General features: G+C 39.0%; 4 protein-coding genes across 6 annotated transcripts; 2 read left to right on the top strand and 2 right to left on the bottom strand.

Moving 5' to 3' along the window:
• Positions 1–11,140: 11,140 nt before the first annotated feature.
• LOC102720217 (probable mediator of RNA polymerase II transcription subunit 26b) lies at positions 11,141–14,548 on the bottom strand. The gene is made up of 9 exons (XM_006650048.3): positions 13,843–14,548; positions 13,655–13,723; positions 13,483–13,565; positions 13,273–13,325; positions 13,045–13,163; positions 12,872–12,899; positions 12,453–12,784; positions 12,266–12,365; positions 11,141–11,975 (listed from the first exon to the last, which is right to left on the bottom strand). The coding sequence occupies exons 1-9, from the start codon at positions 14,248–14,250 to the stop codon at positions 11,836–11,838; spliced, it is 1,332 nt and encodes a 443-aa protein (XP_006650111.3). The 5' UTR covers positions 14,251–14,548; the 3' UTR covers positions 11,141–11,835.
• Positions 14,549–31,707: 17,159 nt separating this feature from the next.
• On the top strand, positions 31,708–39,105 carry LOC102719937 (stomatal closure-related actin-binding protein 1-like). 2 transcript variants are annotated; one of them, XM_015835688.2, is made up of 13 exons: positions 31,708–32,117; positions 34,247–34,528; positions 34,669–34,797; positions 35,030–35,122; positions 35,356–35,496; positions 36,006–36,074; positions 36,173–36,256; positions 36,950–37,130; positions 37,458–37,574; positions 37,662–37,720; positions 38,079–38,213; positions 38,302–38,451; positions 38,551–39,105. In XM_015835688.2, exons 2-13 carry the CDS (start codon positions 34,247–34,249, stop codon positions 38,587–38,589), a joined length of 1,479 nt encoding a protein of 492 aa, XP_015691174.1. In that variant the 5' UTR covers positions 31,708–32,117; the 3' UTR covers positions 38,590–39,105. The 2 variants fall into 2 exon arrangements, with proteins under 2 accessions (XP_015691174.1, XP_006650110.1); XM_006650047.3 differs by having other exon boundaries at positions 34,231–34,528.
• Positions 39,106–44,563: 5,458 nt separating this feature from the next.
• Positions 44,564–46,752, bottom strand: LOC102709728 (probable serine/threonine-protein kinase PBL15). The gene is made up of 4 exons (XM_040522037.1): positions 46,117–46,752; positions 45,843–45,978; positions 45,585–45,721; positions 44,564–45,489 (listed from the first exon to the last, which is right to left on the bottom strand). The coding sequence occupies exons 1-4, from the start codon at positions 46,558–46,560 to the stop codon at positions 44,887–44,889; spliced, it is 1,320 nt and encodes a 439-aa protein (XP_040377971.1). The 5' UTR covers positions 46,561–46,752; the 3' UTR covers positions 44,564–44,886.
• A 5,841-nt stretch (positions 46,753–52,593) lies between these two features.
• On the top strand, positions 52,594–56,451 carry LOC102719468. Of its 2 annotated transcripts, none has more exons than XM_006650046.3 (4): positions 52,594–52,760; positions 55,366–55,554; positions 55,631–55,670; positions 56,110–56,451. In XM_006650046.3, exons 2-4 carry the CDS (start codon positions 55,369–55,371, stop codon positions 56,169–56,171), a joined length of 288 nt encoding a protein of 95 aa, XP_006650109.1. In that variant the 5' UTR covers positions 52,594–52,760; positions 55,366–55,368; the 3' UTR covers positions 56,172–56,451. The 2 variants fall into 2 exon arrangements, with proteins under 2 accessions (XP_006650109.1, XP_006650108.2); XM_006650045.3 differs by lacking the exon at positions 52,594–52,760 and adding an exon at positions 54,812–55,011.
• The last annotated feature ends 3,986 nt before the right edge of the window (positions 56,452–60,437 follow it).

The following is a 60,437-nucleotide window of genomic DNA, read 5'->3' as shown; positions in this document are numbered from 1 at the left end:
TTGCTTAAAACCAAAAGACAGAAATCCCAATAAGCTCATGCATGTAATTAAGTATCCATCTGTGCCACAGTGACCACTGATCACATGCATGTTTGCATCCCCAGTTAGGTCCACTCCAGTTAGCAATATCAATCAGTATAAACAGGTGGCTGGCTCATCTCGTTCCTTGATTCATGAATGGAAGACACCAAGCAAGAACACTAACTAATCAAAGAAAAGGTTCAATGCCTCCCTTCTTAATTCCGTGACCACCACCATCTCACATGCATGCCAGTCCATCACCAATCCATCAAAATTATTCAGGTTGGTGGCGATCGATCGATCGAGAGGATATGCATCCATCCATCGATTCATCATCCAAACACCAACTATTGGGGTCACTCGCTGCCTTTGCATCAGGTTCAGTCAGACAGAGGAGTTCTTGTGCACATGCGTGCTCAGTTCCTATCTCTCGAACAGATACCAGCACTAATCTATCAAAAGTCTGAAAGAAACCAAGAAAAGAGAGGCCATGCAAAGGCCCCTACTCTGAACAGATACCTAGCAGCTCTAGCTGTTGGTGTGGTTCCATATATACTCTGAAGAAAAGGTAAGTAAAATGGCTGGTAGTGTTCTTCCTTTCTCATGGTGCTCTCATGAGTCACATTAACTTTTTTTTGTGTGGATCATGCATCTCTTTCTACCTCACTGTGGAAGATCGTATCACCCGACAGCATGCCACTGCAAAGATCTTTTCTTAATCAGCTACATATTGTGCATGTTAGATAATTCAATTCAATCATAAACAATAGATTACGAATTGAAACCCTAATCAATACAAGATCACTGATTAATTCAAATGCGGAAAACTAAATAAACCTGTAGATGAAGTCATCTGATTCTCTTCTTTTCTTTCCTTCAATTCCGTCTTCTTTCCTTAAACTCCGGCGAGATTAGATCGCTGATGATCTGTTCTGAATCTCCGACCTTCGGGTCTCCAACAGCACTGCCCTGGAATCGCCACACGAAACCCTTCCAACGCGTCTCTGATCGGGAGAGATTGATTTCGAATTTCTGGTTAAGAGAATAAGCGACACGAGCGTCCCCGTGGGCTCCTCTTTTTTATATAGCACTGGTGGGGCTCGGGGGCTTTTCCTAATCCGATTCTGACCCGTAATCACCGATCGCAGTTACGGTCCATGAGGGTTACGAATTTAGAGTTAGAGATAGATTACGGATAGAATTACGGTGGTCATATCCTTTCCTAAATATCGGCTAACCGATAAATCAACCAACATTCTTCCCTTGATTTAAAGGTTAATTACGAGTCTATCATATAATATAGCTCCCCAAAGCAATGTGTCACAACAACATTTAGCATTATTGAGACGACAAGACTTATAGTTCACAGTATCATACAAATAAACCCTTGATTAATTAAGCGGGTGTTGATTGAACTTAATCGCCCCGGTTTCCAGGATCATATTCAAGGTCATTACACAATCCCATGCTGGCCAAATGTTCTTTGAACAAATTGGGAGGTAAGACTTTGGTTAACGGATCCGCAAGCATTGATTTAGTGTTTATTTATTCAATTTTAATTGTTTGATCTTGTACTCTATCTTTCACAACATGATATTTAATGTCAATATGTTTGGCAGCTTCACTTGACTTGTTGTTACTCGTATAGAAAATTGCGGCCTCATTGTCACAGTATATTGTCAGTGGTCTTTCAATGCTGTCAACCACTTGTAATCCCGGGATAAAATTTTTAAGCCATACAGCCTGCCCCGTTGCGTGATAACATGCCATAAATTCTGCTTGCATTATCGATGATGCAGTCAGTGTTTGTTTAGTACTTTTCCATGAAATGACTCCCCCCGCGAGAGTGAATATATACCCAGAAGTAGATTTCTTGGTATCTAAACACCCTGCGAAGTCAGCATCCGAATAGCCTGTAACTTCAAGCTTATCAGATTTCTGTATGTGAGCATGTAATGTTTAGTTCCTTGCAAATAACGCAATACTTTCTTTACTGCCTTCCAGTGGTCCATACCTGGTTTAGACACATATCTGCCAAGCATCCCGGTTACAAACGCTAAGTTTGGTCGCGTACAAACTTGAGCATACATTAAGCTTCCGACAGCTGAAGCATATGGTACCTTAGTCATTTCTTTTTCTTCCAATTCATTTCTCGAACTTTGGAATGAACCAAATTTGTCCCCTTTCATAATTGAAGCAGGTGATGTCGAGCATTTGCTCATATTATATCTTTCCAATATTCTGGAAATATATGATCTTTGAGATAATCCTAGCACCCCTTTGGACCTGTCTCGGTGAATCTCGATACCTAAAACGTATGATGCATCACCGAGATCTTTCATATCAAATTTCGATGACAAAAATTCCTTGGTTTCTTGTAGCAGATTCTTGTCACTGCTTGCTAATAAAATGTCATCTACATAGAGTACTAGTATAATGAATTTTCCACCTTTAATTTCGGTATAAATGCAGTTGTCCACCTTATTTTCCTTAAATCCGAATTTCTTGATAATTTCATCGAACTTAAGGTTCCATTGTCTTGGCGCCTGTTTAAGTCCATAGATGGATTTCTTAAGTTTGCATCCCATATGGCTCTTTCCTTCCACAACAAAACCTTCCGGTTGAGCCATGTAAACATTTTCTTTAAGTCGCCATTTAGAAATGATGTTTTCACATCCATTTGATAGAGTTCTAAATCATAATGTGTTACTAGCGCCATGATAATTCTGAACGAGTCTTTCTTAGAGATAGGAGAAAACGTTTCATTATAATCAATTCCTTCTCTGTACGAAAAACCCTTCGCCACAAGTCTTGCTTTGAATCGTTCGATATTTCCTTTGGAGTCCAATTTAGTTTTGTAGACCCATTTGCAGCCTACTGTTTTTACTCCTTTAGGAATTTCTACTAGACCCCACACTTTATTTTGGCTCATTGATTTGAGTTCATCTTCCATGGCTTGAATCCACTTGGATGAATTTTGACTGTTTATGACTTCTTTAAATGAGGTGGGATCGCCTTCCCAATATCTTCACCCATGTAAATTTCATAATAATCTGGGATGGCAGATCTCCTGTTTCGTTGTGATCGTCTTAATTCTTGATTTTCATTATTGACCACATATGGTTCAGGATCAGGTTGCGAAATTTCTTCTTCATTATGTATCACAGGACTCTGTTGAGGCTCATTATTTTCATGGGTTTCGGTATTTTCCTCAGCAGTAGCCGTAGCGCCAACAGTGGGAACTACAGTTTGTGGTACATTATGAAAAATAAGGACATTATTCTCTTGGATTTCTGGAAGAGAAGAAACACTCACCCGAATTTCCTCAAGATTAATTTCCCTTTCCTGTGAACTCCCCATTTCATAATTTTTCAAGAAGACAGCGTGTCTGGTTTCTATAAATTTAGTGACACGGTCTGGACAGTAAAATCGATATCCCTTAGAATGCAACGGGTAACCGATAAAATGGCAGCTCACAGTCTTGAGGTCTAATTTCTTTAATTGGGGGTTGAATAATTTAGCTCCTGCACGGAAGCCCCACACTTTCAAATAATTCAATGTCGGTTTTCTTCCGGTCCATAATTCATACGGAGTTTTTGGCACCGACTTGCTTGGAACTGTTTAGTATGTGTGCAGCTGTTTTTAATGCCTCAATCCATAATTTATTTGATAAGTTGAAGTGACTAAGCATGCTCCGCACCATCTCCATGGGTGTGCGGTTGCGTCTTTCTACCACTTCATTTTGTTGAGGCTCCCCAGGCATGGAATATTGAGCAATAATCCCATGAATCTGAAGATATTGAGCAAATGGACCAGGACTTTGCCCAAATGGAGCATGTTTCCTGTAGTATTCACCACCACGGTCCGATCTCCCTATTTTAATTTTCGCGTTGTGCTGGTTTTCAACTTCTGCTTTGAATATTTTGAATTTTTCGAGAGATTCGTAACGATCGCTTATGGGGTAAATATATCCATAACGGGAGTAATCATCCGTAAATGTGATGAATGAATCAAAACCATCTACAGATGTCACTGGGAACGGTCCACAAATATCAGTGTGAATTATTTCTAGTGGACTCGTGCTCTTAGTGGCTCCTTTCTTAATTGATTTAGCAAATTTTCCTTTAACACAATCTATGCAATGATCAGCGTCAGAAAAATCTAACGGAAGTAATAATTCTTCTTTAATGAGACGTTCGATTCTTCCCCTAGAAATGTGGCCTAAGCGACAGTGCCACAATTTCGATGAAGTTTCATTTTATCATTGCAGGCATTTATGACATTCATCACGGTATGATCCAAAGAGAGCAAGTAGAGTTTGTCTCGCACGAAGGCAAGACCAATTACTTTATTTAGATGTTTAATGTAACAAGTTCTCTTGGAAAAATAACAGTCATATCCTGACTCTGCTAGGACTCTAACTGAAATAAGATTCCTTTTAACGGAAGGAGCAACTAAGACAATATTAAGTATTAAATTGTAGCCACTGGGAAGCTTGAGTGCGAGGTCTCTAACAGCCTCCACTTCAATCTCTGCTCCATCAGCTACTCTTAGGATGTGCTCCCCTTTCTTAGCGTCTGGACGCTATTCAATCCCTGTGATGAATTAGTAACGTGCACAGTGGCACCTGAGTCAACCCACCAAGAATTTCGGGAAACTCAACATATAGGGATTCATTAACGTTGGAAATTTCATTAATTTCATTTATACCTTTACGGGCCAACCACTTCTTGAAGTGGGGGCAGTCTCTGTGCCAATGTCCATTACTGTCAAAGAAAGTGCAGTGAGGACTCTTGAATTTTGGCCCAGCTAAAGGTTGAACAGTTGATTGAGCAGCCTTACTCCCTCCTTGTTTCGGAGGGTGAGATGGCTTGCCCTTTTTCTTTGATCCAGAGGCTTCTCCTTGATGGAACTTTCTCTTGCCCTTAGAGTTGACGAGGTTGAGCTGGTCAATATGTTTCTGCCTTTTGGCCTTTTGACGCTCTTCCTCTTCCACTGCGTGGGAGATAAGCTCTGAAATGGTCCACTTTTCTCTTTGAGTATTGTAATGAATTTTGAACAGATCATAATCAGAGTTTAGTGACTTCAGGATGAAATGGACAAGATATGCTTCCGAAATTTCCATGTCCATCGTCTTTAGTTGATGAGCCATGTGTGACATTTCCATGATGTGTTGTCGGATACCTTTCTTTCCATCGTAGACAGAATATCCTATTTTCATGATAAGAGTACTGGCATAAGTTTTACTGCGCGTCTTATAGTTTGTTTCAATGTTGGCCAGGTATGTCTTAACATTGTCAGAATCAATAATCCCCCCTATAATGGACGAAGAGATGTTGCTCTTGATATACATTAGGGACACTGTTTGATTTCTCCCAAGCGGACCACTTTTCATCGTAAGTCTATTTGAGATTGATGTATTCCTCATCATTCTCATCCATGTAATGAGCTAATTTCGGTTCCACAGGTGGATCCTCTCTAAGTCCAAGATCATTTTCCAACAACCCCAAATTCAGGAGCATGTTGTTTTTCCACTCAGCATAATTAGTCCCATCAAGTGGCTCAATCCTCTTAAGCTGTGACAAAGCTGCAGATAACAATTTATAATATAAAACATTTGATCAAAAAATAAAAATATTATATATAATACTTCTCCAAATCTAGTCACCGTTGGGCAGAAAAGACATAGAAAATGATAAAATAAATCCTTAATTATATCACCGTTGGGCAGAAATAATCAAATTTAAATTGACGTGAAATCATAAATAACATTGGTCAATAAATAACTTCACATCATAAATTCTTTCTAGCAAACTTCCCGTTGGTTCCATTTGACTAGAAATAATTTTTCTGAGCAATAAAATATATTTTATCAATTTTTCAGCAATTTTAAACAGCCCAAACAAGGTATAAATTGATTTCTAAAATTAAAAATAATTTTAAAAAAATTAAATTAAATTTTTTTCGGCCCATCCAATTACCGGGCCGGCCTACAAGAGGTCGGCCCGTTAGGCAGCGCGCGCATAGGGGGCACCAGCCCATGCGGCCGAGTCGGCCCATGAGCGCTGGCGACCCAAATAGCAGCGGCGGCCCAGGAAATAAGGGCGCTCGGCCCGTGGCCGTCCGATCTGATCGGATGACCAGGATTTGGTGCGACGAGATCAAAAGACCCCGGCGACCGAAACCCTAACCCTAGCCCCTTTCAGACTCCTCCCGCTCTTCTCCTCTTCTCCGGCGGCGGGCGGCGAGCGCCCAGGCGCTGGATGGCGGCGGAGCAGCGGTCCGGCGGGGAGGGCACACGCCAAAAAAACGCAGCCCGTCGCCCGCCGGCTGGGGGGCGAACACGCCCGAAGGCGGCGGCGCCCAAGCCAGCCGTTTCCTGTCAGCGCGGAGGTCCAGCAACGGTGGCAGCGCACGCGCGGCGGAGCCGGCGCGGCCGGAGGAGGAGAGTGGAGGCGGCAACGCACGTGCACGGGCAGAAGCCCGCACGACGGCGGCGATGACCGCGTGTGCGCACGCGCGGGGCGAAGCCTGCACGGCGGCAACGGCGACCACGCGCACGCACGCACGGGGCGAAGCCCGCACGGCGGCGGCAGCGGCGGCCTATTTCCCCGAAGCGGAGGCAGCAACAGCGGCGGCGGCGGCACCGTGCAGTGACCAAGGTCCACACGACGACGACGACGATTACTATTTCCACTCCGGTAAATTCTTCGGTTCAATAAATTCAATCGAATCGAATTGATTTTAGTGAATGAATTTTGGGGTTTTTGATCTAGGGTTTAGTTGATTTCTCGGATTGGAATTCGAATCAATTACATTGTATGTTAAACAACCAGTGTCATAAATTCAAACCGTAATCTGATTGCAACAATCAATTAGCCCGAAAATTGATTATATGGGACCAAGTACGAGTAGGAAAGCTCTGATACCACAATGTTAGATAATTCAATTCAATCATAAACAATAGATTACGAATTGAAACCCTAATCAATACAAGATCACCGATTAATTCAAATGCGGAAAACTAAATAAACCTACAGATGAAGACATCTGATTCCCTTCTTTTCTTTCCTTCAATTCCATCTTCTTTTCTTCAACTCCAGCGAGATTAGATCGCTGATGATCAGTTCTGAATCTCCGACCTTCGGGTCTCCAACGGCACTGTCCTAGAATCGCCGCACGAAACCCTTCCAGTGCGTCTCTGATCGGGAGAGATTGATTTCGAATTTCTAGTTGTGAGAATAAGCGACACGAGCGTCCTCGTGGCCTCCTCTTTTTTTATATAGCACTGGTGGGCCTCGGGGGCTTTTGCTTCCTAATCCGACTCTGATCCGTAACCACCGATCACAGTTACGGCCCATGAGGGTTACGAATTTAGAGTTAGAGATAGATTACGGATAGGATTACGGTGGTTATATCCTTTCCTAAATATCGGGCTAACCGATAAATAAACCAACAGTGCATATTCTGTATTCTTTTATCAGGTGTAAACTCTTTTGTTTTTTTGCTCTTGGTACACCCTCTGTCTCAGAATGCAATGCGTTTTGGTTTTTACTCCCAAGTTAAAATTTGTCTAACTTTAGTCAAATCTACAGAAAAATAAGAAAAAACTAGAATACCAAATAAATTCATATTTCATGATGTCTATGAAACTCCTTATATTCTGAAATGGAGATAGTACCTTATGTTACATGTCATTATAGCGGAAAAATAGGGGAACATCCAAGAGGAAATATTCCATTCAGTTTAATGGGGTGTGCGATTTGGAGTGACGCTGTTCCTGATGTCCAATAATTGTGCTGCTTTCACTTTGGTGGTTATCGTTTGGTGATCGAGAAAAAAAAAAGTAAACGATATATTTGTAAATGAAAAATATTTTGTTTTCCAATTTGAAACAAAAGTTTGAAAAATAAACTACGACAAAAAAATTCTTAAATTAACTCTAAATTTAAAGTAAAATTTTAAATTTTAATTTATTATAAATATAGTTAAAAGCGAAAAGACAATGACGTTCGGTGTCGGTGACGTTACAATTTGAAGTGGGGTTGTTTCTGGTTAAGGGAAAGGGAATTGGGAGCCATTTTAATCATCTGGTAATTAAGCTCTGGAATTCCGGTGAATTATTAGCAGCGATTGTTAGGATGGTCTCGATGGGACATGTCGGCGACAAACAAACATTCATTCATATCATATCTAGCGCTCTGCTCACTCACCACCATTCAGCTTAATGAAGGAGGAATTATTGGTGGATGTTTCAGCGATGAAGCTATCATCGATTAATTATGATGTTAATAATCCACTTAGTTTTAATTACAGTTAGTAGTAACAAATTAAGTGGTACTCCAAACTGTGTGGAAATTAGAGATGGCCTTCCTGGTTGCTAACACCTTCATCTGAATTCAAATGTAGGACGTTCTTGTGATAACCCACGTGAATTTATTCAATGATGTAAAGACTCCCTTCGTATTGTAATAGATCATGTCGCTTAATTTTTATCACATATTTGATCATTTGTCATATTAAAAAAACTTATACAATTACTATTTATTCTTTTGTGTGATTTGATTTATTAATAAATGTATTTTAATTATAACTTAAACGTTTACATATTTATACATTTTAATACGAAAAATAGCCAAACATGTGCTAGAAAAATCAACGACATTATTTATTAAAAAGTACAATCATTTATTTTCAAGAACTATTTTATGAATCTGTTTAGGGAGCCGTAGATTTGAAGAAGTGGAAGATGAATTGTGATTCCCGGCTACAAGTTTATTTCTAGTAGATTCTATAACTAGCGGGTTTCTAAATCTAGAATGACAATGGATTGTTTGATGACCAGAATATTTTTAGTAGTTACTACAAGTTCCCATAAGGCCCAATGTAGGTAAGATAAAATAAAAAAACGAATGCTTATAAATTTACTCCATCTATTTTAAAATATAACTACTTAGGATATGATTTGACTCGTTCTAGCGCCTATTCACATCACACCCTACGTACCTACTACCTCCTTCGTCCAAAAACTTTATTTTCGATTTCTCTGTCCAATGTGTTTTAATCATCCGTCTTATTTAAAAATTTTCTAAAAAAAAATTTAAAAATTACTCACACGTAAAGTACTATTTATATTTTATCATCTAATAATAAAAAAAATTTAAATAAGATGAAGAGTCACGCATTATTAAAAAACTGAAAAACAAGGAAGTATTTAGAAAGAACAGAGTTGAGACATATGAAAAAGGTAAGACAGAGTGAGCAGAGCACACAAAGGAACAAAAATGGTGATCACAGCGGCTCAGGGCTTGGTCTCCAACCGTTTGATGATGACAAGCACGCTGGGTTTGCCGACAATATTATTATTTCGGTTCCTCTACCTCTCTTGTCTGGCTTTTGCCGACTTGTTTCTTCCTCTCCTTGTCTTCCTTATTATTTATTTGATCTCCTCTTCCATTGATGTAATGGATTTAGAGAAGCAATAGTAGCTTGCACGACTTTACCTGATTGTCACTGTTACTACTCAGCAACTGACTTTGCCACTGAACTATTGGCTTTTTAATGCTTACATTATCATCGAGTGGGTATCTTATTGTTTCTGTTTTAAAATATACTGATCAAAGATGAACTAACCAACTCAATTTAATTGTGAATGGATAGAGCAAGTACTTGCAAACTAACTCGATCTAATTGGAAATGGATAGAGTAAGGCCGCATTTGGCATGAGGGGAGTGGAGTTATCCGTCACAAAAATATAGTAATAGATTAATACATAATTAATTAATTATCAAAAAAATATAAAATAGATTAATATGATTTTTTGAAACAACTTTTCTACAGAAAATTTTTGTTAAAAGTACACCGTTAGCGGTTTAGAAAACGTGCACACGAAAAATGAGAGAATCTGATAATATAAATGGAGAGCCGAATGTGGCTTAAGTAAGTATTTACATGTGTCTTTTTTGACATGTATTTAAATATCCATGGTCTGATATTCCTTTTGAGAACACATAAGCATGTTTTATTTCGAAACGGATAAAGCGAAATATAAGCATTTACAGATACCATCACACTAACCTGGTGAATTGATGCTGAAGTGGAAATGAAAAAGAAAAAATCCTGTAGCGCTGCAGGCGGACGGATATTCAAGAAGGAGGGTGTGAAAGGCGAGAGAGATTAAGCGTTGACCGCTGGAAAGGGTTTTGATTCGGGCATATCACCACCAGGAGGAAGAGAGGAGACACGTCCACGTCATCGCGCCCAACAGGATCACACCGGATGGTTTTTACTACTATTAGATAATGATATTAATTAATTATAACAATTGTATTTATTCGGCCCCTAAACTAGCCGCAGATGTCTCGACGTGAGACAGCGGTTTCTGCGGTTCTATCTACCAAAGTAAGCAATAGCTGACACAAACTTCTTTCAATAGTTTGGATTTCTATTCAAGTTATAAGAATTGGTAGGTGTAGAATTTAAAAAATAAGCCAAAAGATTCAATCTATAAAACTCAAGTCTTCCTGAATTATCATATTTTCTCGAAAGATAGCAGTACCAGTAGATAATGGATTTTTAGGGCGTGGATATCCAATCTTTAGTCTAAGAATTTTTATACATCTCAATAACAATAGAAAAAAAAAATCTTACAACAAAAGTAAAATAGCGGCTACTGATGTGGTCACCGTAATGAACCAAGACCTCTAGTTTTTTTTCATACAATTTAACTTTTATATATTTTTAGTTTAAAAATCTAAATCTTTATAGACGATAAGGTTAGACCCATTCCCAGTTTCCACCCTAACCGCCGGAGGGGACACCCTCAGCTGCACAGGCGGAAGTGACGTGGCACAGGTCACGTGGGTCAAGGCCTTGACCGGGCCCACCCAGCAGTGACAGCATCACCAGGACGCCTGTAGCCACACGAACAGAAAGTGCTGCCACGTCAACAGCGATAATCTCTCCACGTCACCTCGAAACCGGGCCACGAATATCATCATCATCAGGTCACGACAGTCAGTCTACCACCACTCGTCGGCACATGGCGACCGCCGATTGTTTTAGACCATCCAGACCGGAAGAAAAAAAGTCATTATGCTCAGCTCGAGGCCATAAGATAATAGCGATTAGGTAACTAATACTGACAGTCAAAGTGACTAATTAACCCCAAGGTTCACTGACTCAGACCACCCCAATGGATCTACACCTCTGAAGAGAGGAACAAAACTTCTAGTTAACTCCAAAAACAATGCAGCTGTTCCTGTACCTGTCTGCCAATTTCGGTCCAAGTAGAGAGAGCTCTACTGGTGAAAGCTACACTTGAGTAAACTGGCTTGACCTATTGTGCAGGAGACAAACCAAACCACCAGGATGTCCCCTCTGAAAGAAAAAAGAGACAGCAAAGGTGTACCTTTGCTGAAAACTGAGACCATCCTCACCCCCATGTCGTTGCCAATTTGCAGCCACAAACATCTGCAGATCATCAGCAATAATACATATATAGGGTGTGTGTGTATGTGTATGTTAGAACTGATATTAGAATTCGATAGTACTTTTGTAACATACTATCACTATTATCTCTACAAGCTTGACAACTTGACAAGCACTGACATAAAAGCTGTTAGTGCAACAGCAATGCTTCTCAGTTCTCACACATTTTTGTTTGAGAGAAGCCTTGTTGTCAAGTACTGTGCTGGGCAAAAAAAATTTGACCGATGATAAATATACAGGGTATAAGCAGCAGCCAGTTGGTGAGAGGGAGAGGATTTTCCGGCATAAAACTGAAGAGGCTGGGGATGTCCAGCATCGGTGCAATCAGCGACGGATGGCATGTCGATTCCGCAAACTGTTGTTGTTGGAGTTGTTCCTCGGCTTGCAACTGGGATGCACGTTTCGGTTCCTTTGCTTCGGTAGGTCTTGCGGATCTACCACTTGTATCGTTCGCTGCTTCTTTGCTGCAATGTGCATTTCAAATCAACATCAGTTACTCAAGAAATAGAATGTTTGGATCAAGAGTTCTTTTAACATCCTTAAAAAAAGCATCTCAATATATCAAGATATAATATAACTTGAGATACCAGAATTTTGTACTAAACTTTTGGTACCTTAAGGTAATTTTTTAAAGATGTTAAAAAAACCCTTGGATCAAAGCACTCATTGATGATTTTAGATACACTAGTATCTAAATGACTAAAACTTAGACATTCATAGTGTTGCATAGAGTGGAGGAAAACAGAAGGCATACCATTATAGAATTCTTGGTAACCTTCTTGAAGCATCCGTTTTGTAGCCTCAAGCTTAGCATTCACCTGAACTGAATTTTGATCAACCTGACTTGACAGTTCCTACACCCAAAGTGATAAATATATATATTTTAGCAAGGGCATACATAAAGAAGTAAGCATAGCTGTTCAACAGTAAGATGTGCTTACGTTACGCATAGTTGGTTTTGGTCTTTGAGCCACTGGGGCATCTTGCTGCTGCTTGGTTCGCATTTCTGAACATTTCGGTTCAAAATGCATCTTCTGAGGTGTCCAGGGACCATGTGCTGCAGCTGAATGCTTCCGCTGTGTCCCAGTGATGGATTGCTGCTTTGTTTGCCAATTGGAAGGCTCATATGGCTGTGACTGCCTCATCGCAGACTGGTCGAGCTTCCAGTTTTCTTCTGGATCATACCCCTGGCCCATAGGACGCTGCTTCTTGGAAGGCTCTTGGTTTGCAGGATAATGTTGTTGCACGCTCTCTTTGGCGCCGGTTCTAATGTCTGAAACACAGACATGCACAGCTCTGTCAATGCAAATGCATAACCAAGAAGAATGGCAGGATGGATCAAGGAAGTGCAATCACTCACTTCCATCATCATCCATTTCATCGAAGAACTTCTCGAAACCAAAGCAGGTTTGCGAGGAAAAGCAAAGACAGAATTTTGTCAGATCATAAATAGAACCTTATTACAAAGTTTCAGTGTTGTCAAACTGATACTCTTTTCTAGAGAAAAATAATAGACATTTCAATAGCAGATACCTCAGATAACTGGATGGAAGTACACGGTGTGGCGAAGAGAGCAGCTTCATCCATGGGAGGGGAAGGCAACCCTCCTTCCTGCTCCAAGCAAGAACCGTCCATCGACTGTGGAGTGTGATCTGTGATTTTTTATATTTTTGGTTGAGAAAATCATATTAAAATCATCTCATCTAGAAAGAACACTAGAACTGGGGTCGAGAAGATGTTCATCAAATTTGCATTCCTCACCTACAATAGCACCTCCATTGTTCACCCAGTCATTAACTACAATCTTCCAACCACTATAGTTTGCATCAACCATAACATCAAGAAAGCATTCATTCAGTGACATAAACAAGGGCAAATTACAGTAACAGAAAAGCTATCGTATCGCGTGAAACTGTTGTAAATCAATGAGAAGAAACTGACAAATCCATGCTAAGAGCAACAGAAACATACTCAATGAGCGATCGGACGAGCTGCCGAATCTGCTTTGAGCCATGCTTCCGCAGAGGTTTCACCGCTGTTCCAATCTCAGTGACCTACAAACCAATCAGGACTTATGAAGCAATGGACACGGAAGCACATGCAGATCAGGAAGCAGCAACAGAAGCAGCTCATGGCGGCTCACCCTGATGGTGTCCACCGTGAATTCCAGCTTCTGCAGAGCACGGAGCAGGTCGAGCAGCTCGGCCTCCGTCTGCAAGAGAAGACGAGATCGCACAGAGGAACAAACGGATGAAATGAATCAGTAGGTGGTATCAGCGAAGAGACAAGAAGAGATTGCGGCGGCGGGACGGCGAGGGCGAGGGCGAGGACCTTGTCTTGTGCGTCGAAGAGTGCGGCCTTGACGCGGAAGGCCTCTGCGGCGACGCGGTCGTCGTTGCAGTCACCGCGGGCATCGGCCGCCGCGGCGGCCGCGCCGTCGTCGTCGTCCGTGATGACCTCGGCACGGTCGGAGCTGCACAGCGTAGGGACGGCGCCGGGGGGCAACTGCTGGTCCGGTCGCGCCGCCACCTCCGCGACGGCAAGAGGCCGCGGCGTTGACGGGAGCACGACGAGCGCGGTGTAGAGGCGCTCGGCGATGCCGTCGCGGCGCGCGCGGAGGGCGTCCGGGTGGTCCTCGGCGGCGACCCGGATGGCCGCCTCGATGGCGTCGAAGATGCCGGCCCGCGCCCCGCCGAAGAACCCGCGCCAGTAGTCCAGCGACGGCGGCGGCGGCGCCATCGGCGCGCCGTTCCAAGTCCTTTTCCTTTTTTTTTATTGCCTTTTCTTAAACCCGTCAACCAAATTTATGGATTCATTAAAGCAACTCTGCTCGACGTCGCCGCGCCAATGGCGAAGCAACCAAGCAAGAGGAACAGAGAAAGTCTCGCGGCGATTCCGGTGACCGGTGCTGTGTCTAACCAACCAACCAACCAAGAAAGCAAGCAAGCAAGCAGGCTGTTTGTCTGTAACTACAGCGATTTCGTGGCGTCGTCGTCGTCGTCGTCTCGGTGGAGGAGGGAGACGGTGGGTGGATGGCGACGGGGAGGGGGAGGGGGAGGGGAGATCGCGGCGCGGGCGAATGGAAATCGGAAGGGGATGCGGGGCGGGGATGGCGCAATCCCAATCCAATCCGGATTCTCGGTGGATGTCATGTCATATTGTCATGTCTCATTCTCACCCACGCCGTCTTTTCCGTTTTTTTTTTCATTACTCCCCTTATTGGGCCGTGGCCCGTGCGGCCGGGCAAACGTGATGGGCCGGCCGCTTGCTCGGACAAATGCATATTGGGCCGCACCACCACGCGTGCATGTTGGGTTGGGCGCGTATTGGGCCCGAAAGGCCCAACAGAAGCCTGTTGCATTCATTCACCGCTGGTGAAGCTACAGCACAATGTCTCGTTAACTTGTTTTTTTAAGAAGGGTATTTTTACCCGGCCTCTACAGTGTTACTCAGGTCACTGTAACCACTAGGCTACATGCCCTTTCACATGTTAAAAAAAACTTGTTTGTTGGTTTAAAAAAAACTTGGTTGCTGGTTTTGAAAAAAAAATCTTGGTTGTTGGTTTTCAAAAAAAAAAAAGAACTTTGTTGTTGTTTTATTGTGATAAGTTAGAAGAGTAGAATGCAATCATCTTCTACTCTAAATGACTTTCACCCGATACATATAAATAAGAGTAGGCTTATTATCCCATAATGAAGCTATATAAAAATATACGTGTCTTTTTCCTTTTTACAAACTCGTGAAGACTTTCACACCGACCACATGCACCCTACGTTCGTAAATACTATAGTCGAACGTTTGTCCGTCGATAGGCACAGCAACACGCCGATGTAGTAGTGTGTGTTGTCCTATAGGATATATCGGTGTACAGCTGTACATCCGAATTAATCTGTTTACTATGATTATTATAATTATTGAGAATGATATATGTGTAGATGTTTATATATACCAGCTGCATTTTCATCAATATTAACACTAATTTGAGCCCAATCAAAGTATGTGAAACTACTTGTCTTTTTAGATAATTATGTGAAACTACTTGCATTTTAACTTTTGCCTTTTAAACCTTTTTAGGCTATTTAGGATAAACATGAGGTGGTATAGATAATCTTATTTTCGGCTATTTATGTGCTAATTTCCATAGTTTTAATCATTCCATTGTTCTAGAGCCAATCAGATAATTAGAAAAGAAATATAATCAATTTAAAAATTAACAACTAACCATTGAAATGACTAAAAGAGATTATTTTGATATTTCCTTAATCTATGCTAAGCAAACTACTCATCTGTTTCAATAAAAGTGCATCTCTAGCGATGTAGAGGCAAATTAGATATACAAGAAAAGCTAAGTTAAATATCACTGATTAAATAATTAAAGAGATCGTATGGAGTCATCAGAGATAGGCAGGGATAAAATGAATAGAGATTTGAATACCAAATTATTGATCGGATAGCCGGTACTCTATAAATATATTTTTATAGGATAAATTTAGATCGTAGCAATACATATCGGACAGGATGAGCACAAATGTTTATATTTTAGCAATTATTAATCTTTAATAGGTAGAGAAGCTATACTTGTTTCTGGTGCGAAATAATGGCACAGTTGAGCTTTAAAAGCGTCGTTGGCAGGTAGCTACTCCTTATCCTACCGCATCGATCGATTATCAAATTAATCAGCCGGGCCACGCTAATTACGCACGTACACGCTGAATCTTGTCAGCGTGCGTAATTGAGTGAGTGAATTAACTGGGACAGTCATACGATAAATGTTGCAGGGGATTTAACTTTGCAAGAGTAATAAATATATAGCATGGTCCGCCGTGAATGAATGGATATAAAAATCTCATTTACTTCCTCGTCCGTTTTATAAGATAAGATGATATTTGATTTTTTTATAACGTTTGATCATTCGTGTCTTATTCAAAAATTTAGTATAAATATATAAAATGATAAGTCGTGTTTAAAGTTCAGGCAAAGTAAATGATATTTTTATAATTTTTTAAATAAGACAAATAATCAAATATTATAAGAAAAAAGTCAAATATCTTACATTATAAAACGGAGGGAGTAATATATTGTATTAATGCCACGCGTTTCATTTCATATCATGCAATAATATGCATCCTTCCATCCATCAATATAATGCATGCCTCTCGCAGCAGCACATCAGCATGGTCATCAATCGATCGATTAAAGTGATTAACCATACTCTGGTTACATGGCCGGATAGTTCAGTTAACTAGCTAGACGACGTCGTGCATGCTTTTGCAGTGAGCAATATATGACTGAATATACGGTAAATATATTAAAATGATGTACGGATATATTTGTTGTGTGATATATGGATAAATATTATATATATATAAAGAAATAATAGATGAATATACATGACATGTTTGCATTTTAATATTTAGAATATGATGTAGCATGCTACCGGGTGATCGAAATATAATTGTTGATACGTCAAGCTTATGTAGCATATTTATATGAGTTTTAAATATTCATTTCCTTCTGCGTTATAAAATTTCTGGCATATACAAAATATATACATTAATATATGAATGAATATAGACACTCAAAGAGTCTTATAATATGGAATGGAGAGAGTATAATACAACCTCTATTTCACAACATAAGACTTTTTAATATTACATAGATTTATATAGATGCCAATAAATCTGACATATATAAACAATATATATTAATCAATAAATTAATCCAGATATAATAAAAAATCTTACGATATAAACGAATTAAGTAGTTGCTAGTAGATAATAACATGATATGTCTATATGTTGAGCTTTACTATTAGAAAAAATGGATAACTTAAGTAGACAACCAAAGAAGTTTCACTGGATATCATGATCGATGGGAGCAGTCAAAGTTGGGACAGCAGACTGCAGTACATATACAGGATAGCGTTAACTCCGTTTCACCGAGTAAGGCTTTATAGCCTACTTTAAATTTATATAAATGCTAATAAATCTAAAAATATATAAATATAATATACATACAATAATTAATGATAAAGTTAGTTATAGCTAAAATGTCTTATAATATAAGATAAATTATAAAATGGAGAGAGTAATTAAGGGCATGTGCAACAATAATTAGTAGAGATTTACTTTAGTCCAATAAAAAGTACTTTGATGTATTAGTACCTCGCAGTACCAAATTATTTCTAATTGTTAAATCTAACAGTACACATCTTACTCAGTTAGATCCAATGGTGAAAAATTATTTGGTACCTCAAGATACTTTTTGTTGAACCGGGACAAATCTCTAATTAGTAATGTTTACTGGTATAGAACATTGAGAAAAGAATAAAGAAATCAAAAGCATGCTTCATAAATGTGTGAAAAAGGAACAAGAGGATAATAAAAAATGTTATTATTGTCTCAACTGTTATTAAAAAAACGTCTGAATGGATAAGTGTCTACTACCTGTCGCAAGATATAATCATTTATAGGTTTTGTAGGGATTAAAGTTAAGAAGAATAGATTATTGTATCCTTTAATAAATAAAGAACAACTTAGGTGAAATGGTAGGTCGGGGATAAGATGTGAAAATTTGAATGAAAAGTAATTTTTGAACAAATAGTATTGTTACTTAATACCAAAAATGTTTATATTTTGATATAAGATTTTAATACCATAATTGTTTGGATTTTAGGACGGAGTGACTAGAATATGCCTTTAAACATACCTTAACATTAGCAAAATAATATATACAGTTTACTTGCACCTACAAAAGTGTTTACTAGCTTGCTTGCTCTCTTCGTCGCCACAAACTTGGTAACATCAAATTATTTGGTGACATGGAGAAAATAGAGGGGATAAAAGAGAAAAGTTATCATTGCATGATAACAGCTTAAAGTCAACTTTTATCATATATTAAAGAAAATTCTGTTGTATGAATTTGGACAAAAGAATAGGACAATAAAAATTTATTTTTTTATATTAATTAAGAAACTATCGCGGACTATATCTTTATATATACATACCCTTTTTATTGCTAATGTGGATCAAACAATGATCGATTCGATTATTGACTCCATCTTTTAACATACCTGGACTGTCCGGATGAGTCAATTTCGGACAAGTACCATACATGCATGATCGCTAGTGCCGTGCTTGCATGCATGCAGGCAACGTACGCTTTTAATCGTACTAAATAAAAAGAAAAGGACAGTTTTCATGTAGCACAGCACGTTGCACCTGCTACCTTTCTCGCTTAATTAACTGGGTGTCGACTGGTTGATCTCTGTTTTTTTTTTCAGGCTGAATTGCTATAATAAAGGCAAGATCATGCAACTTTGGATCTAATGGGCTGCTGCTTGCTTGCTTGCTTGCTTAATTGTTTGGTAAAATCCAGTCACATCTTGATTCAGTTAATTAATCATGTTTTCATCCAGCCTGTGCAGATCAGGCCTGAGGAAATTAAAGATCGATCGATTATCTCGGGCATGCACGATTCGTGCAGCACGAATCTGAAAATGTAATGTAGTGAGTACGATTAATCGATCCAACGGCAGACAATTAATGCAAGAAGCCAATAGATTAAAATTAACTCTGACGGCAAATGAGCAACCTGGTTACATACAGCTACAGTCATGTTTGTGGTGGTCAAGGTGGGTAATCGGTCAGACCGAACAATTTAGTCTTGATTTTTGGTCTTCAACTAAACTCTAGTCCTCTCTTCGTCCATAAATATTTCACCGTTTGTTTTATTTATTTTTTCTAAAATATATAAATTTATATATATGCATAAAAGTATATTTGATAATAAATAAATGATCTAAAAATAATTAATAATTATATAATTTTTAAATAAAATAAATAGTCAAATATATTAAAAAAGTCAACGGCGTCAAATATTTAGGAAGAGAGAGTGTATTAAGAACCTCTGAATTAGGGACATGGCACTATTTTTATCTTTTTAGCATGTATTAGGGGTGCATTTATAGGTATACAGTGTGGTGTTGCTGGTAGTGGTGTGTGCACGCCTGTGTCTGGCACATAATCGCAAAAAGAAAATTAGGATTGATCGGTTAAAAAAACTAAAAACAAGAAATTCAGTCTCGTCGTGATCGAAAATCAGCAACATTTTTCACATTAGTGGATGCAAAGAAATCATTAAAAAAATTAACGATTTTATACCACAAAAAATCACAAGAAGAAATCATAGAAATACCCTTAATGGGTTGCATTACTAACGTGAATAGGATGTACAAATTGGGGTTCAACACTATTGGAGGCATTGCCCTAGTTGGTTGAAGTTGAATATTGCATTTGGTTTTTCCTTGTGCTAATAATTCACTCTTTTGGGTTAACCAGATGATCAATCGAATTGTTCGGTCTTCCACTACCTGACATGTTTTGGCTTTTTTGATCTCGATTCGGTCTTTTTTGTTTGGTATTTCTTTTCTGTATTCTTTGGAAAAAAAATTGAACATATCATTCCAGATACACACAAAACAACACACATGCTTGGTTTTTTTTTTTCTTTGATATACGACTACTTGCATCTCTTTATTATACGATGGCGACGGCGATCGATCGATCGATGTTGGGTGCGGTTGCATCTGGCATGATTGAGTCCACTCCCGGCACTCTTGAACGATATAATTAAAAGGGTAATCCAAAGGTGAAGCATAACTAATCGCCGGCTGGGTGCCAATTAGTACATAGTAAATTAAGCTAATTGCAGAGGTGCTTGATTGGGTCAAATTGGGAATTAAGCAAAGGAAAAAGGCGGCAGTAGCTAGCTAGCTAGCTGGCATAATTGTTGCTTTCTTCTGAAGATATCAGCTCTGCAGACTCTGCACTGCACACAGCAGCAGCAGCAGTGGAGTAATGATCGATGATTTTGTTCCATGCCCCATCTTGTGTCGACACAAAATGACATGTGTCCTTACCTGTTAATCCTGCATGTCTAACAATTAGGCAGCCACTGCCCCATCTTCGCGTCATGCATTTGCTCCATTTTTTCGTTCCCGCCCTGCGTACGTGCTTTTCTTTTCACCGTGTTCTTTCTGTGCGTTTTCATCTTAGTCTATTTAGAAGCGAATAAAGCAGGCGGCCAGCAGTGCATCCTCCAGTGCATCTTCCAAGGACCGGAAATGGCGCAGTTTTTTCCAGCTTTTGATCGAAACCTCTGGAGGTGGAACAAGACAACGGTAATACTTTACTTCTTCTTCTTCTTTCTTTAGTTCCGGTGCAACCTGTAAGATCATAAGCATGATTAATATTTTCTGATGAACAATTGGCTTGCGATTTGGTTTATAAATTGAATTTGATTTGGAAACAATTAAGATGTTGGTGCGAGTGTGTGTAACTAATGTGAGTCAGGTTGCGATATCTGTGCTCGGAAACGGTTGGTTTGTCTCTAGTTGTGCAGGTGACTTGAGGTCAATATCGGTCAATGGCGGTGGGATCGTGACTAGGCTCAGGGAGGAGCTGAGGTCCGGACGATCGAGAATGTCGGGTGACGATATTGAATGCAAGTTGACACATGGTGAGGAACACCGTATGAGGATGGATGTGTAACGGGCTTCACAAGTTATACGTGCAAGCATCAGAGAAATCACGAGAAAAATCGAAGTGAATTTGAGAAGGAATAGAGGAAGCGTGCTATACGCATGTACATGTACATATGTACATGGGATTAGTTGGTTAATTGCTGTGCTACAGTATTTTTCCGGTTACGTAGCAGGGCAGCAGTACGTACGGCTGCGTACACGTTCAAGAGATCGATCGGTGCTTGAGACGGATTCCGATCGAGCAGGCCAAGTCCGAGATGGAGATCAATGAAGGACGGTTGCCTATCCGTATTGGACACAGAGATAGAAAGAAAGAGATTCAATTTTGGTAAATTGAATTAGTTTAGAAAATCAAGAGATTGAGTCCTATTAGGATAAAGAGTTCTATTCCTAATTAAAGATAGATTTTTCGATATAAATAGGTACCGAAGGGTATGTCCCCGGTGTGCTTTTGTGAGATTTAGTTGTTGATTCTCGATCGATGATTTTGATAGGAGTGCTGTTGGTGCACTTTGTAAATAAAGTTTGGTACTTATTTGAACCTCCTGTTGATCATAATATTATTGGAACTAGATGGGTTTTCAAAAATAAACAAAATCAGGATGGTTTAATTGTTAGAAACAAGGCTAGACTTGTGGCTCATGGTTTTACTCAAACGGAAGAGTTGGATTATGATGAAACTTTTGCTCCTGTTGCTAGAATTGAAGCAATTAGACTTTTGTTGGCTTTTGCTGCTTCAAAAGGTTTTAAATTATTTCAAATGGATGTTAAAAGTGCTTTTATAAATGGCTATATACAGGAGAAAGTTTATGTGAAACAACCACCTGGTTTTGAAAATCCTGATTTTTCCAACCATGTTTTTCGTTTGTCTAAAGCCTTGTATGGCTTGAAACAAGCACCTAGAGCATGGTATGATAGGCTTAAAAACTTTTTACTTGCTAAAGGTTTTATAATGGGAAAAATTGATAAAACTCTCTTTGTTCTTAAGCATGGTGATGATCAACTGTTCGTTCAGATTTATGTGGATGATATCATCTTTGGTTGTTCATCTCACTCTTTGGTTGTGAAGTTTACTGAAACGATGCACAGGGAATTTGAAATGAGTATGATGGGTGAGTTGACTTATTTTTTGGGATTGCAAATTAAACAAACACCTCAAGGTACGTTTGTGCATCAAACAAAATACACCAAGGATCTTTTACAACGTTTCAAGATGGACAATTGCAAGCCGATGACTACACCTATAGGATCTGCTACTGTGTTGGATCCTGATGAAGATGGTGAAGCGGTTGATCAAAAGGAATACAGAAGTATGATAGGATCATTGCTTTATCTCACTGCTTCAAGACCGGATATACAATTTGATGTGTGTTTGTGCGCTCGATTTCAAGCTTCTCCGAGAGCTTCACATCACCAAGCGGTTAAACGCATCATGAGATACTTACAACACACTCTTGAATTTAGAATTTGGTATTCTACTTCACCCAAAGATGCGGATTTTGGAGGCTTAGAATTGATAGGAAGAGTACCAGTGGTACATGTCATTTTCTTGGTACTTCATTGATTGCATGGTCTTCTCGAAAACAATCTAATGTTGCTCAATCAACTGCTGAATCTGAATATGTTGCTGCTGCTAGTTGTTGCTCCCAAATTTTGTGGCTTATCTCAACCTTGAGAGATTATGGTCTTACTTTTGAGAAAGTTCCTCTCTTTTGTGATAATACAAGTGCTATTAATATTGCTAAGAATCATGCTCAACACTCACGCACTAAGCACATTGATATTCGTTTTCACTTTTTGAGGGATCATGTTGAAAAGGGAGATGTGGAATTAAAATTTGTTGATACTACATTGCAATTGGCTAATATTTTCACGAAACCTTTGGATTCTTCTCGATTTGCTTTTCTTCGGGGAGAATTAGGAGTTATTCATCCTTTTGGCATCAATTAAGGGGGAGTTTTTGGCTCCGTGTTGCATTTTTCCTCTTTTGATTTTGTTTTTGCATACATGTTTTAATTAATGCATGGTGTGTTTTAAAACAAAAAAAAATCAAAAAAAGGAAGAGCTTTGTTTCGTGCCTTTAGTATATCAATGAAGGACGGTTGCCTATCCGTGTTGGACACAGAGATAGAAAGAAAGAGATTCAATTTTGGTAAATTGAATTAGTTTAGAAAATCGAGAGATTAAGTCCTATTAGGATAAGGAGTTCTATTCCTAATTAAAGATAGATTTTTTGATATAAATAGGTACCGAGAGGTATGCCCCCCGGTGTGCTTTTGTGAGATTTAGTTGTTGATTCTCGATCGACGATTTTGATAGGAGTGCTGTTAGTGCACTTTGTAAATACCAGTTGATGCAATAAAGTCAAGATCATTCAATCTACGTTTTCGGCTCTCATCTACTGGTGATTTTTTGGATTCCGACGATCCGATCGACGTCATAGGAGTGGCGCGATTCGATGATCTGTTCGGCGGCACATGAGCGGCGCGATCAAGGTAGCGGCGACACAGGAGCGACGCGATCAAGGTAGCAAGTCTTCGTCAATTTCTTCGACAAAGGTAATCCTTTATTCCGCGAAAGATTTTTGGGTTTTGTTTTTTCCCTAGCATTCACCCCCCTCTGGTAGGTTTGTTTGATCTTGTTCGATCCTACACAACCATCATTTCATCATGTCATCAGTTCTTAGTTTTCTTTAATAGGATTTGATTTAAACATGGAGGCACAAGATGATGATTTCATCGATTTGAACTTGCCACTAGATAATGGTGCCATCAATTTTGAAGCACCTCAATATGGTCAGTTTGTTATTTAAAATTTTTTTATCATACTTTTGGTAGTAGAACCGGCTAATATTCAGTCTTGCAGGTGGATTTAACCTTTACTTTGAACATGATGCTATGGACTTGATTGATGAATTAGAAATTGAGGCAGCGGATCAAGGTTTCTATTTTGAACTTGCCCATTTTGCTTTTGATTTGTATTTTTTTTACTTGTGTTTGATTGGCATGTCTTTTTCTGCGCTTAGGTGATCATGACAGTGATGTGATGGGGTTTACTAAGGAAACAAGTGGTGGCAGTGATGGGTTAGAGATGGAGGCACCTGCGCAAGGTTTTGATTCTTGAAGTTCTATCTGTGTTTGTGTCCACTTGTACCCGTGTTGAATTTCATGCCGACACATTTTTATTTTTAACTTCTAGGTCCTAGTAGAAGGAAAGATGCCACTGATGAAGTTAGAAAACTAATTTACCAAACTTTACTGGCTAGAAGTAACAATGGGAGGTTAGGGAAGAGGGTTACACATGAGGTTGCATCTCAATTTAGTTTGCATATTCGTACTGTTCATGATATTTGGAAGAGAGGAAAAGAGTCACTAGCCCAAGGTGTTGTGGTCAATGCAACAAGTAGAAAGAGAGGTCGTTCGGGCCGTAAGGAAATTCCTATTGATTTAGAATCTTTATGCAATGTTCCTCTCAATGAAAGAATGACATTAGAAGCTGTGAGCAGGCGCCTCCATGTTTGTACATGCATAAAGGGCTACTTAGACGTCATTCAAACAACATCAAACCTTACCTAACCGATGCAAACAAGAACACTAGGTTGCGGTGGTGTGTTGATATGCTCGATCCAGATAGCACACCTAATGATCAAAGGTTCAAAGCTTTATTTGATCATGTATTCATCGACGAGAAGTGGTTTTTTCTTACACAAAATTCTGCAAAATATTACTTGTTGCCTGAGGAAGATGATCCACATCGTTGTAGTAAAAGTAAGAACTACATTCCACATCTAATGTTTTTGGTTGCCTCAGCTCGGCCAAGGTTTCATAGTGGAGTTTGTATTTTTGATGGAAAAATTGGATGCTTCCCTCTTGTGACAACGTGCTAAGAGGAGTAGCGTGAACAGGCAAGCCGGAACATGGGAAGTTAAGCCAATTACTCACATCACAAGAGATGTGATAGGGTGTTCATGGTTGAAAGGGTGTTGCCGGCTATTAGAGAAAAATGGCCACGAGAGGATATTCACAATCCTATCTACATTGTTCAAGACAATGCACCATCACATTTGGAGGTTAATGACCCTTTGTTTTGCCAAGCTGGTAAACAAGGAGGATTCGATATTAGGCTAGTTTGTCAACCTCCAAATTCTCCAGATTTCAATATATTGGATTTGGGATTCTTTCGAGCGATTCAAGCCATTCAATACAGGAAATCAGCGAGAACGGTTCAGGATCTTGTTCCAATTGTGCAAGAGGTAAACTTTCTCGTACATTCATGTAAGTTAATTATGTTGCATACTCATTCTAACATTTTTTTCATAACTGAAACAGGCTTTCAATGAGTACTGTCCAGAGAAGGCTAGTAGAATTTGGCTCACTATGCATCTAGTCATGAAGGAATCCATGAAGGTTGCTGGATCGAACAAGTACAAAATTCCTCACATGAACAAAAAAAGACTAGAGACACTAGGTCAGCTTCCACTGCAAATTGCTTGTGAGAGATCAATAGTTGACGAGGCAAAGGGAATTCTTGCTGCAGCAAACAATTAGATGAAGATTAGAACTAGGCAATTCTAATTGTATCATGATTAGAACTAGCAAATGTATGAACTGCTGAAACTGGAACCAACTTTTTACTTATTGATGCTCTAGATGTTCTTTTACGCCTTCCTTTGCAGCTTGTTTCTTTGCATACATATCGTCGAGCACTTTGAGAACGTGCTCAGGTAGTAGAATGGTCTCGACGTCCATGCGAAGCACACTAACATTAGAAATCAGAAGCTCGCAGTCAAAGTCATCAAGGCCATAGATAATCTGCGCTGAGAGCGCATAGACGTCGTGAAACAAACCACATCGTGAACATGGCTTTCGGCGAGCAAGGCGGTGAGCATTGCAGCAGGCTTTCTAGTCATCGACGGCATGTACACTTCTGCAGCGCTCGCACGCAGGCGCGCCGTCGTCTTCCTTCATCTCGGGCGCCCTGTCCTCCTCCTCCATCTCAGGCGCCCCGTCCTCCAGTGCGTCACCATTGCACTTGTCCGGCGCGTCTTCCTCCTCCGAGTCAGGTACGATAGCCATGTTCATGCAGCTTGCAACGGCGCACAACAAGCAACAATGGTGGAGCAGCGAGGGAGAGATGGGATGGCAGCACGGCCGCGACATAATTTAAAGAACAGCGTAGGAGACGGGAAGCACAGCGCCATGGGAGCTGCGTGCATGCATCGGAATGGAGCGCCTAGAAGTTGCATGCGTCCAGCTGCATGCATGCATGCATGCATGCTTCGGGAGCAAGCACTCAAGCCGGAAGCCAATGCGTCCACCGTGCACATGCAAGGCTATACAAGTCCAAAATGAACTAAAAATACTAGAACGTGTTGAATTTTGAAATTCACAATTTGGCCAGGACGAGTAGAATTCTAGAACCAGAGAGAGTACGTAGTTGCTGCTAGGTTAGTAGTAGTAGCCTGTTGGTTGGGGCTAGAAATCATGGCGATTGCGGTGCAACGAAGCTTCATCACTGACCAGTGGAAGAATATCCTATTACGTGGCTGCGTCCGTCTACGTAGATTAATTATTTCTTGGCTTTGGTTTTTATGGGTAAACTTTTCGAGCCGGTAAACATTAGACTTTTTTTAAATATTTTTGTATTATCAGATTATTTCTCACATTTTTATATTATATTTTTAACTTCGTAGTTATTAATTTTATTGTTTATACTATTAAATAGTTATAAAAATCAGATAATCTTTTATTTTTTTTTATGAGCAAAAGAACATAACCGTGCTAGTACTACGTTTCATGGAGTACTCAAGTTGTTCAGGAACTGATTTTTTGTGGGCCACTAAACTTATATATACCACCAATAAGTAGTATACATGTATCCTAAAACCATACCCTTTTATGCGTGGAGGGGAAAATATACATAATATATGTAATGCAAAAGGGAATCGCTAGATTTTAGAATTTTTTTTTGGGGGGATCAGGACAGAGAGGGTAACGAGGTATACGAGGTACTCTCTCCATTTCGTAATGTAAGTCTTATTCGCAATATAAGTCTTTATAGCATTGCCTATATAAACATTTATATAGATGCTAATAAATCTAGATACATATATAAAGTATATACAATCATCAATCAATGAATTTAGTAACAAATTGGCGACAGGCCGACAGTGACTCCTCGGCGATCATAGCAGTGATAAGGAGCTCATTCTAATTATGGCACTTGCAATATAAAGGACCTAGGGTTTAGGTTTTGTGGTGAGAGGGGTGTTGAGGAAAGGGGAAGAAGGGTGTTTAGCGATGGTTCTTGTTGCTCACGTGTAACGAAAAGAGCTAGAGGAGGAGAGAACACATTGCTTAGTGGAACGATGGGTGAACATATGTAGTTAGGAGTGGTAATGAGCCTAAATTTTTCTATACAAAATTTATAGGTTAGGGTTAAAAATGGGATGGACTAAAATTTTGTAGGTTTTTAGGCTAAAAATATTAAAGGGTTTAGTAAGGTTGTGAATGGACCCAAGGGCCTTGCCACCCCTAATACAATTGAATGAAGAATAATCTTATGCGCTAATTTAGATCGATGATCATAGCGAATATAAATACAAGTGTGGGTCTAACCCTTTTCATATCTTCTCAATAACCGGTTTATAGAAACAATACCCAGGAAGACATGAAGGCTGCGTTCGGCTCTCCCCTTCCTAACCCCGGATTTCCTCGTTTTTCACGCGCACGCTTCCTGAACCGCTAGCTGGTGTATTTTTTGTGAAAATTTTCTATATGAAAGTTATTTAAAAATCATATTAATCTATTTTATAATTTTTATAATTACTTAATCATGTATTAGTCTTTTACTTTTTTTCCATATAACTTACCTCATGTGTCTCATGCCACCCCCACACACACCACCACATTTTGGACTGTACCGAAACTCCATTAACACATAAGTTGGTAGACCCTTTTGTAAAAATGCCTGCATACTGAGCAGTGGTACGCTGTAGGCACATGCAGGACGTGAACTTCTCCAAGGACTGCATGCATGGTTACGGCCGAAGTAAGTCCAAATCAGTGTCCACGGTCCACGTGCTTGCGTCCGTTGATATTGAACCGGATCGGAGGAGAGATAAATGTTGCCGTAGTAGACCACTGGACCAGAGCCTAGCTCAACGTCTTTGTCCAATGTCCGATGTTTATTAGGATGTGAAGAGGGCGTGAGGTGGATTTAGGCACTAAGAGCCAAAGCGTATAAAATAGTTATTTCATATGAAAAAACAATAATTTTGTCTCATTGGGTTATCTTTTAGGGTAGAAAAGACCATTTACTATTCATCGTGAATCTTCTTTGGACGTGTTCCCAAGAGCTATCAAGGGAGCTCAGAGCACGCACAGTGCTCCTACGTGGCGAGCTGGAGCTCCAGCTCGCCACGTAGGAGCTGGTCCGCCAGCTCGGCGTGGACCGTGCCCCAACCGGGGTGCGTGTCTCTTCGCGAGGAGGCGATGGCTTCGTCGCAGAGAGAGGACAGAGAAACCAGAGAAAAGGAAGAGAGAAGCCGATGTTGCTTGGGCCCCGCCGACGCCACCCCCTTGACACTGACGCCGGCCACCGCCACCGTCCGCAACCCGTCGCCAGCGTCCCCAACGCGCCGACACCCGGATCCGGCATCCCCATCGTGCCGCCCCGCCGCCGCGTGGATCCGTTGCCGCCGGCCGCCGAGGTCGCCGTAGCCGCTTGGTCCGCGGTCGCCGTCGTCACCCGCCGAGGTCGCTGCCGCAGCCGTTGCCCGCCTAGATCCGCCGCCTGGCCCGTCGCCTGCCCCGGTCCGTGGTTGCCGCCGTCACACCGCTGTGCTTCGTCACCGTCCCCGACGCGCCGCCGTCCTTCGCCGTCGACCACGGCTGCCGCTGAGCTCCACCGACCGGAAGAGAGGGGAGAGAGCTTGGGAGGGGGATGAGGAGTGGAAGGGGAGAGAGGAGAGAGAGTTGTCAGGAAAAAAAAGTTTTGTAGGGCCCACCTAGAGCACTTTGAATTGTGGGGTGAGTAGCCTCATCATATGTGACAGGCTAGGGCTCCTCACATGAGGAGCCTGCATAGTGCATTCCCTTATCTCTTCCTCTTTTTCATGGCACGTTTTTTATGCTAAGGTGGTGTTTGGTTCTCTAGTCTCTACCATTTGGTTAGAGAGATTAAAAGAGACAAAAAAAACATTATGTATAGAAATTTCGGTTAGGGATTAGGTGTGAAAGGGACTAATAGACTAATACAATTTTAGTCTCTTATGTTTGGGTTTTTTAAGACTAAAGGAGACGAAAGTGAAGGGACTAATTAGTCCCCTAAACCAAACGGTGCCTAAATAGTGTGTTGTTTTTGCTAAAATGTTTATACGAAAGTTACTTAAAATTAGATTAATCTATTTATTAAATTTATAATATCTACGTTTAATCATATATGTTAAATGATATTTCTCGTGGTGGGTACCTTTCTCGATCCACATGGCGCAGACGTCCCTCCTGATCCTATTTGATGACACTGAGGTCTCAACATCACCCACAGCGTGGTGGAATTGGAGGGGTATGGGCGCCCGGGCGTGTACATGCACGGTGGTGCCGTGTGCCGGCGATCGCTCGCGCTCGATCCCCATCCAGACAGCGCCGTTCCATCCATCCATCGGACTGATTGCATGATTGAGCTAGGCTACCCCGACACGCACACATGCGGAAGAGATTAGCATTATTATTCATACGACGATATTGCCATGCAGATAACGCTGCACCGCCCCGCCATCGGCGACGGCCGAGGGCTTCCCCTGGAATAAGTGAGGCGGCGAGGGGCCTATCCGCTAAAAGCGAGTAACGGCCGGCATTCTCGCTCGCGCCACCGGCCGGAAGGGACACCTGGACCGTCCGATCGGGATCCGACGGGCGGGGAGACCTGGACCGTCCCCGCTGCTCCCGGGATTTGCGGCACCGCGCGCTGCCGCGTGGGCCCCTGGCCCCGGCGGGATCTTCTGCGGCGGTCAAGGAGCAGCCACACTGGTGTGTGTGTGTGGGTGTGTCGTGCGTCAGCGGGGACAGGCTGGGCACACGGCGGCCGCAGGCGGGTGTGCTACAGTGGATGCCACTCGTCGCTAGGGGTGGGTACAGTAACTTGGTCGGGACCTTTCGCAAAGAGGAGCGCACCTTCGCGTCCCAAACAATTTACCCCCACCCGGGGCATTTAACTATTTGTGGGCCTTAACTTTATTTCCACGTGTCATATGCACACGAGATTAACACTCATAAAAGTGACAAATAGTTAATTTTTCCACCCTACACCATTTACGCATATAACCACTGGCTCATCGAAGAAACACTACTAAAATTTAGGTTATCGAGGGTCACTTGATTCTAACTTTTTTTGAATTTCTAAATGAAAAATACGCTAATATGGTGCTAATTTATAAAGGTCAAGGAAGGCCGGTCCCCACTACCTATCTCTATGGTTTTTAATAGTCATTTGATATTTGATTATAAGTGCGTTGTCTTGGTAATATATTTATAATTGTTAGTTCTAGATTGATGGTTAAAAGTTGATAGTAATAGTGACATATAGATGAGAACTAAGGTTGTCTTATTATTTTAGAGATTTTGGTACTGAAATAAATTAAATGTATCACACCCTAACTAGTCGCTACTAAAATTTAGTAATTATTATACAATCTTCGGCCCACAAATTATTATACACTAAAATTGTTGGTGTTTGAACCCAAACCACACTTCATTACTTTTTTTAGCTTAATTACGGTAAGACCAGTTTGCCATTACAAAATTTTGATAAGGTTGGTTTCACTGGTAAAAAAAAGATATTATCTCTAGTTACTTGTTACTACTCTTCTACTAATATCTTGGATCATTCTCAAAATCAAGAAGATAATATTAGAGCTAGACTTCTATTTTAATCCATGTCAATACTAAAATGCAATCGAGTATAATTGAGTGATAACTACACAATAAGTTAATATAATGTATATTACACGTGGATCTTAAACAGATATGATCGCGGGTTAGAATGCGTGCAGACAAATCGAAAAATATCAAGTTACTATAATGTAAGCAAACCTTTAGCCTGTTATTTAAAAGTAGTATTAGTAGCTTTATAAAAAATGATTACAAAGTCATATTGGTAATACAGAATGAAAAGATTACAATATAACAATATAAATTTCATAAATGATCTTGTTGTACCACAAAAGCGCTAATACTAATTTAAATTATGGCATACCACTGTCGCAAAATCACTTAACGGCGTTAACCTACACTATCTTATTAACCATGTAGCATTATTTTTGTGCAGCAAATATTCTTCTAAAACAAATAATAAACCAGCAAAATTTAGTCGATCTAATGTATACGATGCTGCTATATAAAAATACACTGCATTTCTATCATGTATTGTCGCTAAAGTTCCCAAAAAAAAAAACCAGCTTCTTGCAATAAATCTATACAAACCTACACCCCAAAAATTGGTTTTTCTCATATAGACTATAAGTACCCCAAAACTAAGTGAGAATATATACATGCATGTAATTCTTATGCCCACCTAAACCAAAGAAAGAGAAGCAGTGAGCAAAGTGAGAAGGCGAGCTCTTCTTTTTCCTCCTATGCAAATGGTCCTGCTGCCTTCCCAGCCATGAAACAACAAAGAAGATGCACGCTGTGCTGCGTGGTCCTAGCAAAAAAGCAAAAAAAGAAGAAGAAGAAGAAGAAAAAAAAGATGATGCCCTCGTTTCATTAAGAGAAGGGAAAAAGGCCATTCAAAGCTGCCACCCTGCTCTACGAGGCAGGCACCAGCCCAGCGAGAGAGAAGGGGAGACAAGAGAAGAGAAGCCAAAGCTACCTGCACAACAGCAGCGTCCCGTTCCCTCCCTCCTCTCGCCGCGAACACGAACCTGACCCTGCTGCTCGCAAGATCCCCAAACCACGCGGGAATTCGGTCTCGAGCTCGCTCGCTCGCTCGTCCCCCATTGCGTTCGTCGAGATCAGGAGATCCAGCCCCGGTTCGTGGCGGCGGCTACTAGCCGCGTCGCGAGGTTCGTCCTTGGCCCTGGATGTCTCTGCTCTTCTTGGTCTTTTGTTTTTTTTGGTTTTCTTTTGGGCTGGTTGAGTTATTGAGTTTGGTGTTGTGTTCTTGAGGTGATTCTGTGTTCGGGGAGGGGGGAAAGTTTGGATCTTTTCGGAGATTTAAGACTGTTCCTCCACTCCTCCTCTTTTTGCATTCTGTTCGGACATGTTCTTGGGACATTCTGCTCTGCGCCAATCCCCGTTCTTGGGGGTTCGTTGTTTTTGGTGGGAAGAAGAAGCTGCATTTGCATGGAGCAGTTGGCCGGTTAGTACAGGGAACCGTGGGAAAACAAAATTAAAAAAAAAAAGGCAAATGGAATGGTATTCCATGTGTGTAGGTGTAGCTTCCTCCAAACCGATGAGAGTGATACAGCTGTAGTTCCAATTGTTTAATCATCTTGTGATGGGGGCCTTTGCTGAGCTTGCAATGCTTGCACTGGGAGGACGAGAATGAGTGAGCTCAACTCTGCGATTTGTTTAGTGTTCTTTGGTCTACGATATATATGTATGCGGCCTTATCTTTCGCCTGAATTTAGTACAGCCGTAGATGCTGCAATGGTTTTTTTTTCCTAAGCAACCTTCGTAGCCTCATTCTTGCTAATTAACAGAGAATTTCTTTGTGTTTTTTTATAGCCAGTGGGTTACTCAGCCAGGGGATAATAGAAAGGGAGCTGCTATAAGTATCGGATGCACCACTGCATGTGCTAATTTACAGAGAATTGCTTTACTGAAAAAACTTCAAGTAGGTTACTGCTACTAGGAAATAATGTGATGGGTATACGTGTAAAGTTTTCAGTTGTTGTGCAGTTTGTATGCTAATAGTACCTTGCATTTTGTGTCGTAATATAGTAGTACTGTTTAGTTCCAGACATCCACAGTGCATATGATTCAATCCAGATTTCATTTTTATCCTCCAAATTAAATAGGAGTAAGTAATAGTAACTGCAGAGTTTGTTCTTGGGTATTTTGTTTTGACTCCCGAAACTGAGCTGGTAACAGAACTGTGCAGTTTACCCAATCCACCCTTGTTTGTTACTTTGCACTGTGAGGAAGTTCTTATCTTCTAGTGCAATTAACCAGAATTAGAATTAGATGCTGTACTGCTGCTACCTTGAGTCACCTCCATAGCCCTCTGTTTGCCTAACCAACAAGGATGGACCACTCCCAACTGTAAAGCGGAAGATGGAATCCCTTTTCATTGTTCACTGATAAAGTTGCATTCCTGGCTCCCCCCTTAACTGTCCTTTTTTTTATAGAATTCAAGAGAAAGTGATGTTCAAAGTAGTAGTTGGTTCTACTTTGACGCCCCTGCTGATTTTTTTTTCGAAGGCCTGTTTTCGTTTGAATGGTTTCAGTAGCTCAATTTTATAGATTTTGATCAACAATTTCTTAAACTGAGAGTATATTTATTGTATAAAATGTACCATTATATTCATATCTCAAAATGGCTTGCAAAATATTTGTTTTATAGCGGCTAAAAATATATTTATGAGAAACCAATTGTCAAAGGTTAATCTTGAAGACTTTATGAAATTAAAATTTGCAAAATATTGGTTTGAATGGTTTCAGTAGGTCAGTTTTATAGACTTTATGTATTGTTGCTGCATTATTTCTCCAACCACTTGCAATCATCTGTGATCCAAAAACTTCTTGGTATGTAATGAATATGTTTTTATTATTTGTGGGGTCTAGTCTTTTTGTTATTTTTCTATCCTTTGTTTAATACTTTTGGTGCTTGTTGTTCAAAAATTTGTTTGCACTCTGCTCAATCCTATTTTTTCTCAAGAGATTCTGGTTTCTTGGTTGTGTCACTTCAACGATATGATAATGATAATGTGATGTTTATCATATGTTTCACGCATCTGTAGACTATAGTCTATAGGTGCTGGAATCAATGTCATATTTTGCTACTGATCCAACTGTTTCCAGCTTTGCATTCTTGAATTCCATTTTCGTTTTTTTTTTTTGGGGGGGGGGGGGGCATGCTTAACTACTGGAAAAGCTGTCAATGATATATTTAATACAGTAATTGTTGCGGATTGAATTGTGCAATGAATTCTTTTTGTGGAACTAATATTGCAGGTTTTTCATTATACAGATGACCCGGGCAGCAACTCTTGATTATGGGGGTAAGGGTGAGACTTTACGGCCTGGGCCATTACGTCCAGCAAACATCATAAGGGCTAAATTTCCTACCTACAAAAATGGTTTGAATGGTATAGTAGTCAAACTAGCCGATGGCCCTGAAATGCCATCTGTCAAGGAGACTGTTACCAAGGAAACTGCAGATATTCTTGACCGTCGTCAGCGTCTGTCAGTCCGTGAGCTTGCAATGAAGTTTGAGAAGGGTCTCAATACTGCCACTTTGTTGTCTAATGAGGTTCAGACTTTACTGTTCAGTTTAAGTAATACAATTACATAGTGTTACTTTTGTCGTACCTACCCAGGACGAATGAAGTTTAAGACTAACTGAAAGCCTACTGAAGATATTCTTTCTGTTTGACTTCCTCAAAACGTCAGGTTAAATGGAGACAAGTGGCTTTGTTAGAACGCGACATCCTTCTGAAGAATCTAAAGACTGTGTTAGAATCACTGAGAGGCCGCGTGACAGGCAAAACCAAGGCTGAACTTGAGGACTCTATTTCTATGGTTGGTTTCATTGTATTCTATAAAAGTATATTTCTCTTCAAGTTTATCTTTCATTTTGACCTGCATTTACATTTAACTGCATCTTTTTGCAAAATATTATACTCCACAGAGCCTAATTTAAAATTTGAAGTTCTTTCAATTCTCTTACTGTTAATTATTGATAAAAATCCAGTTACCTGCGGAGGTGCATTCCTAAATGTTGGCAGTTCATTAGAGTAATAATATTTTGTAGGTGGATATTCTTGCTGTTCAGCTCTCCAAAAGAGAAGCTGAGCTGCTCCAGCAAAAGGAAGAAGTCACAAAATTAGCGAAATCATTAAAGCTGGTACGTTCTGTTTTCCAATTTGTTTGCTTGCAGTACTTCAGCATTGCATTTTACAAACATGAGGTAATTAGTTCAGGTATCAGAATCTATTTACTTGAACATGTTGATTTTCATCACTCTCATTTTTAAACATTGTACTGTTTTAGATGTTTCTCTCTATACAATCATTGCCCATGCTCCTACGGGTTGTAATGTCCACTCAGTTTTTTTTCTTTTTTCCCCTTTGCTCTTAGGCTTCCGAAGATGCCAAAAGAATTGTTGAAGAAGAAAGAGCAAGTGCTCATACAGAGATTGAAAGTGCTAGGTCTGCTGTGCAAAGAGTTCAACAGGCACTTCAGGAACATGAAAAGATATCAAAAACAACTGGAAAGCAAGTATGTAAATATAATCTAGCAGTATGCTGCTTTCATTAGTTCACTGCATAAATCCATTACTACAAGCTAACAGATGGCCTGAGTTTTTACTTCCAACTTCTGGCAATGGCGTCCACCATGATTGTTCTTTGTTCCTATTTTCTTGATGTTTTTTTACCTTCTTTTTATTTGAAATTATCGTTCTTATCTAAACTGTTTATTACAGCATTTAATCAATTCATAGGGCCTATTAATTTGTTTGCACCTGTACAGAATGGAATGAAGCACACATAAGTTATTTCATGCATTGTTATGCACACATTCTGTACTTCTGCATACACATTAATTTGTTGCTCCTGTGCTACAATTAGCTTTCTAAAGCCGCAAGTCCATTTAGTCTAACTCTTAACATCTACTCGCCAGCTATTCCTTACTACCTCCATTTTCTTATGCTCTTTCATGTATGTCCATTACTTTGTTTTCAATCATTCACTACAACGTTTACGTGACATCTATTTGCTATTTGGAAGGATATGGTGGAACTAAAGAAAGAAGTTAGAGAGGCACGAAGAATCAAAATGCTTCATCACCCCAGCAAGGTATAATTGATTTAACTTCTTACGTATTTCGGTGTACTGAATGGAATGTGCCAACTCTATTTTGTTTATATCATGCATGACACATGTATCTTCTCTAGGCAATGGATCTGGAAAATGAGATCAAAATTTTGCGCAAAACATTCGCTGAGAGGTCCATGGATTGTGTTAATCTTTTGAAAGAGGTATACATCACCAATGCTGGCTTCAATTATTTCCAATTTTGCACCTGTTTTATATGGTTGAGAACTTGAGATATCTTTATTTATATTCAAGATTGAAACCATACAGCATACATTGCTCTGCGCGCGAAATGTCTTGAGTGTAATGTACTTGAATTGATGACTATAAAAGGAAAGATGCATTTGGCATGATATTCAGGGCTTCAGGCACATTATTCTGTAAGTTTTAAAATGCTACAAGAATAATAAGCAAGCAAGTTGAACATTTACTAAAGAAACAGATGGTGGGGGTGAGTGGTTAATCCGCCACCACCCCACTGCCAACATTTACTAAAGGGAGAATGTGGGGGGAAAGGCCCAAATGTAAGTTGAGATATATATGATTACACAACCAATCAAATGCTTGGAAAATGAATCTAATCCATTCAAAATTAAAAAAATAATCACTGAAATGACTAAAAGAGAATATTTTGACATCTCTTTAGTCTATGCTAAACAATATAGAAATGCTTATATTTTGGAATGGAGGTAGTATTAAGTATATAGGATCTTCTCTCACTGTTTAAAAAAGTTATGGTGCTACTTGGATCAGCCATTACAAAATGGTAATTTATCTAAACCAGGATCGTCAGACCATTATAACAGACCATTACAAAATGCATATACAGTACTAATTATGAGTATATTTTTTGCCAGTTGGAACTGCACAAAAGACCACAAGGAAATGATATCCCTGTGTTTGATTTGGAGGGTCTCCAATGCTTAGGCTCAATACTACGCATAGTTGCTCAGAGCGGCGCTGCCATGGATTTCTCAAATATTTCAATCCAGTGGTTCCGTGTGCACCCAAAAGAAAGTAACAAAGAGATTATTTCAGGTGGATCTCTCTCTCTCTCTCTCTCTCTCTCTCTCTCACACACACACACACACACACACACACACACCACACACACACACACATGTTGTATAAAGTGAGGCCACACCTGTCCCTCTTTTTTTATTTAGAAGGGCACATATGTTTCTACTTTCTTACACACTAAACAGAGTTGCACAGTAAATTAGAAATATAAGTTCTTTCATTTTTTTTTCCTTTTGGCACTAATAAGCTATTGCAAATGAAAAGGGAAACCACAACCTGAACCTAGTGAAATATATAGTTCATGATGTCAGTACTTCTGACATTTTTGTTCTTACACCTCTTTAGGTGCCACGAGATCAGTATATGCTCCCGAACCACATGACGTTGGACGGTATTTGGAAGCTGAAATCAGTTTTGGTGGTGAAATTGCTATAGCAAAGACAGCTGGGCCAATAGACCCTGGTTTGTTTAACTGAAAACTTCTTTTGGATGAAATTCTCTGCATTTCTTAACTATTGCATGGCTAACATGCTTTTGCGTTCTTAGCAGATGCTGGATTGGTGGAATATGTAGAAACACTTGTAAAGAAACGTGAAACTGAGTTCAATGTATGATCATACCATCACTATCCTTTGCCACTTTATGCCATTTCCTTTCACGATTTGTGTGATGTAAGGGTTGCAATTTAGAGTTTGACGTCCATGTTCATTTTACCAAATAAGCAGCATGATTTGTGATGATTTCAAAGCTTTTTGCTCTACGCATGCAGTAGTGTTCAACAATCAACATGTCATCCACTGCTGTAGTTTGAAATGAGATGGTTGGGTACCAACACATATTTGAATTTGAAACCACCGATGCACATAATTTTGGTTCTCTAGGGCAGTGTACTTTGACATTAAAATCATCATGTGGTTATCTGAACTACTGTTTTCTTTAATTAACAAATAATTTGTGTCATGGCAGGTCGTTGTGCTTCAGTTGAATGGAATTGACCAGCCAAAGGAGTCTGTTCATGTCCTCAATATTGGAAAACTGCGGATGAGGCTTTCCAAAGGCAAGACAGTGGTTGCCAAGGAATTCTATTCCTCATCAATGCAGGTAGGGTGCATGCAGGAAACATCATACATATCTTCTCTTCCATGGTTACATGGTACCTTCCCCTTACAGCATAACTGTTCTACTGCAGCTATGTGGTGTCCGAGGTGGCGGCGAAGCAGCCTCTCAGGCAATGTTCTGGCGGCCCAGGAATGACCTCAGCATGGTCTTGGCCTTCGAAACGACGAGAGAACGGAACACCGCAATCATGCTCACACGACGATTCGCCATAGATTGCAATGTACACCCTTCTTGCCACACTGACATGGCCATGAATTCCATTCTCTCAGTCTTAACACCTCAGATATATGTTTCTTCTCCCTCCATGACCGGTTTTCAGATCATCCTCGCTGGACCAGGCGACAAAACTCCATGGTGAAGAAAAGGCGAGCGCGCCACCGGTGGTGCTCATCCTCCGAGATCATCCAATTCCAACATCAACATGTACATTACATTCCTGTGCACAGTGTGTTTGCATCAAGATCAAGCTCGGTCTGTCAAGTCATGGCGCCAGTTCGTTCGTCCTCCCCTGGTGGTGACAGTTCTTCTTCAGAAAGGCAGATGCCGCCGTGGGCACCATTTTTAGCCGCCTCCGGTTGCCGTCTTTCCCTCCATTGGTCACCGTGATGCTGTTCTTGGCTGCTGCCGGCCGCTTGTTGCTAGGAATAGTAAGCATAATGTTTGCCTGTTTGGTACATTACACACCACGACGGCATTGAGCTTAGTTAAGTTTGATCAGAAACGTGGGTAGTTTGTGCTAACATTAATCTTCAGTCAGTGTTGACTAACCAAAGATTGTTTGAATGGTAACTAAGACAAGTGCAGTTCCATTGCGCCTTGTCATGTTGGATTTCAGAAAAAATGACATGGAAATATTGGTCTGCTCCTTTTGTGATGATTTGTGGTTGGAGATGATGTGGGACTCTTTATAAGGTGACTAGCTAAATACCTGTGTTATATAGGAACAAGATCAATTATGTTGTTTTTATAACAACTCAGATTCTGGATATGTGCTTGCAAGATTAGAAAAAAATCATTTTAGAGATGAAATAAGATAAAAATCTAAATATAAAAGGACAACTTTTTAAGATTAACATACATGGAGGAATAGTTGGTTCAAAAATACTCCATCTGTCTTAGAATATTGCTAGCCAGTAACATTATGAGACGGAGGGAGTATATAAAAGAGTTGCACCTTCGTCTTTTCGCTTTTGTTTATATATATAAACCAAAATTTAAATTTTTAAACTTAAATTTAGAACTGGTTTTGAGTTTTTTCTATCATAGTTTATTATTTTAGCCTCGTGTCCTTAGCGTTTAGCTCGCTAAAAACACGTATATAAAAATTTATTCATAAATTATTTCTCTTTTACAAATATACCGTTTAACATTCACCCACACATATGTGCCACCATAATTGTCATTGTTTATAGGAGCATAGATTAGATTCATGTCTCCCACGTGCTTAATATGCACTGCATGTGAAAGCTTGCCCCCCAAAAGTCCAGGAAATTGTTCAGAGTTATCAAAGAAAAACATGAAAAATTGGCAGGTGTTGGGGTTGGGGTCTGCGTTTGACCTGGAAAATTAACGATGGGGATGGAGCAAAGAGAATAGTGTCGCATTCGCTACAGAAGATTGTTCCAGTGAAACACTGAGAGAGCGGACAAGAAAAAGATTTATTTGGACATTTCTCGAGTCGCGGAATCGATCGGAGTCGCTGCAACGCAATTTCACATCTTATCGTGCCTTGACCGGTTGACCCCGTGGCTGGTACTGGTATCGCGTGCCAATTAATTCGCAGTGAAAAACCAAACGATGTATTTATAACTAAAAATAATTTATAGATAAAATATTTATATACGTATTTTTGTTAAAATATAAACTTTGATAAAAAAAACTAAAATTAACTTTAAATTTAAAAATATAAAATTTTACTTATAAGCGATTGGAATTTATAAACAGAAGCGAAACGACAAAAGATGACTGACCGTACGTGCAGCTCGGCCGCACACGTGCAGCCGAGGGAGCCACGGACGCCTCCATCGGACGGATCGGAAAAATCGGGTCAAGAGACTCTTGCCCAGGATCGCGACCCCAGACACGGTAAAAGAAGAGTAGAAAGAAATACATGGAATAAATTTCACTAAATTATTGTACATGTTTTGGTAAAATTAGTACCGCCTTGCCTCCGGTTGCAAAGTTTGAAGTTGGATGGTTCAGTGTCAAACCAAAAAAGTCAAGTGTGTAATTTGACGTTTTATATCACAAGTATTATATTCATGTATTGTGTCAAACCCATATCATACAACTGATGATAGGCTACGAGATGGGAAAAGATAACAACATGATTTTTGTCGACAAACCGCTTGATTTTCTTTTTTCAAAAGCAATAATTTTTACGTGACATTAGGGCGGGGATGAGGATGGGCAGTTCCACTTTTAAATATTAGAAATAAGTTATTTGAGGTTTAAAATAGATTGATCAAATTTACATGCACGGCATTAAAATTAATTCGATTGAATGCACTGTTTTGTATAGTTTTATATTACATTTATTTTGTGTTACAATATACAATGTCAATAATCTTACATATATTTTAACTTAATATAAATTTAAAGTGACTTACAGTTAAAGATCGAGTAACACTACATATTTAAAAATGAAATTATCCTGAAACTACTTATTTATAAGCCATGGTATCTTAAAAACAATAAATTTAGTATTGTCTTTTTCAAAAAATTACAAATCATAAAACTATACATTTTAAAATTTTACCATGATAATAGATGTAGGAATAACACATATAAAATCTGCAGTTTTGTGGAAAAAAAACAACACTAAATATATATATATAGTTTTGACATAGAATAACTTAAGCATATATTCCTTCTATTCCATATTATAAGGTTTTCTGTATTAATTTATATGTTTTATATATGTGTCTAAATTTATTAGCATATATATGAATCTAGATCAGATTAGAAAGTATCATAATATGCAATGGAGATGGAGAGAATACTAGATAAATATGTTTCTAAAGTAATAGTTTTGTGAACTGCAATAACGTGACTTAGATGTATAATTTTACTATAATCACCCAGGTATATGTAATTTTGCGAAATATACTCGAACAAGATGGAAATATGCCGCGCAGATGCTTTCGCCCGATCGATCGACTCGGTAAATACTAAAATTGTCGTCACCCAGCCGGGTCTCATTCTTCTTCTTCTTCCTCCTCTCTCGCTGTCGCCGGTAGCCAGGCGAGGACGGCACCGTGCACGCTGTGCGGCGCGGGCCCACCAGACAGCGGCCGGCGCCGGCCGGTAGCTGCTCTGCTGCCGCGGAGGCGCGTGCCTCCGCCGCGGGGACCCAACGAAAAACCGGCGAAAGATCTAATCCTGCACCTTGTTGCTTTGACTCCGTTGGCGCGCCGCTGGATCGGGCGATCGACGGCCGGCGGCCGTAGGGAGAGCGAGAGAGAGAGAATGTCTCGTCGCGGCTAGCTGTATAAGTGCCCGCCGGCCGGCGAGGTCGCCGTCGCGAGTGAACGGCATGCATCCCGTAGCTCTTGGCTCTCCTATAGGCGGCCTCCTTCCGTTCCATCCATCGAATCGAAGCTCCCGCGCGCGCGCCGTCGTCAAAAGCTAGCTTTGTTCTTTCGGAAATTTTGGTCGGTTCCGATAATAGCATTATTTTCCGAAATAATCTATTTATATATATTATATATATAAAGTAATAGAAAAACGAGCCTTCACATCATCTTTTATGGGCTATCCGAAAAAAATAAGAAAAAAAAAAAGATCAAATCTTGTCTTGTCGGATTCAAAAATCTATCTTTCCTCTTAATTTCCGTATCGAACCCGTTAGATCAGGTCCTAATCTTGCCCGTCCGATTCAAAAAATACTTTTCCCTCTTATTTTCTGTTTTTTTTTGAATCTCCTCTTATTTTCTGTTGATTGCCCGATTAAAAATCATTATATTTTCTTTTCCCTCTTATTTTCCTTTGATTAATCTTAAAATTTATAATAAAAAAGAAATCTCCACGTTGTCTCTTATGGGCTCGAAATTATGAGATTAATCAAAGAAAAATAAGAGAAAAAAGAGAAAAGATCAAATCTTGTCTTGTCTGATTAAAAATCTATTTTTCCTCTTATTTTCTGTATCGAACCCGTTAGATCAGGTATATGGTTAAAAGTGAACGATATGTTATTTGAAACAGGTTATGTACAATCACAAATAAGTAATATATATATGAAAATAAGTAATATATATGAAAGATATATAAAAGAACATAATTAGATATGAAGAGAAGATGACAATATTAATATGAAGATAGAGGGAAGAAGAGATATTATGCCATAAATTTTGTACAACTTTGATCTATTGTATTATTATTCTTAGATCTATTATGTAATTAAGATAATATAAAATGAGTCACTGTTTTACTTTGCGTGAAGCGTCAAATGCAAAAGTTTGATCTAAGTTAGGTCCAAGTTTAAAACTATATTACCACTTTTAATATTTATATTTTACAACAAAATATAAAACTATATTTGATATTATATAAAAATTTCACAACGAAGTTAGCCGCGCAGTCTGCGCGAGTGATTTTTTTTCATTTTAATGTTACAAATCAATCTATTATATATATAAAGTAATAGGAAAAAGAATCTTCACGTCATCTCTCACGGCCTAAAATTCTAAGATTAATCGAAGAAAAACAAGAGAAAAAACAATATTTTTAATCAAATAAGGAAAGAAAAGATATGTTTCGGTAAGAGAAAAGGAACGGTTTTGAATCGGACTACGAAACATGAGGGACATAAAAAAAATTAACGGTTTTGAATCGATACTGGCTATCTAATCGTGTTCTTCTTTGTGTTTACAGGGTGTTGCCTCTCCACTATTAAGAGTGGCTACCTTAAGGTTTCGGTAAGAGATAAATATTTTTATTACCAAAGCGGGTAAGCGACTTTTTGAAAACATCAATATTTTTGAAAACGCGTGAGACAACGATTAGAAACATATACAATCATGTATTGGTTTATAAGTTTATATCCCATAAATAACCAGAAAAAATATTAAATAAACAAATAACTCATGTACAGAGAAAATCACACGTTAATCAAAAAATAAAAAATGGAATTAGAAATACAAATTTAGAATATAAACAAAAGTAAAAAAAAGAATCCATGTATAAATAAACTTCAAAAATCTGACATTTGGATTAAAATAAAAATAGTTAATATCGAGTGAGGAGTTCATCTAGAAATACCACTCTTATGGGTTAGAAAAATCTCACATTAATAAAAAAACATACAATTTTAGAATTAAAGATAAAAATAAAAAGTTTATGCGTAAGCAAAATTATCTAACGATACAGAGGACTAGACCATAAAGAGTCCATGCGTAAGAAAAATTATCTGACGATACAGAGGATCGGACCATAAAGAGTCCATGTATAAGAAAAATTATGTGACGATATAGAGACCAGGTCAGGTCCGGTCCGAGCACCATGCATCTGATCTGATCTATCTATGCTATTTGAATTAATAATTTAATATATATATATATGAATTTAAAAATTTTCATCCATTTTTTTTTAAAAAAACTCAAGCGTAAATTTCGGTCCTCCGATATAAAAGTGTATATCGAAATTTCTAACCTGCTATAGATATCTCTATCTATCTCTAGAGGATAGCTCGGCGATTGGTTGATGTCTCTTTTTAAGTCTGAACACTGAAATGGGCACTGTCACTACTGAAAGGAGGTGGGATTTTCACCCTACTCCAATGATGTCCTTTTGTGTTATTATTCTCTTTTAATGTTTGTGTCATCTAAGTAGTCGTGTAAAGTTTTTTTTATAATATAGATAAACAATATTACCTCATAAACATGCACGTCAAAGTTCAACATATATATACAGGTTGAAGAAAGGAGAAGTTCTTTTATTATTTTAATTTATTGGATTTGAATTTATAGGTTTGTGTAGGGATATGTTATATTGATTTATGCTGTAATTTTTTTTTGAAAAATATAACCGACTGAATGATAAATACCGAGGAAAAATCTTCTCAAAAGAAAACGAAATGTTTTTCCAGTGGAAAAGCCTTCGTCGTGAGCTGATGATACTGATGCGTTTGTCTTGTTCACGAATTTCATCGAAATTTCGACATCTATCCATATCCCACACGCCTTGATTTCTTTTGCTCCAAAAATTGAACTAGTTTTTTTTTTGTGAAAATCATATGTGGAATCATGAAAAATTCCAGACTGAGACTTAGTCTTCAAAGTGGAAAATTAAAAAAAAACGGATATATCGAAACAACCGATTTGCTAATCGGTAAATGAAAGTACAATTCATGATATACACGGTAGGAGACTCTCCTGCAGTCTTTTCCTCAAAATAAAATGAAAAATATATTTCACGATACATGATCTGCCTATAAAACTAAAAACTCTAGCTACGTATTCTGGTGAAATTAATTCCGCAATAATCCATAATCCATATGGTAAAAGAAAATTTTAATCAAGCTCGATGATCACCACGTACAATACATCGGTCGTGCAAATCGTACAGAAGTAGAGCTAACGTATATACATACACGCATACAAATACGTACTCGATGACGTGGCGAGTCTACGAACGTACGTGGCCAAGGCGAGATCGATCAGGGCAGCTTGGCGGACGCGCTCCTCCGGCGGGAGGCGCCGCCGCCACCGGTGGAGCCGCCGCCCTTGACATCCCCGCGGATCTTGGCGGAGATGGCGTTCCTCCCGGCGACGGGGGTGTTGGTGGGCCAGAGGCCGACGGTGACGGCCATGTCCTTGAACCCCTGCAGCCGCTCCAGCGCCTCGACGACGGCGGCCATGCGGGGCCGGTCGCGCGGCTGCGGGCTGGTGCACTGCACGGCGAGGTGGGCGACGGCGCGGGCGCCCTTGACGGAGTAGTGACCGGCGAGCCTCTGGTCCATGATGCAGCGGAGGCGGCGGCTGCTGCCCAGGTAAGGGCGGGTCCAGTCGACGATCTTGATGACCTGGTCGGCGTGGAGGCTCTTGCCCCGGACGTGCTCCATGGCGCGGCGGCCCGTGAGGAGCTCGAGGAGCACGACGCCGAAGCTGTAGACGTCGCTCTTGATGTTGAGGTGGCCCGTCATCACGTACTCCGGCGCCGCGTAGCCGTGGGTGCCCATCACCCGCGTCGTCACGTGCGTCTCCGAACCCTCCGGCCCCATCTTCGCCAGCCCGAAGTCCGACAGCTTCGCCGTGAACTCCTGCAACCACGACGGAACAACCAGATTAATTGGCTCGCCGCCGGTGGCGCGAGGAAGACGAAAATGGATGGAGCTGAGCCGTGCGTCTCCCGTACCGAGTCGAGGAGGATGTTGGAGGCCTTGAAGTCGCGGTAGATGACCGGAGTTGAGGCGCCGTGGAGGAAGGCGAGGCCCTTGGCGGCGCCGATGGCGATCTTGATCCGCGTGCCCCACGGCAGCGTCGCCGATATCCCTGCACGCACGCACGCACGCACAGATTGCGTGATTGGTATCATCATCATCATCCCTGCAGATTCAACGATCGATTGGGTGGCCGGCCGGGGGGGGCTCGCCGGAGATGCATGCATGCTTACTCTTGAAGAGGTGGTTCTCGAGGCTGCCGCGCGGCATGAACTCGTAGACGAGGAGGCGCTCCTCGTCCTCGCAGCAGTAGCCCAGCAGCTTCACCAGGTGCGGGTGCCGGAACTGCCCCAGGAAGATCACTTCCGCCTGCACACGTAAGGCGACGACATGGCCGACCGCCGGCGAACTGATCAGTGCATGCAGTAGCTAGAGACAGGGAAGTATAGCATCGCTAGATTGGCGCCGGGAGGGAAGAGGAAACCACATGCATATATATACACGTACCAGCCACTCCCTGTGGCCCTGGAGGCCGGCGATGTCGAGCTGCTTGACGGCGACGGGCTGCGGCAGGAGGCCGGGCCTCATGCCAGCGTCGACGAAGCCCTTGTGCACGGCGCCGAACCCGCCCTCCCCGAGCAGGTAGCTGCTGGAGAAGTCGTGCGTGACGGCGCGCAGCTCGGAGAAGCTGAAGGAGTAGAGCTGCAGCGGGCCGCCCGCCCCGACCTCCTCCTCCCTATCCTCCCCCGCCGGCGTGGCGGACGACGACGCCGGGCTGTTGGTCATCGACGACAGCTTGCGGAACGAGGCGAGGCGGCGGGAGAACTCGGAGCGCGCGGGCCTGCACCGCGCCAGCCCGCCCCCCGCCGCCGCCTCCACCACGACGGCGTCCTCCGCCGCGCAGCACCTGGTCGCCGACGCCAGCACGGGCCTCCACGTCCTCGGCGGCATCTCGATCGATCTGCAACGCTCCTCTGATCGAATCGGATGGGGAAGTCGGGGTTGGAGTAGAGAGGGCAGGTGAGGGGGGTGGGGCGTAGGAATGGGGCACAAATATGGCGGGAGAAAAAGTGGAGCGAGGCCAACCGCTCCAACAAAAACCGGAGGAGGGAGGCGGCCAACTGCTCCGGGCGAAACGAACCAACCACTCCGCTCTCGATCCTCCTCCTCGGCCTCCGCTTATGTATGTGTCAGACGGACGGTCCAAGTCCTCCGTCGCCGGCCGTCTCTGTCTCATGGATAGATAGAGATATGTATCAGCAAACGATGGAATATCGCAATGGAATGATGTTAATAGGTAAGCATATAACGACCCCATTTGGTACTCATTCATGTCTTCGCGGGGGGATCAAATGGTGTATCCTCTGCGGTATTGGACATGTTTAGCCACCAGGGTTAGATATCTAGTCCTCCTCTTTTTCCGCGCGCATGTTTACTGAACTGCTAAATGATATATTTTCTGGAAAAATTTTATATAGAAAAGTTGTTTCAAAAAATCATATTAATCTATTTTATATTTTTTAATAATTAATAATTAATTAATAGTGTACTAATATATTACTACGTTTTCCGCGCCGGATAACTAACCCATTTTTTCCTCCAAACGAACGCACCCTTACTCTAGTAGCATGTGAAATCCATGTATTAGTGAGTAGTATTGCAGGGGATCTGGACATATATATATATCTCATAATATTCCACCAACCTAACATAGTAACATGCGCACACACCCATTTAGCTATTTAGAGATGGATTTTCACCGCTGAGTTTGATATCCACTCATTTCTTGCATATTATCTAAATAGTTATTATTATTTTAAAAAAAACTGATAAGATAAAATTAATATGAGATATATCAAAAAATACACATGTAAATTCAAATACGACTTCTACAAGTTGTATAAAAACAAATTAATCTAAAATTAGTATCCACGCTTTTAAATTAAATTTGTTTTATATTATAACTTGTAGAAGTCGAATTTCAACTTGCATATCTCTCAAGTGATATATCTCATATTGATTTATTTTTTAATGTTTATTTAATTTTTTTTATTACTATATAGATGGCATGCTAGAAAGAGGTGTATAGCCAACCGAGCGATGAAAATACTTTTCTACTCCTGACATAAGTATCTAATGTTTAAGTACAAGGATCAGTTAAACTTAAAAGATTTTGATAACTAATTTTGTATTAAAACAAGTTTACAAAACCTAATAAGTCCATTATATGATATTTTTTAGGCAAATCTAAACCATATCATTGGTGGCTAAAATTTTTATAATGATTAATAATTTTAAAGTTTAAACCAAATCCCATCTTAAATATTTTTTAATGAAGGAATGAACAATAGAATCGAAGATGGACAAACATATCCTTTTGGTGATCGATATATACTATATATCTGGTTTCATAATACCCACCATTTTAGATAAATATATGGTCTAGAAAACCAACTTTGACCACTATTCTCCATTAATGTATATATAAGAATATCAATGAATATATTATTTTATTAAATTATATTTCAAGTCTAATCTATACCTAGTCTCTATGTGTTAAGTAAATATTTAAAATGCTATTCATATTTAAAATTTTAAAGGATTAATCTTAGTTTTATTCAAAACGATAAGTATTATAAAATTAGAGTAGTACACTACTTCCTCCATCATATAATATAAAACATAACTACTTTTTTTATCCCGTAATATAAGGCGTACATGTAAACATGTATTAACTAGCATATTTTTAATATCAAAACTTCCAACCACATTACATACATGCATACATTTTATTATATAATTATAATTCTTTCTTGTTCAGTTCATTAGGTTTACATCTTCTATATTATGGGAAGTAGGGGTATGGCTTAGCCACCTTTCGAGCATGCATGTCTTTTGTGGTTGTTGGCCTCCTACATAACGAGGCACAAAACACAATACAATGAAGCAGGAATAGTATATAAGTGCATGGAGTATGCAGGAATAGTATATAAGTGCATGGAGTATGCTGGAGCAGTTGGGGGTGGCGATGACGATCGACGACACGTACGCGACAAGAGCTTCTTCATATCGATACATATACTAGTAGTCTATTTATACGGTCTTAACCTGATAAAAATATATTTTTAGAATGAAATTTAGTCAAACTTTTAAAATTCTGACAACCAGTTTTTCTAAAAATAAATTTATAAAACTAAATAAGTTTACATATTACAATAGTATATTTCGACAAAAAATATAGTATATCATGTGCTTTGCGTGCAAACTAATCAATTACGAAATATTTGGTTGTCAAATATTAGAAGTTTTACTACATGTTGCCTTAATCACATATATTTTTTATTGAAGGGAGTATCCGTGATTATCCTCATTCCCGCTGTCAGCCGTAATGAGGGTAACCTGCTCACACAAATGCATGTTTGGCAATGAATAAAATATTATGGTGCTCATTAATAAATAAAGAAATGAATAGGGAGGGGAGCATATGGGGATAAAATGAGAAGAATTTTGAATATTGTCCGATTGATAGGATAAGTATATTGTGAATACTATCAGAATATTTATATTACGGGATAAGATTTAAATCTTTTTAAAACAGATAGAGTATATAATTCCGTTGATTTGTTATGTTTTATATTGTTAACTTTTATACATATATTTAATTATTCATCTTATAAAAATATATACTTATTATTTAACTTTCTTGTGATTTTTTATTAATAAACATAGTGGGACTTATATTTTTGTGTATGTGTATATAAATTTTGAATGAAATGAATGGTTAAATGTATATTTTACAATGACATCCAATATATATTAAAAACGGAGAGAGTGTATCGGTAAGAGTAAGACATTGGGGTTAGCTAAAGCATTGTCGGCGCCTATATTCCTTCTGATCAACAAGCCCTTCAGATGGGAAAGCACTAAAGGTACAAGAGTAGAGTCATGGTTGCATAACTCTATTAGCTAGATTTAGAATGTCGGTTCCTATAAATATTAATACACATGTGTATATGAATTATGTGTTAATATTGTGTTAACAAAAACTAGGAACCCGGTTTATATTTTTTTTCTGTTTAGAGCTTATCTATTTTTAAACATATAGGCACCACTTCCGATCTAAATTTCGATACCATAGCAAGATGTGTTACAGATGTCATCTCTACAGTTAGAGATATAGCTGGGTACAACAGAATATCTAGAGATAAAAAATAAAATCTTAAAAAAATACAATAAAATATTTGTCTTATACTTTAAGTATATATATATCTTTTATATACGCTATATGTATATTAAATATAACTTCTTCCTATTTAATATTTTCCACGGCCTAAACTCGATCAATTCTAAACACTCGAAAGCAAATGAGTGACACGTTCTGTATTTTATTCTACCTCTCTGCCCGACATGCCCAAGATCTGGATTCACGAAGATCTATATGACAGTCTTGATTCTTGAATGATCCGATGTTTCTAGGTGAAAACATGGGTAAGATGTTTGTGCTGTGCTCCCTCTCCCTCTGTCAAAAAAAACCAATTCCCCAGTTTCCGTGTCCAATGTTTGATCATCTATCTTATTTAAAATTTTTTTAGGAAATTAGAAAAAAATTAGTCACACGTAAAGTACTATTCATGATTTATCATCTAATAAAAACAAAAATACCAATTGCAAAAAAAATTGAATAAGACGAAGAGTCAAAAATTGTAGGTAAAAAGTAAAAAGTTGGTTTATTTTGGGACGGAGGGAGTAGTTTTTTTTTATGTCAAGCATAATTTTTTTAGATTCAAGACCTTGAACCATGCATACTTTTTTTTAGTATTTTTGAGTTAAAATATTTGCATAGAAACTTTTAGAAATTTTAGTTGAAAGTCCAATTTAGAATAGAATGTATGAATAATGTTTTCTTTGTCCCCATAATATAAGACGTGCATGCAAGCATGCATTAGCTAGCTCATTTTTTCCCTATAATATAAGACATGTATGCAAACATGCATTAATTAGCATATTCTTCGATATCAAAACATCCAACCACCCTACATATATAGGTGATTATAGCTAGCATATTCTTCAACATCAATACATGCACCAAGGTAATCTAAACGAGTGGGTGAGTGGGTGATTATAGCTCTTCCTTGGTTTTCCTTGGTCTTTATGGTGGTGATAGTTACACCTAGGATGGAGCGGGTGATTATAAGATCACATATTTAAGACGTATTGGAAAACATGGCTAACAGTAATCAAATTTCAAAACAACAATTTTAAATACCACTGGAGTGGTAAACTTCTCCTTTCTGGTTAATAGATATTGAAAATTCTCTAGTTCTTATCATTTTCATTGCTTGCAAATATCTCTTCCAGACGTTGCAGTCCCGTAGTCTAATTGGGCTCGCAGGCCCACCACCCTCTCCCGTGGGCTGTAGCCTGTGAGCCAACCCAATATGCCCCCATATTCTTTTGTTTCTGGTATTCTTTTTTCCTCTCTTTTCTCATCTGGTACAGTTGGTACTGGAGTACTAATATCCAATAAAATAAAATTTGCTACTACTACTGTCTACTGCCTTTTTTACTGCATAACTGACTCTATTTTAAGAGTCAACTACGTATTTAATCCCATTTTTTTTACTTTGTATATTTGACCCTGTTTTTCAAAAATGAATTTATAACAATTTCCACTCTCAAATTTATCTATAAAGTTTATATGATTATTTATATGATGTAATTTTATTAAAAGATATTATTACCTTATTATAGCATTTTGTATTAGGTTTATAAGATATCTCAAAAAATCTAAAAACTAGCCAACTAATGTGGATGTATATGTACAATAATTGCCACCGACTCATGTAAAAATATACACACTATAGAATATGGCTCATGAGCTAGTGTTTAGGTGCAAAAGTTAGTAACTGAAGTTAGCAATATCATTATCGAAAAATAACAAAAGATAAGAAAATTAGAAAAAGAAAAATACAAGGATAAATATTAAGTTTCACATCATGGTGGTAAAAATAAGTTTGAGTTAAAAATTATGAAAATTTTAATAATATTAGTAGACTATCGATAACTAAGAGTATAGCATATAATAGTTGTGAACAATTTATCACATATGTATAGCTAGAGACTAACATTCTCTTTGTTTTTCTCTTAGCATGTTCAGCCAAGGAACATTTTGCTTTGAATTAAATAAAGAAATAGTTAAAATAGATTATTTTTATGCTACTTCACTTATATACCAACATTTATTGGACGCGTTATACTTAACCCTTATTATTTAGAGTAGAGTTCATAAAGCCATATATTTGATAGTTGAAGTTACATAAAAACCACAAGTATTGGCATGTGACCATAGATGTTATTACCAATGGGTTTCATATAACCCCATTATCTAAATATCAAGTAAATTTAATATATGTAGAACAATATTATGTACAGGAAAGAATTAAGGCAACATTTGTATTAATAAGTTAATAATTAAAATTTTCATATGTACTTTATAAGATGAAAATTCTTGATGTACGTGTGCTCAACATATATAGGAGTGGAGTTTTGTGAAATCTTAGAACTACAATACATGGTTATGTGAGTGGTTTTCTAAATTTACTAAAAAGGAGTCAAACCTTATATTATTATTTTTACATCTTACACTTTATATTATATATATTTATATCGTATTTTCAAATTCTTAATTAACCAGAAAGATTAGAGTAGAAGTGGTGTCCCAAAAGGAGCGAGAAGATCATGTTTCTCAAGTATATTTTATCGTTCTGTTGGTATTGAGAAATTTATATTATATTTGACCTATGGATTTGTCGGCTACACCGCTATCTTACAAAAATACCATTATAATCATAACTCTCGCGTTTACTATTTGGACATTTTTTTAAGTTAACTTTAATTACAGTTTAAACTTTCATGCCACCTAAAAGGCCAAAATGCCCCCAGCCTTTATACTATTCAACGCCACCAGATCAGCAATCTCCAATCTTTTCTCCGTCTTCTCTCCCGTACACGGCAGGGAGCCAGCGCCTTCGCCACAGCCGCCCGCGTGCGCGTGCGCGTGCTCTCCCTTGGGGCGGCCCTCTCATCCGCCCATTCCTCTCCTCCCGGCTCCGCCCGCCGCCCGCGCCGATCTCCCGCGAGCATCCTTACCGGTGAGCATCCATCCATCCACCTCTCTCTCTCTCTCTCTCTCTCCCCTCTTTTTCTCTTCTGGAATCTGCGTCATGAACCCTAGATAGGTTGCCATCTGGATCGAGCTTAATTCGCCTTAATAACCTCAAGGGAGACTAATAACATTCTTTTTTTTTTGGTTCCAAAATGTTTGGGGGTTCAGTTGAACATATTAGATCCGACCCTGGGTTTTAGGGACAGCGTGCTCGTGGGCTATTGCGAGCTAGGTGACCATGTGATGATCATGTGCTCTTGTACATATATTGATTTCTTTTTACATTTTGTTGGGATTTTTTTTTGAAGCAATATATTTTTTTTTTGAAGCAATTGTTGGGAATTCAAAAGAATTAACACATCAAGATTTAACACTTCTAGATGGATCGGTAGCATCTGTGTTTTTCATTGTGTGTTAATAGAATGCTCATAGCAAAGATTTTGCCAGCATCTCGTGATTGTGATTTTTTCGCTAATCCTGAATTTATACAAAACTCTGTACCATTTATGCTGCAACATTATTCTTATTTCGACAGAAAGACATGCATGGGAATTACGAATTATGCACAGTTTAATCAACGCTATGATACATCATGCGCTATATTTCCCAACTCCTAGATGTAGTTCTCAACTTCTCATACCACAATACTCGAGTACCAAACATGTTGTTGCTTGAAAATACATAACTTCAACACTTGCAGTTTCTGCTATTTCCCATAAATGGTTTCTGCTTCCTCAGTCTGCCTTTTTCAACAAAACGTCCATCATATAGGGGACAGGGTTCCCCTTACCGTATTCCCTACCAAAGCTGCCATTTGAATTCAAACTCCACGGCTTTCACGGTTACTCCATGATTTGACCCCACAACCGTGCGGTTTGGGGCGATAATCACATGGCTTGAGGCAAAAAACCATGAACAGTTCATTCTGAGGGGAATAAAAATGGAAAAATTCGCATTCTTAACGAAAATTATTAAAAAAAAGGAAATAACTAATATGATATATTTGGTACATCTAGTGGCACATGCATGCAAAATTTAACACCTACCCCCCTATGGACCAAGTGCATCTTGAATCTAGTGGCACCACCGTAACTCATTTTCTCGCGATAATGTTGCAACAGAACCCATTACCCGCTACTTCTCCATGTTCTCACATAAGGTCTCTTTCTCTATTTGCGATCTAGCCCATGCATTCATGTAAGGACATATGTTTATAAAATTACCAACTGAAAGGAGGAACAACTACTTTACATAGTACGGTGTGACAAACAATGCTACAAATTATACTACTTGAGAAATAATTATGGAGTGTCGTAGTGAACCCTTGAATTTACATGGTTCAAACTGACGTGTTCATGTTATTGCAAATTGCTACATTCAACTTATGCAGACCTATTCAAACTAATATTATTACTGTCAGAAATCTACACTTAAAATTGGTATAAGTACAAGTTAACATATTTGAAACTAACCTATTCAGATTATTGCAAAAATATACATTCAACTATTACCAATTTGTACATTGATACTATTAAGCCTATTCTTTCGATATGTTAAAATCACATCCCTTCAAAAATCTTGAATGAAACATCACCTACGGAAATTACTGGTTCAGGCAGGCGATAGCTGCCGCTAACTGCATGGTTTCAGCTGCGCACGGTGCGTAGGCAGTGGCAGAGTGTGCTCTCAGGGGGTGGGGGGTGCTCACCTTCTTTCATCTGTCTGGTTGGGGGAAAGCTGGGGTACAGGGGACCATGCTTCTTTTACTTTCCAATCCCCATTGGCCTTCTTGGGCCCTCTATGAACAGTGCGGGCTCCACTGTTTTTTTATTTTTCCTCCCTCCAGTCACTTTTGACCTATAAATTGATGCTACAAACATTATTTTTTTTGTTACCTCTTCACCAAACAGCAGTATAAATCCATATGTACCACAGGGATTTTTTTGTTGCAAATTTTTCCAACATTTTTGAATTGGGCCAAATTTTGTAGGGGCCAAACCGCCACCTACCACTACCGCCCCTGTGGAGACCCTGGTTACTGTGGTAACTGCAGTGGAAGTGGTAACCGGCTGTAACAGGAACCCTGATAGGGGCAATGAGATACTCTCAAGTCCTACACTACTGTACTAACATCTCTCATGAATGTGCCTTCTGGTGCTGAATTGTGATTGTTGTGCAATTTAGAGTACCTGAATACATTGTATACCACGGTGTACTTTTTTATGGAGTACCAAAATGTACTTCCTACTCTGTTATGCTGTTATGCTATCAATTATGCTTTCTTGTCGTACTATTGCCAACAGATTGCATATTTACAATTAGTTCCTGTACTACTTTTAACTGTTACATTTGTTCTGTTCAATTTATTGGGAACCTCTGTCCTAAGGAAACAAAGATTTATGTAAGATAGTTTGGATGTGTTAACATTGCGTTAAGGTTCCCATCTTGTCACCAAACAATACAACTGGAAACCTGGACCTAGTTCCTTTCTTGGAGTAATAGAGGTGGATTGATGTCAGAGAAACATTCAGATGAACTACTTATTAGAAAGTCTGTTTACTGACAACAAAGAGATATATTTCCCTATGCAGGCAATGTATATTCGAGTGAAGCGAAACAAGACGACCTACTTCATACAATGTGATCCAACAGAGACAATTTTAAGCATTAAACAGAAGTTGCATTCACTAATTGATCAGCCTCCTGGTAATCAGCAGCTGATCTTGTTGGCCACAACTGAAGTTGTTTTGGATGACTCAAAGACATTGGCAGATCAGAAGGTATTGCACTAATAATACATTTTTTCTAAACATACTTTTGCACAAAAGCATTAATTATTTCTATATCTACTTACAGGTTGAAAATGATGCTGTTGTTGCATTGACACTGAGAAAAGGTTTTCTTCTACTATGACTGCATTACTGCCTTACCTTTTTATGATAATATACACTTACGTAACCATATGCACGTCATTGTTTTGTTTATGAGTTGTGGTTTTCTGTCTGTTCTTCCTAGACACAAACTGACCATGGCTGAATTTATGTACATGAAATAAATATTGCCATCTTACTTTGGGAAAAAAACACATAGTTTTTCTAAGATTCCTTTTCTTGGTGGCTTCAACGTTTACTGGGGATAACTTTGCTTTACTCATGTCATTAATCTTATGTGCCTCGGCAATCCATTTTACCGGTTATCAATTCATACATAAGTTTAAGCCAATCCTTGCAAAGGATTAGCTTGATAACATATTTTCTAGATCTAAAATTACCAATAACCAAGTCTTCGTCCATTTTTCTTTGCAGACACCTGACTATTGTTTGTTCTTTCATCAGATGACAGTGAGTTTGAAGAAGTATCCATTGCAAGGCCGGAAGATTTTATGTCGTCCTCATGATGCAGACTCCTTGTTCTGAACCCCGTGGGTTCTATATGTAGCTCTAAGCTTGCCTCTTTGCATTATTGCTCACCTTTTCCTGCTGTTATCCGCAATGGCATCGCGTTAATCCTTGATTTGACTATCCAACTGATTGTACTTTTGTACCTACCAAAGTCTGTGCCGACTGATTTTTCTCTCTAAACACACCTGATTGTACCTGAGGAGCATGGTGAGAGGATCACTGTGGATTCTGTTCGGGTCTTAATCCAATGATGCTTTGTAATCATGATTACTCGCAGACTGACTATCACTCCTATGGAACCCACCAGGCTATCACTGGTACAACTAATTCTTGTTTTGCAGGAGAATTATTATGATTATTTCTGAGGTTTTTCCTAGCTGATTGCTTAAAATCCTTAGTTAACATACTTTGTTTCAGCTTGCTTAAATCCTTAGTTAGGGCCCTTTGAATGCAGGAATGAAAAAAAATAGAGGAACAGTAGGTGTAAAATAAAGAATGGTAAAACACAGAAAAAATATATGAATGACCGTTTGATTGAATCACAAGAAAAATACAGAAATTTAAGGAGAGATACGGAAATTTAAGGAGAGATAAAGACTTGAAAGGATTTTTTCCTTCTATCTCTTGATAAATTTTCTCTAAAACTTTGTATGGGAAGAGACATTTTATAAGAATTTCATAGGGTTCGTTTTTTTGATTCAAATGGTCTTGTAGAAAAATTCATATAGGAATGAAATCCTTTAAATTCCTATAAATTTTCTTTGAATCAAAGGGGCCTAAACTTTCTTCTGTTTGTTTTAGCTTTGGATTATAATGGAACATGATTTTTGTTTTAAAGTTAATTTTAAGAATATCTGTTTGTTTTAGCTTTGGATTATAATGGAACATGATTTTTGTTTTAAAGTTAATTTTAAGAATAATTAGATAGATTTCTTTTACTTATCCTAGCAACTATGAAAGCTGGCTGATTATTGTTTCGGATTATTTGCTTCACGCTTTTAAAAATATTATTTTTTCAAAAGGTTTCTTATGCCGCATTGTTAGGTTTATATATAATATTTTAAATTATCGCTATTAACAAATAGATAGTCCATCACTCCAGATTTCATCAGCATTGTATCACTTTAGAACGCTAAGTCAATGAAGAAAATCCTTAAAATAGATATAACATCGAAACCCCATAATTCAAGATCTGGATTGTTTATCTTGGTTGGCATCAATAAAAGATGGAACGAAAAAAACGTCCTTTGATTTTGATTCTGAAGCTGAAAGTTGACCAAACGTTACGTAGTACTACATCCGTTGATATGCACTAATAAAATGTCAAAAGATTTTATTTTAATCACTTCAGTATCAATTCTTAGATGTTAAATTTATTCTCTCCCCTTTAACTATCTGATTGGTTATGGTTCTGCAATTGTTGGAATAATTAAAATCATGATAATTAGTGTAGAAATATTTATGTTGTAGTATAAAATTTAAATTCTAAAAATATATATTTTGGAAACGAGGGAGTAGCAGTAGCCTACACTCACCGTGCCCGTACACCATTATTGCCGTACTACACAGCTATACTAGTAGTGCCCAGTGTCATCACGTACGGAGTCTCACCATCAAGAGATGTCAGATGATAAGACAACGACCTCAACCACTCCAAGATTACGCTAATTATTCTACTATTGGATCATAATTGTTAGGGTATGTTTGGATCCCAATTTTTTTCGGTCCCTGTCATATCGAATGTTTAACATTAATTAAAAAGTATTAAATATAGACCTTTAATAAAACTCATCCCACACTCTGGACTATTTTACGAGACGAATCTATTTAGCCTAATTAGTTCATGATTAACGAATGTGATGCTACAGTAATCATTTGCTAATCGTGAATTAATTAGGGTTAAAAAATTGTCTAATGAAATAGCATTTATTTATGTAATAGTTTTGTTACCAGACTATATTTAATATTTCTAATTAATATTTAAACATTCGATTTGACAAAGGACTTACAAAAATTGTATGAATCCAAACAGCTCCTATCCATCGTGATGGCTGGTACAAATCTCACTGTCGACCAAGACTCTTTTTTTTTAATACTGAATCGCGTTTTTAATATTGAATCGCATATTTAACCGTGGTAGAATAGAAGCAAACGTGCATCGCCAGGTCAGGGACGTCCAATTTCTTTCTTTGATTCCACTTAACACCTGCCTTATCTTATTTCTATACTTGTGTTGTCCCATCTTCTATGGGTGAAGACTCATCGCCGCTGTCTCTGCTGTACTAACAAAGGATCTGAGCAAGTTGGAGAAGAAAGCATTTATCCTTGAGGCTGTGTTTTTACTCTGGATTTTTATTAGATTTTTCTTCGATTTTTACGCGTACTTTCCTGAACTAATAAACGTTGTATTTTTTTAAAAAAATATTTTAATATGAAAGTCTATCATCTTTTTTTTTCTAAAATAGATTTTCAAGTTGTAGTAGTTAATTATGTCGTTTACACTATTAAATAGCTATAAAACACAGATAATCTTTTATGTAAAAGGTGGATATGAAATCATCTCAATGCTCTAATACCCATAGTGGATATGAGATTATTTGTTTGGCTAATCACCATGGCAGTCAAAAACTAAATGGGACAACTTTTTAAAAAAGTTCTTGAGCGCTTTCACCAACTACACTAATAAAATCTTCCAACCTTTTTCTTAAAAATGACGCAATTATATTGTTGAATAGCAAACACGGCATTGGGTAGAAATGGAGTGATCACCGTCCCAACAGTGAGGTGATGTTTTTTCCATAAGAAAAATACAAGAAAGCTGGGAGAAGTTGTTGAAAGAAAAAAAAAGTTTGAAAGCATCTTGGGTTAAAGAAATGTAATTTCTTGAAAAGAGATGTCAAGCTCCATGGCAGGTAAATGTTGCCAAGAGCAAGAGCTCATCAATGAGGGTTTGTTTAGATCCATTTGAAATAACAAATGGCAAATAACAAAAGTTTTAGTGACAAAAGTTTTGGTATTGTATTTTTACAACTTGGTGTTTAGAGGCATGCAAAAGTTGCCATTTTTTTGGTAAAAGTGTGAGATGGTCCGTATCCCTATACGCTTTTTGATAAAATTTACTGCTCTAGGCTGCCAAATGCAAAGTTATCATTTTCTTACCCTAGCATTTAGATCCATTTTGCCAAAAAGTGCTCCAAAATAGCAAAATTTTTGTTATTTTGAAGGATCTAAACAGGGCCTGAATTTCACAGATTTTACACAAACATGTTCCAGATTCAAAATCTGCAAGCATTCCATGCGTACTTTGCAGCGTGTACGAATTTGGATTTACTTAAAGGAAAGACATAAGGTCCAAAAACTCCAAATCAATGTTACTTGTACCATAATCAGAAGGGTACAAAATATTACTGAGACATAAGGCAACCTTATGTTGCTTGTACATTTGTTGCACTATTTGTTAGATAGAAGAAGCAGAAGCCAATGAACATGAGAGACTTCGAAGGGAAGAATTGGACGGACGGTTTTTTTAATGGCTGAACCTGAATCTACGGCCACTCGTCTTTATGTTGCTTGAAACTGAACACCCTGTGTGTCGATGCTCCCAGTCCGGATTCTCTCCATAAAAGTTACAGAAATGCACAGCGAAATATGTCTTGTTCTACTGCACGGTGCAGTTAAACACCGTGGTGATCAATCTCAAATGTTTGCTGTGGATTGGACGATTGAAAATACCTCAAAAGTTATGATACTGTTCATCTATAACTTTTATGAACAAAGTTAGAGAATCCTGTTCGCAATGCTCCAGCGTTGATTGATTTGCCTGCTCCTTGCAACTGCTGTTTCATAGCTCCAGAGATTGTGGCATAATGATTATCGAGTGGTCTTGCTATATAATGAAATGAAATAAATTCTATGCATTTTGCTATTTTGTAGCAATCTTGCATTGAGAAAAAAATTTGTCTTTTAAACTCTGTTAAAAATTTGACCAAATCTTGTCATAAACAACCAATATTTGTTACCAAAGAGAGAATCATTTATATTTTAGTTTTGTTATGTGATTCCAAACCATCAACATATCACTGAGTTGCATTGAAACAATATATAATTAGGACTTACAAAATACGGTTACTAAATTTCCCTTTTCAAATGTAGCGTATTAAATTTCATATGGCATGACGCTAAAACCTTATTCCGAGATGTTTTTGCTGGTATTGATCCAGACTTAGATGCTCAAGTAGAATTTGGGACATTTCCAAAAAATC

This window comes from Oryza brachyantha, chromosome 3 (genome assembly GCF_000231095.2).
Source record: "Oryza brachyantha chromosome 3, ObraRS2, whole genome shotgun sequence".
Taxonomy (NCBI): Eukaryota; Viridiplantae; Streptophyta; class Magnoliopsida; order Poales; family Poaceae; genus Oryza; species Oryza brachyantha.
The sequence above is the reverse complement of the archived record's forward strand: the minus strand, read 5'-3'. Positions and strand labels throughout refer to the sequence as shown.

What these genes read in the sequence shown, in the direction of transcription:
- LOC102720217 (XM_006650048.3), bottom strand. Translation starts at nt 14,250, where the DNA reads ATGGCGCCGCCGCCGCCGTCGCTGGACTACTGGCGCGGGTTCTTCGGC. An exon ending in TCTTCGACGCACAAGACAAG is followed by an intron (nt 13,724 to 13,842) that starts GTCCTCGCCCTC and finishes CTTCTCTTGCAG; the next exon opens with ACGGAGGCCGAGCTGCTCGA. An exon ending in TTACCAAGAATTCTATAATG is followed by an intron (nt 11,976 to 12,265) that starts GTATGCCTTCTG and finishes TGCACATTGCAG; the next exon opens with CAAAGAAGCAGCGAACGATA.
- LOC102719937 (XM_015835688.2), top strand. Translation starts at nt 34,247, where the DNA reads ATGACCCGGGCAGCAACTCTTGATTATGGGGGTAAGGGTGAGACTTTA. An exon ending in TAGCGAAATCATTAAAGCTG is followed by an intron (nt 35,123 to 35,355) that starts GTACGTTCTGTT and finishes CTTTGCTCTTAG; the next exon opens with GCTTCCGAAGATGCCAAAAG. An exon ending in TAACAAAGAGATTATTTCAG is followed by an intron (nt 37,131 to 37,457) that starts GTGGATCTCTCT and finishes ACACCTCTTTAG; the next exon opens with GTGCCACGAGATCAGTATAT.
- LOC102709728 (XM_040522037.1), bottom strand. Translation starts at nt 46,560, where the DNA reads ATGCCGCCGAGGACGTGGAGGCCCGTGCTGGCGTCGGCGACCAGGTGC. An exon ending in AGGGCCACAGGGAGTGGCTG is followed by an intron (nt 45,979 to 46,116) that starts GTACGTGTATAT and finishes TTACGTGTGCAG; the next exon opens with GCGGAAGTGATCTTCCTGGG. An exon ending in CGAGAACCACCTCTTCAAGA is followed by an intron (nt 45,722 to 45,842) that starts GTAAGCATGCAT and finishes GCGTGCGTGCAG; the next exon opens with GGATATCGGCGACGCTGCCG.
- LOC102719468 (XM_006650045.3), top strand. An exon ending in AGACATTGGCAGATCAGAAG is followed by an intron (nt 55,555 to 55,630) that starts GTATTGCACTAA and finishes ATCTACTTACAG; the next exon opens with GTTGAAAATGATGCTGTTGT. An exon ending in TGCATTGACACTGAGAAAAG is followed by an intron (nt 55,671 to 56,109) that starts GTTTTCTTCTAC and finishes TTCTTTCATCAG; the next exon opens with ATGACAGTGAGTTTGAAGAA.